General features: G+C 45.0%; 1 protein-coding gene across 8 annotated transcripts; it reads left to right on the top strand.

The window, feature by feature from the left end:
* Nucleotides 1-11726: 11726 nt before the first annotated feature.
* Nucleotides 11727-67843, top strand: KIFC3 (kinesin family member C3). 8 transcript variants are annotated; one of them, XM_074285866.1, is made up of 21 exons: nt 11727-11822; nt 27034-27232; nt 29684-29823; nt 33840-33981; nt 38650-38849; nt 46537-46602; nt 48249-48389; nt 48463-48702; nt 49946-50119; nt 51251-51398; nt 51748-51878; nt 52272-52383; nt 53841-54022; nt 54901-55005; nt 58654-58784; nt 60206-60329; nt 61257-61386; nt 61934-62163; nt 65889-66023; nt 66178-66289; nt 67686-67843. In XM_074285866.1, the coding sequence occupies exons 2-21, from the start codon at nt 27070-27072 to the stop codon at nt 67709-67711; spliced, it is 2832 nt and encodes a 943-aa protein (XP_074141967.1). In that variant the 5' UTR covers nt 11727-11822; nt 27034-27069; the 3' UTR covers nt 67712-67843. The 8 variants fall into 8 exon arrangements, with proteins under 8 accessions (XP_074141967.1, XP_074141969.1, XP_074141973.1 ...); XM_074285868.1 differs by lacking the exon at nt 11727-11822 and adding an exon at nt 16721-16852; XM_074285865.1 differs by lacking the exon at nt 11727-11822 and adding an exon at nt 21858-22011.
* Nucleotides 67844-71068: the final 3225 nt, after the last annotated feature.

The raw sequence follows: 71068 nt of genomic DNA, 5'->3' as shown, positions 1-71068 counted from the left end.
CTTCTTCTGCCTTATAATTACTTAGTTTCACAGGAGCCATTACCAATCAAGGATTTAATCCAGTTGGTAAAATTGCTATTGGTACCCATTGGCAAATATTTTAGCATTATTGTTATCATAATTATTGATTCATTCTTCTCAGTTTTATACAGGATGATATTCAGAGAGAAATTGTCTTTTATTAAGTATTTACTAAGTAGCTATTATGGGGGGGCTGCTAGGTGGCGCAGTGGATAGAGCACCAGCCTTGAATTCAGGAGGACCCGAGTTCAAATGTAACCTCAGACACTTAACACTTCCTAGCTGTGTGACCCTGGGCAATTCACTAACCCCAGGCTCAAGAAAAAAAAAAAAAAAAGTAACTATTATGGGTTGGGATGGTGTGGTGCCCTGGAAATAAAAAGATGAAAATTAAATTGTTCCTGCCCTCAAAGGATTTGAATTCTAAGAGGGGATGCAAGTCATTCATGAATATATATGTGTGTGTGTGTGTGTGTGTGTGTGTGTGTGTGTGTGTGTGTGTGTATCAAATCCATACAAAGTAAATACAAGGCAATTTTAGGATGGAGGGCACTGGGAACTATATGTTCAACAAATTATTGTGAACGGATCAAATAGTTGATTCTTGTAAATGGATGAAAAGCAATCAATTAACAAGCATGTATTAAGCTCTTACTATTTGGGAGGCACTGTACTATGTGCTGGGAATACAAAAAAAGGAAAAACACAAACCTTTCCCTCAAGGAGCTCGTAGACTGATAAACACAACTACGTGCCTGCAATAATACATAGTGTAAATGCGAAGCAATCTCAGAGGAAATCAGTGACATCCATGTCAATTCAACAAGCATTGAAGCAGCTAGGTGGCACCATAGAGCGCTGGCTTGGAGTCAGGAAGACCCATATTCCTGAGTTCAAATCCAAGCTCAGACACTTACTCTGAGGCTGTGTGTACCAGGACAAAACACACATTTCCTTATTTGTAAAATGGTGATAATAGCCCCTAGCTCCCAAAGCTGTTGTGATGATCAAATGAAATAATATTTGGAAAGCACATTGCAAACTTTAAGATATTTTTATAAATGTTATTATTATTGTTATATGAATGGAGTCAGCTCTAGGAGCATAGAACCATAGCTTTAGAACTAAAGGCCCTTAGAGACCATCTAAAACAATTCCCTCCTTTTGTGGATGGAAAAACCAGGGCCTGTCAGAGTTAAATGCCTATTGTTGGTAATACGAGATGATTTCTCTCTGAATATCATCAAATATAAAACTTGGAAGAATGAATCTGTTTGCCTTAGTTCATATTTATAAACAAACTGGGAATAGCCTCCCAAGGTTGCTGTGAGATTTGAATGAGATGATAATTGTAAAGTACTTAGCACTATGCTGGCACATATTAAGAACTATATAAATGTTAGCCATCATTATTATTGTTAATAATGATGATAATTATGGTAATGCTGGTGGTTATAATAATAATAATAATAATCGGCAGAAATAGGATTTAGACCTATGTCCTCTGATTCGGCATCTTTCCAATATTTTGCCATTCTTTCTAGTACTGAGAAGATGGCCTTGAACCTCGAAATCCTCTCTGCTTTTTGATGAGTCCCTACGATATGGCGATGCAAAGTAGGAGCCAGAAAACGAGAATCTGTGGACCAGGGGGAGGGGAGGGCTAAATGGCTCTGATATTCCTGTAAAGTAAGTTGTGCAATGCCTTTTCTGTCAGCTCTGGTCTTGATTAGCTAGCTTAGCTATAGATTTTTCATGACAGAATTTTGCTCACAGTTTAAAAGCAAGAACAGTTATGGCTCCCTTGGCTCTGAGATGGGTGGCTGTGGATCTGAATGAAAGGCAAGGCCCTCGTTGCTCAATGATTTCAGGAAATAAGAGCAGGAGGAGTCAAATACCACCATGACAGAAATAAGTTGAGAAAGAAAGACACGGGATGATTTCATTAGTTGCTACTAGACACCCCGTAGAAAACCTAAACACCAAATCACCCAATTAGGAGCTATAAAAAAGAAATACATGGAATAGAATATGGAAAAGTAGATAAAAGAAATACATTAATCAGTAATTAAAAGCAAATAGCCCAAAGTTGAGAGACTCAAAGCAGCATAAAGAATAAACAATTCAACATCAATTTAAAAAAAACTATTAAGCACAAAGCTGCTGTTACTGATGAGTTTTATGAGCTGGGACCCTTATTGGCTAATGACATAAAATATTAATAACTCACAATATGGGAACTACTGATCCTTCCTCCAGGCAGTGTTTAGTTTCGCAGCTCCAAGGCCATGTTAGGAAACAGGAGCTCCAATGCCCATTTATTACACCTTGGAGGGAGGGAAGACCTCCAAAAGCGAAAGGTTAATATTTCCCTGGCATGTTCCATGGGAAAGGCCGAGAGAAGCGTGAGCAAAGTGCAAGGTATGTACCTCTCACCCAGTCCAAAGATGAACATGGATTAATAAAGAACCTGTTGTCCATTAGAAACACAGTTGTCATCCGGCCCCACAGAGTAGTTTGCATCTAGACCGGCTCAGTAAAACAATTGCTGTGGGTTGGATTTGATAGAAGAAATCATCGATTTAATGTGTACTTGCAATTTTGGGGGGAGCCGTTTTCTTCCTGAAGAAGCAGGCCCTTTCGCAAAATAAAGTCAGGGAGAGAGTGTGAGTAGAAGAATTAAGAATGAAAAATTTATGTTGATCAGGCAGACAACTGTACTTTAAATTAAACATCCTCCAGCTCAGTGTTCTTAAACTTCTTTGTGTCCTGAAGTCCGGTGAAGCTTTTGAACCCTGTCTCAGAATAATATTTGTTGCCTTCATTCAGGATTGAAGGAAATTGAAGAAAATAAAGGTTAACAAAAAAAAAAAAAAATTACTTTTTCTGAGTTCAGTAAGACAGAGAGCATTTATTAAATGTCAACCATATGCTTAGCACTTTGCTAAGTACTCAGGATATAAAGACAAGACCAAAAAAAAAAAGCCCTAATAAGTCTAAGATCATGGACCTGAAATCTCTCCTTGTTTATGGACTACAAGAATCCCTTGCTTTTGAAGAAGCCAGAGATCAAGGTAGATTTTTCTTTTCTATATATCTCCAATTCCTAGCACATCGTGAGTAGTTAATAAATGCTCGCCGGCTGACTGAAAAAAGACCCAGTTAGCATCCTTCTCTGAGAGTGGGTCACATTAGTCACTAAAATAAAGTTAAGTGGCTTCCTCTTGTTAATGCTGTTTAACAGCCCGTGTGTCTACCGCCCAGAAGCTCATATCGTGGTAATCATAGCATTTTGGGCTTTTTATTTCCAGAGTTCAAAGCCAATGAGCGAGGTCTGTTTATCTCCCCAAACTCCTGTGGGGGGAGGTAACTGGGAATGGCTAATCTCATTTTACAAATAGATCAACAGAGGCAGTAGTTAGGGACAGAAGGCTTTGCAGGGAGTCATTGGCAGAGCATTTGAGACGAGATTCCCAGAGCAGCCTGGCCCAGGCTCCTGGGGCTCCTGGGAAAAAAGGAATCTCTAAAGGCCCCTCAAGTGCATGGTTTGCTTGGGATTCTCCTTACACATACATTCCAGTGAGCTGAAGCTTTGGGCAGAGAGGGGTGCTTGCCAGCGGCTATAAACAGGCGTGCAGCTGCACCCTCCCAGGACGGCCCTTTTCATGTCGGGATGTTTTCTGCAGTTGACATCTTAGAACTCTTTGGTTCAGAAATAGATTAAACATTTTGCTGAAGACTGAAGAGCCAATTAGTGAACGCCTATTGCAGATATTCTGCTTTACCTTGGCTTTCTATAGTAATACATATTTTGTTGTTCAGTTATTTCAGTTATATCTGACTCTTTGTGACCCCATTTGGGTTTTCTTGGCAAAGATACTAGGGTCTTTGTCACTTCCTTCTCCAGTTCATTTTACAGATGAGGAAACTGAGGCAAAGAGTTAAGGGGCTTGTGCAGGGTCACACAGCTAGAAAGTGTCTGAGTCACATTTGAACTCAGGAAGATGAGTCTTCCTGACCCCAGGCCTGTGACATCCACGACTACCTCACAGTAAATGAAATTTTAAAAAATTCTTCAATACATGTCTATACATGTCCTCAAAGCAACTCCCTATATTAGCTGTGTCTGAAAATATCTGGCTCTTTCTGCATTTTACATTCATTTCTTTCCCTCTTTCCCACCCTCCCTCTCCCTCCCTCTCTCTCTGTCTGTCTGTCTCTCTGTCTCTGTCTCTGTGTTTCTGTCTCTCCTCCCCCTTCTCCCTCTGTCCCTCTCCTTTTCTTCCTTTCTCTTTATCTGTCTGTTTTTCTGTCTCTCTCTCCCCCTTCCTCTCCCTTTCTCTTTTTCTGTCTCTTCCTCCCCCTCTTCCTTTTTCTTTGTCTCTTTATCTCTCTCTGTCTCTGTCTCTCTTACCACCTCTCCCTCTCTCTTTCTCCCTCTATCTTTCTCTCCCTTCTCCCCCTCTCCCTCTTCCTTTCTCTGTCTCTGTCTCTCCCCCTCTCCCTCTTCTTTTATCTCCATCTCTCTCTCTGTGTCTTTTTCTGTCTCTGTCTCTGTCTCTCTCTCTCTCTGTCTCTCTCTCTCAGTCTGATTCTTTCTCTCTGTCTCTATCTCTGTCTCTCTCTGTGCCTCTGTCTCTATCTCTCTGGGTCTCTATCTCTCTCTCAGTCTGATTCTTTCTCTCTGTCTCTATCTATGTCTCTCTCTGTGTCTCTGTCTCTATCTCTCTCTGTCTCTCTCCCCTTCCCCCTCTCTTCCGGCCTCCTGCCTGGGAGTCTGGAGATAAAGAGTTTGCTTCAATCTTCATTCTTTTCTTGCTATCAGTGCAATGATAACATTGACCAGAGTCCTAAAGTCTCAGTGTTTTTCTCTATGATGTTAATTGATCGCCTGGCTTATTCTGCTCATTTGACTCCACAGAAAGCTTTTTCCAGTTCCCTCTGACACTGCCCACTTCATCGTTTCTTCTTGCTCAGGACCATTTGGTCATATACCACAATTTGTTTAGCTATTCCCCAGAATGTGGGCTTCACAGATGAGAGGAGAGGGAAGGTCAGTTAGAAAAACATACAACCACATGACGACGAAAGCTATGAACTTATCTTTGTACTTAAAAAAGAAAAGCCAGCAGTATGGAAGAGACTGTAATTTCGTGTACGCCCTTTCATTTTGTTCTATTATGTACAGAGATGTACTTATTATTTTTTTTTGCATTTGTCAAGTTCAAAATAAAAATAAACTTGTTTTTTTTCATTTTTTAATCATAGCTTTTTATTGACAAAACATCTGCATGGATAATTTTTCAACATTGACCCTTGCAAAATTTCTGTTCCAAATTTCCCCCTCTTTCCCCCCAGATGGCAGGTAGTCCAAAACATGTTAAATATGTTAAAGTATATATAAACTTGTTTTTTAATTAAAAAAAAAAAGCACAGAGTGCAGAGGGAGCTTCAAAAGTTATATTGAAAAAAGTATATATTGAAAAAAAAAAAAGCCAGTGGCACATAATGGAGATTTATAGTTTCATAAATAATATTTTCTATTCTGTATGTGGAAATGCCCGTTGTTAGGTATGTAACTTCTCAATGAAAATAAATTTAAAAAAGAAAAATGGAAAACCCTGGTTGGCAGCAAACCTTATGCCTTCTGGCTCCAGTCAATACCATCCCTAGAAATGTAGGATCGACTAACATCTTGGAACAAGTTTTCGGGCTCTATTAATTACAAAAATATCGACTTCCAGGCTCCCTAAAAGTCAAGGAGTCTGTATCAGTAGAGATACAAGGACAGACTTTCCTACTTTCTTAGAGAGGAACCAAACCACTAGTATCATTAAACCCTAAAAAAGGTGAATAATCTTCAGCAAGTGAGGGCTGAGCATGAGATTATAAGCTATCTTTTAAAGTTTGAAAACAATATTTTCCCTATTGAGAGATGATTTTAGAGGTAAGCATGTGAGAAAATGAATCTCACCCCACCCCCAACTCCCCGTCCCCCTCTCTTCTCCACACTCCCCTTTGTTTTTGGAGCTCTTAATAATAGCTAGGATTTTTATAGCCTTAACAATTTGCCAAGCGCTTTATTTATGTTATTTTATTTGATACTGGGAGGGAAGTCTGTTGTTTTCCTCATTTTACAGATAAGGAAACAGAAAAACAAGGTTAAGTGCCTTGCTCAGGCTCATGTAGCTGTAAGTGTCTGAGGTCACATTATACACTCAGGTCCTTCTGACTTTGGGCCAGGCACTCAGAAAATGTTAAATTCTCCTTTCTAGCCCAGAACTGGGATTTGAGTCAGTCTATCGACTGTGGGGATTGCCCAAAGCTCAGTTTTTGATACTCCTTTCACTCTTAATACATACTCACTCTAAATGGCTAAAACAGAAATCATGTTAGGGTTAGATATCAGAGACCTAACCTAACTGTGTGTGGCTGTGGACAAGTCATTTAACTCTCTGTTCCTCGGTTTCCCTTTTTTGTTAATAAGGACAACAATCCTTATACTTCTTACCTCACAGGATTATTGATAGGAAAGGCCTTTGTTAATCTAAAAAGTCTTATTGTTGTGAGTTGTGGATAGTTGTTATTTCCCCACAGATCTCAGCCTGACTTCTCTCCAGGTTTTGGTCTAAGATCTCCCATAGCAATAGGATATTCACACTTAAATATTTCTCCATCACCTAAAATGCCCAGCGTGAGGATGAGGGAGGAACAGGTGACTCCTGACTTCTTCCTGACTGAATTTCTGCTCATCCACAACAACTTAAGCAGCAAGTTTGGGGCAGGTCTGCTCTATTTCTGGGAGGCTCTGAGTAGTGGCAGCTATTAAGTCCCTACTATGTACTTTGCTAAGTCCCGAGGATATAAAAAAAAAAAAAAAAAAAAAAAAAAGCAAAACTAGCATTTATGTAGTTTGCTCTATTTTAAGCACTGTGCTAAGACAGGTAAAAAAAATAATCCTTTTCTTATGGAAAGTGGTTGATGAATGTACAATAAAAACAAAGAAACAATCAAAAAATAAAACCCACCTCCAGCTACGTCCCAGGGACCAGATAGCATCTTTACAAGTTTAGACAATTGAGCAGACTTGGGTGTCAACGGAATATTGGTTGCTATTAAGCAAACCCTAAGTCAGCAGATAGTTTACGCCTACAGGGAGGCTTCCCGATTGGTCTCTAAGCTCCCAGGGGCTGCTTGGGGAACATCCCCATTGGTGCTGTCAGTCTGACGTCATCCTGAGTGATATAATCCAACCAGGTCCACATCTCCCGCACAGGGTTGTTGAAGCCTCATAAACTTGTCTTACAACACGATTTAAGGAATTGTTCTAAGAGGGCCAAGGTGTTGTCATGATGCTGTGTATTGTGGTTTTGTAATACAGAAAGAGGAATTTTGTGGGGCTCCTTATTTTATTTACCCATTGAACCCTAATGAATCATTTAATTTGAGTTTGAACCTATTTTCCCCACCCTCAGGCAGCCTTGAACTCTTTTCCTGTCCTTTTTGACTTAAAAGGAAGGAAGAAATGCAGTTATTGAGTCTGGATGGGACATTTGTTTCTTCCCTTCCTTAAAGTAGATTATATCTTAGTCTAGGCCATTTCTTGGGCTTATTGACCTTTTCCTCAGGCTCGTGTGAACCGGCTTGGGTGGTGAGGAGTGTGGGGGATGATAATAGCTGGCTTTTATAGAGAGCTTTATGGTTTGTCAGGCACTCTGCAAGTATCTCACAGCCCCCTGACCCATAATTCCTGAGGATAAGGGCAGGGAGCGGGGAGGGCAGCAAGGTCATTCTAAAAAGGCAAAGAGTACCAACCCCTGTGTCTCTTATTCCATCAATGCCAAAAAACACATGCTTTACACCTGAAGTGGTGCATTAGTACAATAATCACTCTGAACTAATTAATTTTTTAAAAATTTCCCCTTCTTCCCAGAAGGTTTCAGCCTGCCTATTGCCATTAATCTCAAAAAGCATTTCTCCTAAAGGAGGTGCCCAGGATTTTGAAAGAAATAAGATTGTGGCTCTAGGTGAGCTGTATATAATAAGGAAGAATTGACATACAGATATGAAGCCCTCTAGTCTGAATATTGCTGCAGAGCTGGTAATAAAATTTAATTATTGATTTGCAGCTGATAAAAGAGTACTGAGCTAGTGTGGATTTGACTGAAAAGCTGGGATTCTATTGAAAGCAATCATAAAATGAGTTCACCCATGCTGCTTTATTTTTTGTTTTCCCTCATGGAAATGGATGGTGGTCTAGTGCTTTTTTTTTTTTTTTTTTTTTTCTTTCCTTTTAAGCTTTTTATTTTCAAAACATATACATGGATAATTTTTCAACATTAACCCTTGCAAAACCTTGGGTTCTAAATTCTTCCCCTCTCCCTCCCACTCCCTCCTCTAGGTGGCAAGAAAACTAATATATGTTAAACATACTTAAATCCAATGTATGCATACATATTTACACAATTATCATATTTAGTGTTCTTTTTTTTTTTTTATGAGACAAACCAGAGTAAGATATGTCTCTAATAGGCAGGTGCCTGTCTCCTCCTTTTACAGATTTGTTTTCTTTTAGAAAATGGGGATTGTTCACCAAAGACCAGGCTAGTTTGTCTTGTTTAAATGATAAGTTATTGTAACAGCTGGGTCTGAATTAGATCATGCCTTTTCTCCATGATATTTCTCATCTTTGTTCTCTCCCAATACTCCTGAATGATTTGCTTGTTTTCACAGTTTGTTCCCAATTTAACCTTTGGAGGTTGGCCCTGTTTCTAGATTTTACTGCTGCCAGGTGTGACACACTGCTGATGAAATGAGAGATTTGAAAAGCACTTGGTACATACAGTAGATGCACTATAAATGCTTATTCCCTTCCCCCTTTACTTAATTTTTAATCATGATCTCACTCATTGCATGAGATTTTTGGATATAGAGAATAAAATAGTGAATGGAGATTGGAGATTACTATTTTCTCCTCCTGGAGCCTTTGTTTAAGTTTTCTTTTCAGCAGAGCAGCCACATTAAGTGGGGACTGATTTGCTGCAGTCTCCTCTGTCTGAACTCCCTAGGCCCCAGCTTTAATCAATTTTCTCACCATTCCCTCCCTCCCTCTCCCACATTCCCCAAAGCTCTATGGATGTGTCTGGATTTGATTCACAACTTTGGCAGTTGGAAACCCATGCAGAGAAAGCCAATGATTTGATATGCAATGGATGCCCAAATGAGTTGTTGATTTACCTGAATTACTTAACTTTCTACTCTCCTGCCCTTTTGAGTGAGGGTGCTAGGGTGAATGAGAAGGGAGGGTGACTGCACTACTCCCAAAGCCCAAATCATTAAGGTTTCCTGGATTTGATAATGGTTATTGCATGTGTATCTCTCACTTCTAACGGCCATAAATACTAGAGCCCCAAATACTTCATTCAGATACAAATAGCAATAATCCTCTCTCTCATTTACCTCCTACAGTGTGTGTGGGCAAAATTTATATGAATACATCAGGGAGAAGAGACAGGCAGGGTACCAGTTGCAGGAAGATGAGAATGGAGACACCATGATGCCGGTGTACATATGTGAACTTCCTAGGTTTCTGACCTAGGAGGTGGTGACGTTGACAGGGCAGGTGGAAGGTTGAGACTTGCAGCTATGACTAAGTCCCAACGTTGTAGGAGTTTGTGGTAACTGGCAGAGCTTAAGTTTGTGGCTGCTGTTTGCAAACAAGGACCACCCCCTGAGGAAGGTAACTGAAAATGAGGTGATCAGCTGTCTTAGAAACCAGGAAGGTAACTGTGGGTGATGTGATACCCTGTTTGTTATATTTATATGTGAGATAAGAATGGAGGAGGAGGAGGAAGTGGAGGGGATGCAAGGCCATCAAAGACTCAGGAGATGCAATAATGATTTTCTAAAAACAAGCACAGAATTTCTTTCTTTTAAGAAATTACATTTAAACATAATTTTTAATATTTGTTCTTAAATTTTGAGTTCCAAATTCTATTCCTCTGTCTCTCCTTCCTCTCCCCATTCCCTGAGACAGTCTGATATAGTTTATACATGTGTGATCATGTAAAACATTTCCATATTAGTCATTTTGAAGAGGAAAAAAAAAACTTGAACAAAATAAAGGAAGGAAGAAAAGGAAAGAAGGAAGACAGAAAGAAAAGGAAAAAAGAAGGAAAAAAGGAACAAATGAATGAACAAAGGAAGAAAGAAAGGGAGGGAGGAAAAAAGAAAGGAAGGGAGGAAGGAAGAAAAGAAGAAAGAAAAAAGAAAGAAGGAAGAAGGAAGAAAAAAATAAGTAGCATTCTTCAATTTATGTTTAGAAGTCATCATCAGGAGGCAGAACATTTTTCATCATGAGTCCTTCAGGACTGTCTTGGATCACAGTAGTGTTGAGAGTGGCTAAGTCATTCATAGCTAATCTTCATACAATATTGTTGTTACGGGGTTCTCCTGATTCTGTTCACTTCATGTAAATCTTTCTAGGTTTTCCTGAAAGCATCCTATAGATTTCCTGTAGCACAATAATATTTCTTTTCATTCACATACTACAACTTATTCAGCCATTTCCCAACTGATGGCCATCCCCTCAGTTTCCAATTCTTTGCCAGCAAAAAAGAGCTGCTATAAACATTTGTGCACAGCTAAATCCTTTTCTCTCCTTTTTTTTTTTTAATCTCAGCATAGTGTTTCTATTATCTAATGTTGCTGTTTTCTCCTCCTCTTTCCCTTCCTCCCCCTCTTCCTCCTGCTCCCTTTCTCCTCCTTCTCTTTTTATTCCCTTAAGAAGAATAAAAAACTCTCAACTACAGAGTAGAGAGTTCCTGCTTCTCTTTGCTTCCAGGTATCGTTGGTTTATTAAAGGAAACAAGAACCACATGCTATTATGATTAATAAAATAGTAAATAATAATAATTAGCATTATAGGGAGCCTTAAGGTTTGCAAAACATTTTACAAATATTTCATTTTATGGTCACAATCACCCTGGAAGGTAGGAAAGTAAGTACCATTGTTATCTATATTTTACTGATGATGCAGAAGTAAAATGATTGACCCAAGTCACATACAGCTAATAAGACAGGCAGGATTTGAAATGGGGTATTTTTGAGCCCAGCTCCAGTGCACTATCCATTGTACCACCTGGTATTTTTAATGATTCCTTACAGAAAGGAAAATACTTTCTGAAAATAGCTACATCCCAGACAAAGCTGATGAATCTTCTAATTAATAGAGAACTTAGAAAATGTTAGCGAGATGTCTGGCAGTCAGTCACTCAGTCAAGCAGAATCCAGATTTTTCCCAGCTTTTAGTTCAAGAAATCACCCTTGCCATGTCACTGGTCTCCTTTGAGGAGGGCCCACCATCAGCATCATCAGCAACAATAGCAGCATGCTTGCTGCTGCATTCTCTATGTGAGATTCTGTGCTAAGTGCTTGGAATGCCATGAAAGAAACAAAAAAGAACCCTACTTTCAAGGAGTTGACATTCTAATGGGGGAGCCAACATACAAACAACTGTACATACAAAAATATACACAACACATGGGAAGTAACTGATCTCAGAAAGAAGGTACTAGCAGAGGGGAAGGGGGATGGGAAAAGCCCCTAACAGAAGGAAGAATTACAGACGGGTCTTGATGGGAGCCAGGAGGCAGAAGTGAGGAGGAATGGCATTCCAGGTATGAGAGATAGTTGGATAACAGCATGGGAGTGGGAGGTGGAGTGTCATGCTTGAGGAACAGTCGGAGGCCAGTGCAGGGTGATAACTTCTGTGGACGAAAAGGAAAAGACCACCAGAAAAGGTGAGAACTTAACAAATGCTTGTTGACTGTTTGACTTTCTGAATGGAATAATTTGTCGATGATAGAAAGTAGCGTTACCATAAATCTTGAACAGAAGAGAGTGAGAGATCCTAATCCTTAATTAAGCTTTATGTATATACAGGTCTTGTATATACTTTTTATGTTGGGAATTGCTAGGACAGGTTCTGACGTTATAAACATGGCAGATGAAGGCACTATAAAAAGGCATGGTTTGGAAGATGAACCTCTATTTAATAAGGTTATAGTATGAATGATAACAGGCCAGCATTCACGAATGTATTATTTACCTGGTATTTACCTGTGTTTTATCACACAATGCTGTGTGTGAAAATTCTCTGGAAGGGACATCCCTTTGACTGAGGGGAATGGGCAGAATTCATGGATGACTCTTGGCAGAGTCCCTTGAGCTAGGACTTGAAGGAAGATAATTTTAATCCAAGTGTAAATTGTCACTAAAAATTGGCTAAAAATATTGGCAACTAAATTTGAGCAGCAGATGGAGTGGAATGAATGGGAAAGGAGAAAGAATGAGGAAATAGCATTAATTAAATAATGTGTCATTGGTATGAACGCTACATTGCAAGCCATTCAGGGGAAAGAAATTAAGAGCAGGGAAGGCTGGGATGGTCAGCACCTAGATTACTGCTCAGGTTTTCTGTAGGAGTACTATGATTCAGAATGGCGGAGAAAGGAAAGAGAGACTGGCTGAGTTACCTCTTGGCTGTATTCTCCACCCCTGATTAAACTCGCTAAATCTTTTTATTACCCACTGTTTAAAGTACATATCTACCTAAATGCACTGTTTGACATTCCTTTCATTTTTCTCTCTGGGAGCTGATTAAAAAAAAAAAAAAAAACAAGGTCGGTTGACCTTCATTAATTCTATCTGCCAATCAATGCCTGTTTCTGACTTCCCTGCCAAGGCATGTCTTTGGAGCTACCTGAGAGGAGGGTCACAAAACTGGGAAAAGGGCAGATTTCCTGTTGAAACTGAGAGTTCAGCGGACAAATGACTGGTGCATTTTACAACAAACAGAAGTGTTTACTCATGAAGTGAAATGAGGCAAGGAATTTGGTTTATTTGGAGTGAAAGTGATCAAGTTTGGGGACGTAAATTATTTGGAACATGGTCTTAATTCTCCACTTTACCTGAGTGTTTATAGACAAATACACACATAGATGTATATATACATATACATATATATGTATATATACATATATATGTGTATATATATATGTATTTATGCATATATAAGGACATATCAGTGAATAATTTTTTTTAACCTTTTTTCTCTGGAGAATAGTTATATACACCTACATGGGTGTAGTAAAGTACTTTGTAAACCTTATAGTGCTACATAAATGTCAGCTATTATTATTGTTGTTATTGCTAATAACAGTGATAGTAGTAGTGGTAGTGGGTAGGGATGATGATAGTAGAAGTACTAGTGCTGGTAGTAATAGTGAGAGGGGAGTAGTAATGGTAGTAGCCGCAGCATTAGTACTAATATTTGGTTGATCAATCGATAAACCATTATTAGGGGCCTACTATGTGCCAGGCACTGTGCTAAGCATGGGGGGATACAAGACATGGTTATAATCAAATAGAGGAAGATAATATAAAAAACCTGGACTAGGAGCATCATGAAGTTTAGAGAAATGGACACAGATTCTCTGGACACCCTCCTTAAAGGGAAGATTTGGGAGGAGGAAAAGAACATGGTGATATCTTTAGTGGTAAGACAGAATTCCTTCAACTTCTTGGTTCTCCCAGAGTTGTTCCCCCCTGTCTCTTGCCTAATGGAGACGAGGGCAGGTACAATCTTCCTTTTGTTTTTGTATTCTGAGCTCCTAGAACAGTGCCAGACACATGGCAAGGTTTAATGAATGCTTTGCAATTAAGAAAATTGCTCATAAATCTTTTAAACTATTTCTATCACAAAATTGTCTCTTGTGGCATCCTGTCAACAAGGTCTTCTGGGATGCTCCCAAATAGAATTCTTGGCTCGAGCAACATTTCCCCTGGAATTTGCCATGTTCTTCCAAGGAAGTGATAAGAAAGTTGCTTGATTCCATCAGTGTTCAACATGTTCATTGTGTGAGGTGGCTGGTGTAGTGATGGCCATTAGGGTGTGTTTTCCAGCGCAACTAAACTACCAAAAAAAACAAATAACAACAACAAAAAAAAACCAAAAAGGGAAAAAAGGAAATGAAAAACAAAACAGACAAAAATAAAAGCTATGTAATGTTTCTTTCAGAAAATCCTTATTCCCCCCCTTCCCCCCCCTTCTTTGTTTTTCTTTTCCTTTCTCCTTGGCTTCTTAAAGTCTCTTTGATTCTAATAATAGTAGAACCCTTATCAGGATAATTGTCAAACCTCCTAAATACAGCTAGGTCCTTAGTGTTGGATATTCAAAATAAGTCCCCAAAGTTCCAGATCCATTTTTTTTCCCAATCATACTGGCCAAGGGCTCCTTCAATAGAACTTTATTCTCCAAAAATGTTGGACCTAATGCAAAGAGGGACTTAAATGAATAAGAGAGATATCATGGAGCACTGGATGTAGATAGCCTCAGAGACTGGAGGATACATTGACTTTATGATCTAGGACATTTCTCAACTCCCGTTTTCTAGGTCAGTGGTTCTCAAAGTGTGGTTCAAAGAATTCTGGGAATTTCTGAAATCCTTTTGGAGGATCTACAAATTCAAAATTAGTTTTTATTTCTAATATGGTAAATATAAATATAATCTACATCAACAAAACCTTTTTCAGATCCTCAGTCATTTTAAATAATGTAAAGATACTGATAACAAAAGTTAGAGAACTACTGGTCTAGGTAACTATCAATTGCCAAAAAAAAAAAAAAAAATCCAGGGACTGAATTAGCTAAAGAATTCCCCCTCAGGGGATCCTTTTAGAACAAAAACATGATAAGATATCACCTAATAAAAACCCTCAAGATCAGGAATTCTTAAAGGTGTGTGTGTGTGTGATGGGCAATCTAGAGCAGTCTATGGACTCTTTGGAATAAGGTTTCTAAATACATACAATAAAACACACAGGATTACAAAGGAAAACATTTTCTAAATTTTATTTTTTTAGAAAACATGCGATATCTTAGGTATCAGCTATTGTAGCTTAAAGATCCATTACTCAATGGCTCTCCTCTGACCATCCATACGGGCCCTTGTATATTTCTACCTTTAGCCACTAGTTCCTTCTCATTGTGTTTGAGAAGCCAGAGTCACTGTGGGCCATGACACGTCCGGGATTTTGCTTCCACACAGTGTCTCTCAAAGACCTATTCAAACGCTTCGCTGCGGGGTGGAGGTGAGCAGGAGTTGTGCTACCATGAGCCCAAAAGACTCGCCAGAGAGGGGATGGATTTAAGACCTGCTGCTGTTCAATGACTGTGACCCGTTTGGGGTTTTCTTGGCAAAGACACTGGAGTGATTTGCCATTTCCTTCTGCAGCTCATTTTATAGATGAGGAAACCGAGGCAAGCAGGGTGAAGTGTGACTTCCTCAGGTTCACACTAGTCCGGTCTTCCCAGCTAGTCAATGTCTGAGGCCGGATTTGAATTCACAGAGCGGAATCTTGTGATTTCATGCCCGGTATTCCATCCACTGGGTCACCAAGTGTCCCATTAAAACATACAATTGTTTACCTTTTTGGGCTTGGTTAATGGTTTGGGCAGATTATGCGCATTTATGATGAATTTTATTTTCCCCAGCGGGGAGGGAGGGGCACAGTGGGAAGGAAAACAGGAAGTGCTTGTGATTATCAGTCAATAGATAAATAATTCGTCTAAAAACTGGAGACTATTTGCCTCTTGTGTCTGATGAGCGACCTAGCCAAATCCCCAGGTGGAAGAATAATTTTTGGTCTTTGAAAGTCTCGGAGGGAGCGCAGTCCGTCAGGAGGGGACCGACACCACCCTGTTGGCCGTTATTGAGGCCGTTTTCCCTAAGTACAGACACCTCTCTCTCCCAGCATCTTTATATTTATCATTTTCTGTTCCATCTGAGGAGCCCCCGGCCCTCACACAAAATTTGCAGTCTGAGCAGGGCTTTGCTGTGATCAGATTGACTCCAGGGCCCGGTCCTCCCTCAGCCTCCTCCGAGCCGCAGCAGACAAAACCGGCCTCCCGGAGGGGCCTTCTCTGCCTGGGATAGTGCCTCTACCTGGGAAGCCCAGCGGGCCCCAGAGCCCGTCCCTCCCCTCCCCCCCGCAGAACCCTCGTTCGGGCTGCATGTAAAGTCTCTTTCTTTGACTCGCCCCGCGCGCCGGAGGGGAAATATTGCTGTTCCCTCCGAATAAAAGGCCGGCTCTGTTAGGGAGACAAAGAACAATGGCTCCCCAGCTCCTGCCCCTCAGGTCAGCTGTCGTTCCGTCCCCTGGGTTTTAAGGCCCCCCCAATCCCTTCCTTCTGGGCGGCAGGCTTCCTCCGGGGGCTTGATGAGGGGGTAACTGTTCCCGGTGCGGCGGGAGCCCGCAGCTGTCGGGTCCCCTCTCCCCTCCGTAGTTTGTCTTTTCCTCCTCACCTGCCCTGCGGCCTCGGCCCGGGTTTGGGGAAGGGGGCGTTCCGCACATCGTCCCTGCGCTGAGGGTGCAGGGGTCCGGCGGGCGTGCATGCGTGTGAGCGCGTGTGAGCCCGCTCCCCCGGCCCCCTACCTGGGGGGCGGGGCTGGCTGGCTCCGGGAACCCCCCTCCCCTCCGGCTCTCCTCTCCAGCTCCTCGGCTCAGCCTCTGGCTGCGTGCCCACCTCCAGCACCGAAGAATGTCTCCAAGTGTTGAGAGCCGGTTACCATGGGAACCCGCAGCCGTTCGAGTTAATCATTTCCTGTGGAAAGTGTAGGGGGGGGGAGGTCAGAGACGACCGTGTGACATTCCAGCTTCTACCGGGCGGCCGCGGGGATGCCGGAGCAGGCAGTGCCCTGGAGCTCCTCCCCCGGGGGCTGGGGAGCCGCGGCGGCGGAGGGAGCCCGGGCTGGCCAGCCGGGACCAGGTGAGTCACCGGCCCCGGGGCCGCCCCTCCGGGGGGAGAAGGGAGTGGTAAAAGCCCCCCCGCTCCATCTGGACCACCACCTCCGGCTTTTCCATCCTCAGCCCAGCCCGGCGGAGTCAGCGCGTGGGGACGCTCCTGCCTTTCCCAGCTGAGCATCCCCAGGACCCCCCCTCCGGCTGCCGGGACCCCTCGGGGAGAGCCCGACGTGCTGCGGGCCGCGGTGGGGGCGGAGGCAGGAGGCGCTCTGGGAGGACTATCCCCCTCCTCGGCGTTTTCTTCCCCGCTAGTTTGGAGGGGCAGCCAGGGACAGAGGGGCGGGGCGGGTGTATGCTTTCTAGCTTCTCCAGGGGGATTTCGGCTCTTTAAATTCTCTCACTGGGTAGAGCCGGCCGCCAGCCCTTGGGGTGGGGCGTGGTGGGGGTCGACTACCGAGACCCCCTCTGGGTGATCTGAACCGGCGGCCCTCCCTGGGGGTGGGGCTGCGCGCCTCTGGATGAAGCCCGAGGAGAAATACCGGGGGGGGGGGGGAGGGGGGCAATCCTGGGCCTCGCAGAGGAGGGGTCCGGGCAGACCACGCAGCTCGGGGTCCTCCGCAGCTCCGGGGCAGAGCCCGGCCCGTTAAAGGGGTCAGTGCCTGGGGGGCTGTTTCCAAAGGAGGGGTCCGTGCGTTTAGAATTGGGAGGGGAGGGTCTCCGTTCTCTTCGGGCATTTGTCTTTTGTAAGGGGAGGCCCGCCCCGCCCTCCCACATTTCCGCAAGATCTCGGTCCCTCCCCCGATTTAGGCCCTAATTTCTTGTGGTAAACTAGTAGATTAATTGATCTCCCTCTTCTGTCCTCCAAGTATCCCACGGTTTCCACTGCCCACTTATATGTATATGTGCCCTTGCCCTCAGCGATTTCTCTTCTCAAACAACTTCGGTGGCTTTCTCTGTACAAATTCCTTTCCCCGGCATTCAGAGCCTTCCTGACGGGGCTCCGACCTGCCCCTCCAACACCTGGAGTGACTATTGACTGACCGATCGATCTTCTTACCCCATTCCGATACTGTGCTCCAGGCCAACTGAATTCTCTAGATCTCTTTTAGATCCTCCCCTGTAGCATCTTTGTGCCTTTGCTTTTACTGTCCCCGTATCTGGATTCTCCCTCCTCTCATGTCATCTTTTGAACTCCATTTCTTCCTTCAGAGACCTGTCCTGTGTCACTTCTTCCAGGAAGACTTCCCTACTTGACCCCAGCCAAATAAAAAGGATCTTTCTCAATTTTCTCATACTTGGTCCCTCCTTCAAACTTCACTGGATCAGGGAATTTAGAGATAGAAGGAACTTTGGAGGCCAGCGGCTGAGTGCACCGTGTACTTGAGTATTCTTGGCTGCAGCCAAATAGTCTTTAAGGCCCAAGGATTTCTATCTAGGGAGAACCTACTCCCACCTAGGCCATCCCATACCCAGCTAGGAAGTTCTGTGGTTCTATAAAGCCCAAATCTGCCTCTTTCCACACACTATGCCCCCATTTTTGCCCTCTGGACCCAAGTGGACCCAGCTGAATCCCTCTTTTCATAACAGGCCTTCAAATACTTGGAAAACAGCTATTTGCAGGCCATTGAGTCTTCCCCTTCTCTACTCTAAACACCCCCAGTTCCTTATATGGTATATGTTCAAGGCCTCTCTGAATGCCTTCCCGATGACCAATGTCCTTACCAAAACCTGGCACCCGGGACGGAACCTAATACCCCAAATATGGTCTAGCCAGGACAAAGTTCTTAGAATGTCATTCTTTTTATCATTCATGCATATTTCCTCTTGGTTAAATTATAATTGCAGAAGCAGGTCCATATTTTGGTATTTCTGGTATCTAGTATGGTAAATAACGCAACCATGATCATAATAACAAGTGGCATCTGTATAGTCTGTTAAGGATTTGCAAAGTGCTCTACCTCTGTTTATCTCATGTAATCCTCACAACAACACTGCGAGGTAGGGTGCTATTATTTTAATACATTTTACAGATGAGGAAACCGAGGCACAAAGGTGACTTGCTCAGGATCCCACAGCTATATTTAATTTAAAGAATTGTTCACCATGAGTACTTTTCCAACAGTCCTCTGGACCTTTTCTTTGACCAGGACCGAGTCAGCATATAGAAGTCCGTATTTTAGTGAAACTTCCATATTGAAGTCCATATTTAGATCAAGGCTTCCAAAGACTGGAATAATGAACCAAAGTACATTCTCCAACCTCCCCAGACCTTTCCCTTAGGGCTCAGCTTATCAGCCCCCCACACTGGGGAGTACAAACTTTTGCTAGCCTTTTGTTGTGTCCTTGACAGGGGCCAGGCCGAGGCCCATTGGAAACCAGGCCAAAGGAGAGAAGTTCGGCCATACTTCCCTGATCTCCACAGGCCACACCCACACACTGAACCAGGAGTGACTGCTGCCTTGGGCTGCTTCTGATCAAAATCTCTATTCCCTTCTCCTCCTGCCTGACTTTTGGGATCCACCTGTGTTTAGGGGAATGCTCACACCCATGTAGGTTAGTTCCTGGCCCATTACTTGTCTTAGGCTGAAGGTTGGTCCAGGTCACCATTAAGCTAAAAAGGTCTAGAGAGGTTGCTGGATAGAGAAGAGTCTTGTTCTCTTGACTCAAACTCGGAAGTTATTTTGGATTCCTTGAGGTTCTTGACCTCTCATATTCAACCAGTTGCTAATTTTACTGTTTCTTCCTGTCCGATATTGCTCTGAGTCACTCTTTCCTCTTATGCTTTCCTTCCCTGGGCTTTCCCTGACCGGGGCCTCTGAGTGCAACCTTCCCCTTCTTTTTTCGTCATATCAATCATCTGCCCCAGAACACTGGAATCAAGGTTCCCTTTGGAATCTGCGGCTGCAATGTTGGAGGCCCAACTGTAATCTCTAAAGGTCCCTCTTCTCCACTCACCTTGGTCTTCTGCCAGCAATAGTTAGAGCAACTCATGTGTCTCCATTTCTTTAAGCATTGCAGTGTCCCTGGGAGAGCTAGGCAGTTCAATCTTAGCCCCATTTTATAGATGAGGAAACTGAGTCCAGAATTGAGTGATTTGTCCAGATTCACATGGCCAGGATGCATCTTTTTTTTTTTTTTTTTTTTTGCTGAGACAATTGGGGTTAAGTGACTTGCCCAGGGTCACACAGCTAGGAAGTGTGAAGTGTCTGAGGCCGGATTTGAACTCAGATCCTCCTGACTTCAGGGCCGGTGCTCTATCCACTAGGCCATCTAGCTGCCCCCAGGATGTATCTTGAATCAGAATTAGAATTCAAGATTTTTTGCAGTGCCTCATTTTAGGTGAATGGACTTATCCGTTAGCATATAGCTAGAAAAAGTAGAATTGGAACTCAGACTCTGCTTCTTCAGTTTTGTGTGTGAATGTTAATTAATATCCTTCTCTCTTCCTATTTCAGTAGTATTCTAAGCTTTTTAAAGCACATTCTCATTTTCATTTAAGCCTCACTGCAATCCAGGGAATTGTTATTATTCTGTTATATATCATAAATTTATTTGTATATATTTATGTAATAAGTATATATATATATATAAAATATATATATGAACATAAATATATGAAAATAATATAAATATATAAATAAGGGATTGTAAAATGAACACGTTAGCCCTGGGCAGCGACTAGGTCTAGAGTTAGGAAAACCTGAGTTCAAATCCAGGCTCAGACATTTACTGGCTCAGTAACTCTAGACAAGTCACTTTTCCTCCTCTCAGTTTCCCCAACTATAAAATGGTGATATCAAACAAACCCATCTGGAAAGATTGTTGTGAGGATTACATGAGAATATTTGTAAAACACTTAGCACAGCGCCTAGCACACAGTAGGTGCTTAATAAATGCCAATCCCCTCTCCTTTCCTCCATTCCTTTCTAATCAGCTTATGTGTGGAGTGGAGAATCCACTATTGAAGCAGTGGAACTCTTTATTCTTCAGATTTGTGGGATCACTGCTCTAGAACAATCTCAGAGGTTTCAAATAAATAATCCAGGTCACATTGGCTGTGAAAACTCAAGCACAGCCAAACCAGATCAAAATATATTTGAGAAATATATTTAAAAAAAAATGCAACAAAACATTATGTTGCTATGTGGTTTCCTGAGTCAGCAGTGCCTGCTGGGATCCAGATGTATAGGTTAATGGTCCCTTCTCCCTCTCTAGTTCTTTTTGGCTTTGATACCATTTTACAGATCTCTTTACCTGAGCTATCCCACACATCTCCTCCTCTCCATTCCCTTGGCTTCTTGGCTATTCCTCTCACTTGGTTTGATTCCATTACAACTTTGTGTTAAGCCAACATTAATTTTTTTTCCAATTGTATTTTTCCAAATACATGTAAAAGCAGTTTTCAACATCCATTTCTGTAAGATTTATGTTCCAACTTTTATCTTCCTCCCTCTCTTCTCTCCCCTTCTCCAAATCAGCAAGCAATACTATTTGGATTAAATGCACAATTCTTCTAAGCACATTTCTATATTTGTCATGTTGTACAAGAAAAATCAGACCAAAAGGGGGAAAAAACCACAAGAAAGAAAAATCAAATAAACAATAAAAGCAAAAAAAGTGAAAATACTATGCTTTGATCCACATTCAGTCTCCATAATTCTCTCTAGATGTGGATCTAAGACAACATTTATTAAACTCCAACTTTTTGTATATTAGACTGAGGAGATGCAGAGGCAAAAGTAATATAACTCCTTTCCTCAACGAGTTTACTTTCTACTGAGGTGATAATAAATATAGTATTAATACAAGTTAATTTGAAGAGAGAATCAGAGGAGATTTCCTAAAGGAAGTGGCAGCTGAGCCGAGCCTAAAAATGAAATGAAGAATTCTGAGGTAAGGCATTATTACCATGTAACCCACCTTGCCACACCCGTTGATGTGGAAACACTTGCCACACTCATTGCCGTGGAAACTCAAAATTCAGGAAGCAATTCCCTGGTACTTAGGGAAACATTCTGCAATTGGATCTTAAAGGTCTTGGACTAGACCTAGAGAATCCTATCCAGAGGGCCTGTGTTCTTGAGGTGGAACATGAATGGACTTCTAGGAGAGAAGCTGATGAAGTTACTGAGCCCTACTTTTTCCTGGCTTTACTTGTGGGGCTGACATAATGGCTTCTATCAGGTATGGGAAAGAACTGACATAGAGGCAGAGGATGACATAACAAATTTGGTGAACAGTATATTATCTAATTTGGATGAACTAGAGAACCTGAGAAGACTATCAATGAAGGCTGGAAAGGCAAGATAGAGCCAGAATATGGAGGGCCTTAAATTCTAATTCATATGTCTAAATGCTGCTAGATCTGGGCACTGGATGAACTAGAGTATCTGAGAAGAATATTGATGTAAAATAAGGGTGGAAAGGCAAGACAGAGCCAGAATAAGGAGGGCCTTAAATTCTACTCTATATGTCTAAGTGCTGCTGGACCAGGGGAGTTGAGATACTGTACTTTCTCCCCCTCTCCTCAAGGGGCTTCTTTCAGCTCTGGTCCCAGGCAGATGAAAACTGGGCTCGGTCCCTAGAGTTGCTTAGTCCGTATTGGAGTGGGTAGGCTATTTTTCTCACATTCTTTGGTTTTTTATAGATCTATCCCAGAGTCCAGTGACAATGACTTAAAGCTTAAATTTGGCTTGTGTTGAGCATCTCCCCCTAAAAAGGAGGGGTAGAAAGGTACTTTGTGTACAATATGAATCAGATATGGGAGAGCTATTTATTTATTCCACACTAAAGAAATGCTAAACAGAGGCTCTTAGGTGTGTCTAAACAGAGACTTAAAATGGGTTATAGTGATTTATAACTACTCATACTTTCTTGGGAAAATGATACAGGACATGTTGCCGTTTGTAGGGCTGGTGAGTAGGCACTTTACATTTCACCTTGGCTTTGCACTGTTCCATGCAATTGGCTTTAGATCTGTCTCGTCTGGCAAGTCAGGTCAGGGGTTTAACACCTCCCCTTTTTAGAATTCATTCTTTCTGATGAAGAAACTCCCCTAGTGACAATTTGTGCCAGCCAGGATACCTCGTACCTCTAGAACTCTTGAATTTACCAGCTTGCCTCCAAAGCTTGGCACTTACATTTTGGAATTACTGTTGCCTCATGTATAAGGTGGTAGGGTTCCCAAGTCTCAGGCTTAGCCCACTTAGCCTACTCCAGCTAGCATATAGTATGATATGCTTCATTTTTTACCTTTGTCAGGAGAATTTTGAATATTACTGACATGATCTACAGAAGAAAAAGGAAAACAAGAAGTGAGGAATGGTCACTTTTAAAGATTCAGTAATCCAGCAGGCTCGGTAATTAGAACACAGGACCGTGAGTTAGGAAAACCTGAGTTCAAATCCAGCTTCAGACACTAGCTGTGTGACCCTGGAAAGTTTGGAGAAGGAAATGGCAAAGTACTTGAATATCTTTGCCAAGGAACACTATGATTCATGGGATCATGAAGAATCGACAAATCCAGCAGTCAATGAGGAGTCTGACTTGTCATCCCAAAGTCTTCAGCCTCAGCTAGCATCCGTGACTGTCCAAAAGTGGGCAAGGCAACTCTGGGAGTCCCATGCTGTGGAAACCCTATTATATTATTCTGATAGGTTAATAAGGTAGTCATAATAAGATTAGTTAGCATCTATGTGCCGGGTACTGTGCTAACCCCTTTACAAATATTATCTCATTTGGTCCTCACAACCAACACAGAAATGGATATTTTATCTTAGAGGAAATAAGGTTTTCCATTGAGCTTTAACCTTATAAAGCCATTTTTGGCCTCAATTCTTAGCTAGTCTTAATCACTGAATGAGCGTGGCCTCAGTCAAATTGAGACCTGTTAAAGCTGAGGCCCCAGGCCATCTCCGGTCATCCTGATCTCTATCTGGCTACTGGACCCACATGGCTGTGGAGGGGAAAGGGAGGCAGGTGACTTTGCATGGCCCTCCCTCACTGCAGTCCAACTCACTCACATGTCATGGAATCACCTGCTGGTCCTCCGAGGCCCTTCTGGCCCTCACTGAAAACAACTTCATGAGATTATTTTAACCGCTGTGAGGAATATTGAATTTCTCCCAGAGGACAAGGATAGAATATCCTGAACGGCATCACCTTGTGAAACAGGGGAAAGAGAAGAAATGGAAGAGAAAAAAATTGAATTTGTAGAAAGCTGGATATGAGCTCTAATTAAGCCTGGCTGTCTTGGGAACATTTAAAGATGGAGTTGGAAAGAGAACAAAGATGTGATCAATAGATGTTGAGATCGTGGAATATACTATCTCCATCAGGGATAGGAGAGACAGGATCCACTTGGGTCCCAATATCTTGGCCTCCCATTGTGCTACCAAGCAGAAATTACTGAGGGAAAAGAAGGATGGGAAAAGCAACTAAATCCATTCTCAAGCTATGGGAAAGGGGGGGAAGATAACCAATATTTGGGGGGAAAGACTTTTATTGACTCATGACCGAAAAAGGCTGCCAAGAGGCCATTAATCATCACCATCCCATATGCCTACTTTGTTGTCTCTATAAAATCTTTATGAGGATAATTTACATATGTATCAAGGGTATCCGTAATGAAAATACATGAAGAAAAGGTGCAAGCCTCTGCAAACAGGTATACAAAGAAGCACGAATGGGTCCCAGGCTAACAAGTCATCCTATCGACAGGGAAGTGTCCCCGTTGTGTTGTTTGCATCCAACCCCACAACACTTTTGAGCCCCTTACGTGGGATTCAGAGTAATTCAAAAGGGTTTAGTGTGATGATCCAGGTGGGAAAAGAATCCATCTGATATTATTCAATCTGTATATATACACCCCATTGAAGTGGACCATTTAAACACACATTTTATAAAGATCCACTAAGGCAGGGATTTGGTGTTTGTGGAATGTTTGTTTCCCTGGTGGTTCTGGGTTTATCCAGTAATTATTATGTATTTATGGGATTGGATTAGATTGGTTAGGAATACGGCTCCCCGGTGAGGTAGGCACTGAATTGAATAGAATGAAAAGGCTTGGTATAAAACTGCCGGGTTCTTGTATTGATTCCTCAGCTTCTCCCTGCAACAAAAACACTCTTAGAATCTTTGCTGAATTTCCCCAGTCTCTGAAGAATCAAGCTTCCCAGAGGGGAATGGGGAGATGAAAGAGGCTTCTGAATATCCCTCTGACTACTTGAATGCAGGAAGCAAGTGAAAGATGGGCCACAAAGCACTTCATTTGGAAAGGAAAGGAGCCCCATCACATGGCAGGAGCCAGGGAAGACATGTGGGCAGACCTCGGGCTGTGTGGGTACCTGGAGGAAGGAGTAGCATGAATCCCTTTGTGGATGATTCATGGGGGGAGATGTGGGCAAGAGGCACCTAGAGTGAAGAAAGGCAGATGGGCTGGAACTACACCAATGGAGGAATTTGCACCAATTCATGTTGATGACTTCAGAAATTTAAGGAAAAGGTCAAATGGAGGAAGGGTGAGAAAAGAGTAGAGGAGGACCTGAATAGGACAAAGGGATCATGCTTTGAGTTCCAACAACTTGGGAATGGGGTAAGGCTCCTCCCTTTGGTACATGGGCTTCTCACTGCCTCATCTGGCCTGGGTGGCCATATTATAGGGTCCCAGGGCTTACCCCATATTCTTGTGAATCCTTCCCATCAGGGTCAGTTTTATTGTGCTCCGTTAAACTGTGAGTTCATGAACGAGCTTTTCTTTTTGTGTATTCCAACACTTAATAGAGTGCCTGGCATATAATAAGTGCTTAACAAATGCTTATTGAGTGCTTGGCACATAGTAGGTACTTAACAAATGCTTATTGAGTATTTGACACATAATAGGAGCTTGACAAATGTTTATTGAATGCTTGGTACATAGTAGGCACTTAAATGCTTATTGAGTATTTGGCACATAGTAGGCACTTAACAAATGCTTTTGATTGATAGATTGACTGATAACCCATCCCTCTTTAGTAAGTACTTCACCATAGATGCTTGGAATCAGTTGTGAGGAATGAGAGGTAATGTGGCTGATCTCGCCCCTCTCCAGAGTCAACAAAGCCGTCATCCTTCCATATAAGCTGTACCCTCCAAGAATCATCCTCTGTTGAAGATTGCTAGACTTTGAGCCAGAAGTCTTGAGTTCAAATCCTGACTTTTCTACTTACTATCTATATGGCTTTGGGAAAGACACTTTTATCTTGCTGGGTCTGAAGATTTTAAATATTATACAAGGCTTGGGCTAAGTGACTCCAAGGTCTGTTCTGACTTTTACTGCTTTCCTCATATTTAACTCTTTGTGACCCCATTTGGGATTTTCTTGGCAAAGATAATGGAGTGATTCGCCACGTCCTTCTCCAGCTCATTTTATAGATGGGGAAACTGAGGCAAACAAGGTGAAGTGATTTGCCCAGGGTCGCATAGCTAATAAATGCTTGAGACCGGATTTCAATTCAGGAAGATGAGTTTTCCTGACTCTAGGTCCAGTCCTCTATCCACTATGTCATCTACTACCTAAATAGCTTTTTAATAAATGCTTACTGCATGACTGGCTGAGTGAACCTTAAATACAGAAATGTCAAATTATTATATTTTTGTTTGCACATATTTAAGTATATCTATACATTGTCAGGTATCAGGGTGGAGAAACTGAGGCACAGGAAAGTCAGGGACAGGGGATGCCTTCTGTTTCCCCAAGTGATCACCCTGGCGTGAGACCACTGTGGCCAGGGTAATGAAGTTGCTGTGGCTGACTGGTTTACTTGCCCCCTGTTCCCTCAGGGCTGGAAGGACTTCCTCGGAAGGTCCATCTTGTCTGGCCCTTTGGGATATAGTTGAAGAAATGGCGGCCAAAATAGGGGCAGTGACTGTGGAAAGGCCCCCTCCTAAGGCAGGAGAGCCTGGACTAAATGCCAGCCAACCCCCTCTTGTTTAGTTGTGTCGGGTCACTCGGGGAGGGACCCAGCTGGAAGCTCTGTCTCAGCTGTCCTTGTCCTCAGATCAAGTGACACGTCCCCAGACCCTCACCCAGAAGGCTCATCTGTGGGGCCATTTTTAAAGAAGCCAGCCTCCTGGACATACCTGCCTCGGCACCCCGGGCTGCCTCCCCTGGGAAGCCAGGCTGCCCACCTTTGCCGCTACATCCTTCCTCTTCCTCCTCCTCCTCAGGTCCCCAGGAGCTTGTGGACCATTGAACCCCGTGCGATGATTACATCTCTAAAGACCTGGAATCCGGGCAGCGCTCCCTCTGCCAGGGCCCCGTGGAAAGGAAGCTGTGCCCAGGACAGTGGGGATCCTGTGATGGCCAGCCCCGCCTCTCCGTGCTCCCGCCCTTTCCCACACGCCAGCCAGGGGAGGTGGAGAACTGGTGAGTCCGCATTTTTAAAATGTTTTTTTTTTCTCCGGATATCACAGATGAGACTAAAGTTTCCCACTGAATCCTAAACCCAGTCATAAGCAGGCAGGTAATTACAGGGTGGCCAACGAGCTGCCCAAAAGCTCTGGCTGAGTCTCCCCGGGAATCTGGGTGTCTGCCTTTCTTTCTCTGACTGCAAAGCAAAGTCTTGAAAGGAAAGTTAAACTTTAACAATCGTAGTCAAAAAAAGAAAGAAAAAAGGGAAAAGAAAAACAAAAAGAACAAAAAAAGAGGTGTGATATCTGATCTGTCCAGGTGATCGTAGGCTGGTTTCCCTTTGTCCTTCATCTGGAAGCTCTTGGTTTAGCTCTTTTTATTTTCTCCCTCATCTCGTAAACAAGGTAAGTGAAGTGTCTGGTTAATGTTTTCTTCGCAGGCTTCTGACATTTGATCCTGCTTGGGGCGCTGCTTGTGAGTTGTGTTCAGAGTGGATTGGGCAAGTCCGGTGCATCCCATGGCTGTTTGGGGGTCTCTATGGGGGTTCGCTAGGGCTCAGCTCTCTCCAGGGTACTTAGTTCCAGATACTGGAACTCCTTCCCGAGAAGCAGCTTGAAGAAGGGGCGGCCGGGAGGGGAAGGAAGCCAATCCCAGCGTGGCTCACCTCGTCGGCTGCTCAAGTCTCCGACTCCTCTGGCAGCTCATTTGTTCTGGTTTTCTGGGTCACACCAGCCTCCCTGCTCCCCTTTCACCAATGTTAGGGGACTTGACTAAGGGCCATCAAGATGTGAGTTAAATAGTCTGGTGGAGTTTTAAAGGCAGTATTGTCTGGAATCGGGAGCTACATGTGACCGACTGCTCTCTTACCAGTCTTAGGTGACTCTGCTTACGTTCCGCTTATTTTTGGCCACAAGACAAAAAAGAAAAAAGACTTTTTTTTTTTTAATTGGTTTTCTTTTCCCCCTCTCTCTCTTTCTTCTCTGTCTCTGTTTCTGTCTCTGTGTCTCTCTGCCTCTGTCTCTGTCTCTCTGTCTTTGTCTGTTAGGAATCAATCCTTTTACTTCACACATCTTAAGCAAAAGTGGGTATCAGGAGGATGGTCTTTGACAATGCTAGTTGACTGGCTAAAAAGAAAAGTTCCTTGCATGGAGGTTTCCTTGAATGCTTCATGCTTCAAAGGCTAGCTCTTCTATATTTATTTCCATTTCCCTTCAGATTCTAGAGATGAGATTAAGGTTTCCCACCTTCTCAACAAGGAGGTCCCCATTTATGGTGAATGTTATTGTCTACTCTGAGAAGATCAGTTGGATTAAGACAGGATGGGAAAAGATCATCAGTTTTATTTGCTGTAGGGACAGTGTGAATTTCTAATATTGTCTAGAAAATGACTCGGTCTCCTTTGGACCTAGAAAAAAAAAAAATTGTAGTGATGATGATGGTAATGATGATGAAAGCTTGTATTTTCTATTGTGCTTTAAAGTCTACAAAGCACTTGACATATAGTATCCCATTTGATCACTTCAGGGCCGGGCCAGACCTCCTGCAGACCAAGTACCTGATATCACCCTGTTTGATCACCCCAGGGCCAGGCCAGACCACCTATGGGACAAACTAGAACAGACAATGTTTCTAGGGCTAAAAGGGAGTGGGGGAGAAATTGTCAGTGCCCCACCCAGCTCTCTTATTGCAAGACAGCCCTTTCTCAGCAAACCTCAGGCCGAGGGAACAAAGAGGTGAGACTCGAAAAAGCATGTGAAGTCTTTTTTTAGACTATAGAGAGGGCTTTTTTTTTTTTTTGACAGCTGAGACTGAGGGCTCACAGCAAGCATTTGTTTTAATGAGTGTCCAGAGAGGTCTTAGGAATCAGGCGTGAAATTTCCATCCAAGAGATGTTGGGCTCGGTGTTATCTGTACTTAGAGGGTGAGGGTAGCTGAGATAATTGAAACTAAACCCCACAGTTAATCACCTTACCCATGAGTTTGAACCTCTGTCTTTGAACAGACTGCTAACAAGTGGCAGAAGGGGTCTGTTTTTTTCCTATTTTCTTTCACCCCCTCAAGGGGTCTAACAAGCAACTAAACTGGGCTGAAGATAAGAAAGCAAGAAGGGGAGAGGGGAGCTAGGGAAATGGCTAGAAAACCCAGAAAGGGAATAACCAAGTCCTGGAACCGAGAAAAATACAGATGCTGAAAAAATTTTCCACAAAGACAATCAGTCTTATCCTCCCTCAAGTCTTTTTCTGGGCCACTTATCCCCCTAAATGACCGAAGCTTGCCTGTCTGGCTGATGGCAGGACTGGGAACCAGGGCATGGGCCCCGAAAGAAGTGCCAGCAAGATTACATCCAGTATCAGCTTCTGCACTTGGAAGGAGTCGTCCACAAGAAGGCACTTAAAAATAATTTGACTGATTAATTAATTGATTGATTGATGAAATCTCTTTAATCTGAGTTATATTTTCCCCAAGGTCTTGGTAAAGATACAGTTGGTGGCAGTGAAGAGAATTCAGGTCATACCTCTACGCAATCGGCCACAGCTCAGCGCCGAGCTCTCAAAGCAAACTTGTCTGGATCTGGAAGCCCTAGGAGACTCTACCTGACCGTCCAGGTAAGGACTCCCCTCCAAGGGACATGAAATCCTCAGGCCCTTAGAAGGAAGGGGGGAGAGGATGGCTCTCATCTTGGCAAGCTGGGCTCTGTGAACTTTTCAGGGGGGAGGACTATCACAGGAGAGATGGAAATCTATCTTCCTGCCAGGATCCTTAGCACATAGCCTCCCTAGGAGCCTGCACCAGTGAAGCAATTTCCCTTATTAAGATATCTTATAAAGATCTAACGAGGTGACAGAGTGACAGAAGGTTCTCCACCTCTCCCTGACAAAGGTGTTGAACACAATAAGATGGGACTGACTGTCTTGTCAGCTCTGCTGAGTTCCACAGGAACCCCTCAGGGAGGACAGGTCGCATTGGGCAATCTGACCAATTGGGATCCATTCACACCCTCCCACAGGTTTAATTCCTGAAACTTGCGCAAAGTGCTGCAAATAGAGCTAGAAAAGGTTTTCATGTGTTGGATGCCAGTGGGAATTCTCAGCAGGACACAGCTCCTCTTGAGGGAAGGTGGAGGATCTCAGCCCTTTAGCCTACCTTCCCATGCAGCCCCAGGGATTTGCTATGGAAGTTATTATGTGGAGAAGTCAGGGTTCAGGGGATAGAGTAGAGAAGACCTGGATTTGAATTCAGTTCAGTTACTTCCTGGCAGATCAATTCACCCTCAGCTTTGGTTTCCCTATGTGTAAAATCTGATCGAAATAAGTGCTATATAAATGCCAACTATTATCTGTTATATGGGGATAATAAAAGGACCTACTTAACAGGCTTGTTTACAAGGATTCAATGAGGTAATAATGACAGAGAGCTTTGCAAACTTAAGGTGCTATATAAATGCTCATCATTATTGATAATGGGAGTCCCAGCCCTGGGATTGATTTCTTTCTCTATAAAATGAAGGTTTTGGGGGATGCCTAAAGCTCCTTCTGATCCAATCCTTTTATATCCCTAGCTGGTTTAAATGCACCAGGATGCTGTTCTGTGCATAAACCTACGCAAAGACATGTTACCTTATAGTTGTACCATTGAACATTGAGACTCGGAGTCGGAAGGTGCTTCTGAGATGCTATGATTAATCCTCTTCTGCCTCCGCTTTTTCATCTATTAAATGGCAAAAATAGCATCTTTCCTATCTCCCTATCCTCCAAACTCACAGGGCAATTGTGAGGATCTCAAGTGAAATAATATATTTACCATAATTCTACCTGTATGTATATATGTGTAAATATATATTTACATATATTGTAGTGTGTGTGGATGGAGTGCAGTGGGTAGAGTGCTGGGCCTGGAGTTAGGAAAACTCATCTTCCTCAGGGCAAATTTAGTTTCAGATGCTTCTGAGCTGTGGGACCCTTGTCCCTTACATACATAGACAGGTATACATACGTATATATATAAGTGTGAGCCGCTATTATTACTGTGATCCTTAACCACTTTCAGTCTCAGTTTTTTCATCTTAAATTGGGGATATGGATAGCATTCTCTCAGAGTGTTGAGCGTTGATATTTGTAAAGCACTTGGCAAACTTAAAGTGCTTCCTGAATATTAACCATTACCATCATCATCATTAATAATAATAAATTACCCGAGGGGAAGGCATGGGGCTATGAGTCCAGGACTGAAGCATAGTTCCTCATTTCCACTGTAAGTTCTGAGCAGTTTGTTGAAGATGGAAAGCTTCTGTTGGCTCCAAGATACCCTATCTGAAGCTTAAGTTGTTTTTCCACTTCACTGTCTCTTCTTTGAACTCCGCTGTGCCTAAAGGTGGGTTAGGGTTAGTGACTGCAGCGGCAGCAACAAACCTGTCCTGCTTTATGTAACATCTGAAGAAAGACTGGTTTGGGCAAGCAAAAGTTGAGAGAGACAGGCCAGAGAAATGATTTTGGTGTTTCTCCCTTCGTCTGGAGCTGCTGCAGTGAAGGAGGAGGGTGGTAGTGGGCCAGAAACTGCCTCATAGCCTCCTTCCTCTGGTCATGCAGTTCTGGGATGGTTGTTTTCTTGAATTTTGATTACAGAGAAGGCTGTGTTGTGGTTGGAAGTGAACACTTGGAAGTCAGCAAAATCTGTTTCCAATTTCCATTTCTGAGTTGCTGGGGAACTCTTGAGTTTTTAACCTCTGGGCTTCTCTCCCGATACAAAGTGGGTCTGGAAAAATCCACTTCCTTTTTAGCTCTTGGGAAAACTTCTTTGTGTTTCCACATTCTTTGAGATAGTGGATGAGAAGCCCAGCTGGAGACCCAAAGCTCATTATCTTCCTCATCACAAGAGAGGTTTGCCTCGTTGACAAGGATGTGGGGGGGCCCTTTTGATCCTAGCTGTTTTGGGGAGCCTGAGACAAGAATAGCTACTGTCCTGGAAGTCCTTCCTCATTGGCCATTAGGAACAATTCTCCCTTTCTTGGTACTGCCCAGGCCTGGTACTGCAAAGGTAGAACTTGCCAAGTAGAAAGTCCTGGAGGTCCAATGCTGGCCCTGAAGGCAGGAGGACCCGAGTTACTAACTAATACTTACTAGCTGGATGATCCTGGGCAAATCTATCTGCCTCACTTTCCTCATCTGTAAAATAGGAATAATATGAACAGAGGAACAAATGAGAAAATATATGAAGTGCTTTACAAACTTTGAAGTGCTACGTAATTATTCATTATTTGTAGATTACCATCATTTTTCCAAGTATAGAATATTTTTGTACCCATGCTTGTTTTTTTAAAACTGCTCTTCCTTTCCTTCACCATACCTTTATTCTCCACATTTTCCTGTTAGGAAAAGGGACTCCCACTGCTCACTGGGGATCACCATTTTTTTTCTCTTTCTTCTATCCCCCCTGCCCTTGCCACCCTTCACCATGGCGGCCTTTCTTAAGTAGCTTTGACAAGTCTGGGTCCCCAAGCTGTCGTGTTTGCCTGGTTTCTCAGCAGGCTTGGGTAGTGAGTGGTGACTGGAGTCCCAGCAAAGTCGTAACTCGGCTATCAGAAAGACCTAAGGGAGCCACAGAGAGAGCTGAAAGAACACGGGGCAGTGCAGTGACCCTGGGGGAGCTTCTCCCTAAGACGAGGTAGTGGGGGACTTGGAAGCAGGAAGGCCGAGTTTTAAGTCCAATGTGTGATACTTCCCAGTTGTGTGCTCCAGAGAAAGTGACTTACCCTCTTAGACTTCATGCTCTTTATCCAGATAATGAGCCTTACTCATAGTGTTGTCATGAGCCCAAGCAGACACTACAGGTAGACATGGCTTAGTGGATAGCCACTGGGCTTGGAGTCGGGGGGACTTGGGCTCAAATGCTATTTTTTAGGGCAGCGAGATGGAGCAGTGGGTAGAGTGCTGGGCCTGGAGTTAGGAGAACTTATCTTCCTTAAGGCAAATGTGGTTTCAGATGCTGTGTGACCCTGGACAAGCCATTTAACCCTATTTGCCTCATTTCCTCATCTGTAAAATGAGCTAGAGAAAGAAATGGCAAACGGACTCCAGTGTCTTTGCCAAGAAGACCCCTCGCAGGTTCACGAAGAGTCAGATGTGACTGAAAAATTGCTTGACAATGAATAAGATCTCCATTCCATTTCAGACTCTTAATAGCTTTGTAACCCTCGGCAGTCACTATTCCAGTTTCCTTATTTGCAGAATGAAGGGGTTCCACCTGATGATCTCTGAGGTCCCTTCCCAGCTTTTGCTAAGACTCAAATGAGGATTACAGACTTGGCCCTCTCTAGACCTGCCGTCCTAGGGGGCTCTTGTCCGTGCCTTTCCGTGGCAAGATGAGGGAGCTGGTCGGGGCAGATTGTGTCAGGATCCCTGTCGGCTTTGACAAGCTCGCTGGGATGTGTTGGGTAACCTGAGAATTTTCAGACACCTGACCATGTTGCTAGTGCCTGGAGCTAGGGGCTCTTGATGATTCCTCCTTCTCCTCCTCCTCCTCCTCCTCCTCCTCTCCTCCCTTTGGCCTCCCATGAGGCCAGGGCATCTCTGTCCCCAGTGTTGCGATGCCCTTTACAGGAGTTGTGGTTGTGTCTTGACCACAGGCACTCCAGGACAAGGTGTATGCATGCAAGAGTCAGGTGAAGAAGGAGGAGAAGCAGCAGAAGAGGCCGGCATTGGCCCCCAAGCGGGCCCAAGACTCGGCTCAGGCACAGGAAGCCCACATCATGAATGTTGAGAAAACAGGTAAAGAGTGGAAGGGGACAGCCAGTAGCTAGCAAGTAGGGGCGGCTCCCTTTCAGAGCCAGTCTGCGGCTCTGGGACCGGTAGGGAGGTCGTGCTGGGCTCAGACCCATGGGTCTTGGGTATGGCTCCTCTGCATTACTGTGACCAGATGGGCCCGGCCCCTTTCCCTGAAACTCCTGACGTAGCTACTTATAGAAGGATAACCAATACTCGAATGCTCCTGGTCCCTCACTTTTCAGAAACTCTGCCTGTGCTAGCTATAACCTTTCCCTCCCTGCCCCCACCCACTCACCTTCCCACCTGTAACTAGGTGATCGCTGGCTTCGATGACTGAGCTCTGGGCTTGAGTTTCAGTGGTTTTTGTCTTGCCTTGGTTCTTGTAGGGAGGAGGAAAGGCTGGCAGCCCCAGAGAGATCATTTCTTGCTGGGTAGTACCTGGGATTCCCCTCCTCACTTTGTGAGAAATTTCTTGTGAGAAATTTGTGAGTCACTTGTGAGAATTTCCGGTCAGGCAAAAGGGACAAAACTTGTTTGAGTCTGGAATATGAGGCTTTGTGATCAAAAATTATACTTTTTTATCGGCTGCATGAGCTTAGGCCAGTCACTCACCTTCTGGAAAGGGGACTCATTTTCTCCCTCCGTAAAAAATGAAACTTGTTCTTGGATGATCTCTGTGGTCCTTTCCAGTCCTAAATCCAGTCCTAAAGTCCACTCTCCCCTGATTTGCTTGTTGCCTTGAATTTAGAGAAGAGTCTGTCCCCCTCCTCTTTTTGGAGAGGCCTAGCAGTAATGACAGGTTTACTGTGATGACTGACCTTCTTAGTTGCACTTCCTTCTCCTGACTTCTGCTCTCAGGGCAGAGAGAAAGGCTGTAGGGAGCCCAGGGCACCCATGAAGGAGCAAGAAACTAGGCAGAAAGTGTCCATACAGAGAAGTCAGGGATCTGTGGATCACTTCCCCTCTCCTTTCTGCCAGGGTTAACTAACTGTGTGTCTAAACTTGTCTGGATCCGGGGCTGGAACCACTCCCGAGGTGGCTAGTGTTCCCCTTACTGGGTTAGCTTCCTCTGGGCTGTGTCTCTGGGATGGCTGAGTGGGGTGTCCTGGGGAGAAATGGAGATGGGAACTGAAAGAGTTGGGGCTTTAGGAAAGGAGTGAGATCCAGGTGATAAAAGGAAAAGAAAAAAGCCAGATTGTGAAGGGAATGAAGGAAGTACAGGCTGGACTGGACGCTGCAGTCCGCTCCAGACCAGAGGCTGGGACTTGGGAGGCCTTTGGCTCACCACGTGCCCCTCACCTTCCTCCCTTCTGCTTTTATCCTGAACACATCTGATCTCATGATCTTTGTTACTTTACTTGCCACTCCTTATGTTCTCCAGCGCCGTCCTGATTGCTGCTCTTTTGCTGCTGCTGCTGCTGCTGTCCATGGGGGACTCTGAAGATTTTCTTTGGTCTTTCCTCACCCCAAGCGGCTGCCCAGGTGTGGGGCTCGGAGGCCAAAGCAAACCCTTAGGACAAAACGCAGAGCCAAAGATGCCTGTGGAATGATCTGTCCCAGATGCACAGCCCAGGTTTCCTGATCTGTAGAAAGTTTCAACACCTCATACAATATTCATGTAGTAGGAGCCTTGGGCAAGTCCTGGGGAGGAGGTCCCGCAGGTTGTCTGGAGCTTAGAAATGGTGCCTTTGGAGGGAGGTTTGCAAGGAGGCTCTGGATCATTTCTTCCAACCTCCCCGCTCTGTCTGGAACAGATTGCAGGACTCGAGGGCCTCTCTCTGTGTGAGAGACAAGTTTGCTCAGCACGAGCCAAGTGATTGCATTGACCAACTCATCCTGCCGACCTTTAGCCAGTGTTTATTGGAGGGAAATGCATTGCAGTAGTGGGCAGACCCTGTTCTGGAGGAGAAAAGACAAGTGTTCAGATTCACCCTCACATGGGGGTGGGATCCTAACATTTACCCAGGGTCTGGTGCGAGTGAAATCACTAGAGAGAATTAAACCTGGGCAGTGTTTTCACAAAGGGCTTGGCCCCACCTCCTCCTCCTGCTTGCTTTATCTTGTCCAGGCCCCTCTATAGTCCTCCCTGATTTGGCCCTGCCTGGATGCTCTCTGCCCCCTTCTCAGTCGTTCCTATGTGTTGTCTACCCCCATTGGAACACAAGCTCCTTGAGGGCAGGCACTGCCTAGCTTGGGTTTTCTTTGAGAGTTTAGCACAGTGCCTGACACATAGTAGGTGCCTAATTGAGGCTCTATCCAGCTATCTTTCATATCTATATCAGTCTGTCATCTATCCCTCCATCAACTTTTGTCTTTCATCTCTTAATCTATTCTTGTCTTCCTCTATTTCTTTCTCTATCAAGTCTATCATCTATCTCAAATCTCTTTACATAATTTATGCCTTTCTCTTTATATTTTTAATATCTTTCTCAGTCTCTGTCTCTTTCTCATTTTATATGGACTCAGTCCTTTTGAGTTTACATTGTATTTTTCCTGAAAACTTCCTTCCTGGCCTTTATTTTTATTCCAAAAACAATTTGTCGTCCTTATCACCCCTTTCTCTGAACTGAGGCTGTTCGACAATGATATGGAAGCTAACACTGGGTTTGGAGTTTCCAAATAGGAATGTGGTTTTAGTCTAAGAGAAGGCTTTGTTCCCACAAGCTTGGAACCACCCTTTGCCAGCCTGTGAACCCAAGGAGCAGTTAAGGAGAAGGAGAAAGGAGGGAGGGGGGAGGAGGAAGAGGAGGGAAGGACAGAGGGAGAGAGAGAGAAAGACAGAGAAGGGAGGAGGAGGAGGAGGAAGAGGAGAAGAAGGTGAAAGAAAAGAAGGAAGAGGAAAAGGAGGAAAAAAAGGGGGAAGAGAAGAAAAAGTAGAGGGAGAAAGGGGAAGAGAAGGAGGAGAAAGAGGAGGACGGAGGAGGAGGAGGGAAAAGGAAGGAGGAGAAGGAAGAGAAGAAGAAGGAGGAAAAAGGGAGAAGGGGGAGGGAAAGAAAGAGAAAGGGAGGATGGAGGGAGAGAGAAAAAACAGAAGGAGGAGAAAGAGAGAAAGAGAAAAGGATGAGAGAAAGAGGAGGAGGATGAGACAATGAAGAAGAAGAGGAGGAGCGAAAGAGGAGGAGGAGGAGAAAGAAGAGGAGGAGGAAGAACAGGAGTGGAACAGAAGAAGAGAGAGAAGAAAAGATGAAGACTCTAAAGAAGGGAGATGAAGAAAAGGAAGAAGATGAATACAAAGGAAGGAAGGAGGAGAAGAAAAAGGGGGAGAAGGGGGATAAGAGGGAGGAGAAGGGAGAGGAAGAAAAAGGGGAATAAGGAAGAGAGAAAGAGACACACAGAAGGAGGAGGAGGAGGGGAGGAGGAGAGAAAAAGGAGAAGGATGAGGAGACAGAGGAGGAAGAGGAGGAGGAGAGGAAGAAAGGAGGGGAGCGGGAGAGAAAGGAGGGGAGGAGAAGGGAGAGGAGGGGGCTCCCCTCACTCTGAGCTGCTTTTCTTTGACACTTGACCATGGCCTTGCTGGGTTTGGGCGGCCTGTCTCACGGCACACCTCTGGGAGCCCCAGCCAGCCCCAAGCAAGCTGGACTTCTTGGCTGGTGGGATTCCCCCTCCCCCTTTCCTCTTTCCCTCCCCCTCTCCCCTTCTCTTCCCCTCCCTCCTACGCCCCCTTTTTCGAGGACTGGCTCTGGCCTAGTTTCTGTGCCTGGCTCCCGGGTCAGAGGCCCTCTCGCCGTTTCTAACCTGCGCGTGCCTGGGCAGCCGGGTGCGTGGGGAGTGACCCTCACAGGGAGGGGGCGGCTGTTCCCAGCCTGGCGCCCCGTGTCCAGCCTCCGGGCCCTACCCATCATTCTGTCCTGTGCTCTCTCCGGCTGAGGCTGCAGACCACGTGCTCACTCCTGCCTCCTCCTCTCCCTTCCCTTGGGGTTCCCTAAATGCTTCCCCCCCACTGTTGCCAGGGATGCTGGGATTTCTCTGGGGTGTCTTGGGGAGAGTTTTTCCCAAGAAAAATCTTTTTGGAGGCTCGAATACCTGGGCTCCCCCACAGTGCTGAAGGGGCATCGGTTACCCTTAAGAAAATGTCCAGCTCCTAAGTTGCTCGGAGCACAAAAAAGACATTTCTTGTGACTTGCGTCAGTAAGAGAGGCCTGGACCTGGAGGCTCGGGGGGGCCTGCGTTAGCTGTGGCACTGATTTATTGGGAGACTTTTGGGCAGTTCACTTCCTTTGTCTGAGTCTCAGTCTCAGTTTCTTCACGTGTAAAGTGGTCGGGCTGCTAGATGTGAAATGGCTAGGTGAAATAGGAAACATTTTAATGCATCTGCGATGACTCCATGCTTCCTCCTTCCTCCTCGAACCCCTTATCACAGTGAAGCAGGGAGCACGAAAGCCTTAAGCAAGCCACAACAGTAGTTTTCCTTTAGGCAGACCCCCCCCCCCACTCCCTCCCCTAGAGTTCTTCTGGAGCCCGTGTCTGTCCTGTGGCTTTTTCTGAATCGCTTGGTTCCCTGTCGGAGCTCTCCGCTGATGTCCTCATTTCTGCTTCCATCTCTTCATGATCTGAGCTGCTCCTTGTGGTGCTGCTGAGCCCTGGCCGCCAGGGCCCTTTACCTCCCCTAGGAGCCCTGACTCAGGGAGCCCCGTGGGACGGGTCCCCCTCTGACGCTCCTTTCGGTTACAGGTGGGAGGCTCTTCGGCAGCGGGAAGTGCTCAGGCCTATCTGGGGCCCGCCAGTTACCCATGATCCAGAAGATGGTGGAGTCCATGTCCCAGCTCCAGGAAGAAAAGGGCCAACTGCAGGAGCAGTTAATGGCGTTGCAGAAAAAGCTGGCCCTCCGGGAGAGTGACCAGCAAGCTGTATCCACTCAGCTGCAAGCTCAGGTACCGACTCTTGCCATCAAACGATGCTTGAGGAGAGATTAAATACGGGGCCAGAGTTTAGGTCCCTACTGGAGGCAACCAACATGCTTCACTCCAGTGCAAATGTTGGGTTCCAACTGGCTAGTTATGGCCTGACTCTGGACAAGCCATTTCTCACCCCTGGTCCTCATTTGTCTTCTCTGTAAAGTAAGGGATTTGGACAAAATGATTTCTAAGCTTTTTCCCAGCTACAAGTTTCATGAAATCTCTGGAGTATCAGAAATACTGTCTGCTATTCCAAGACCAGTTTTTAAATACTTTCTTGTTTTAGGGTCTCACAAAAAGTTTGGTTCATTTGGGCTTGCTTGGAGGTCAAGTGGTTGCAGCAATGATGGAGGTTCTTGGGACTGCTCTCCTAATTCCCCCCTTCATGTCCTGAGCAGCATGCTTCCCCCAAGGGGTCAATGCTTGGCTTTCTGGAAGGTCTTGTAGCTGGGACTGTCAAACTTTTAAGACTCTTGAAGTGTAGTGAGAACGCCAGCTGGAGAGAAGTGACCCAGTCCCTCTGGAGTGACGGATTGCTGCTTTGGTGGATAAAGTTCAGCTTTTGACTGAAAGAAGCATATTTATTTAACTTTTAAAAAAAGCTTGGAGATTTCTTCCCTCCTTCCTACCCTCCTTCCCGCCCTTCCTTCCTTCCCTTCTCTCTTTTCCTCCTCCCTTCCTTCTTTCCTTTTTTCCTTTTTCCCTTCCCTCCCTCTTTCCTTCCCTTTTTTCTTCCCTCCCTCTTTCTTTCCTTCCCTTCTTTTTTCTTCTCTCCTTTCTTCCTTTCCTTGTTCCTTCTTTCTTTCCTTCCTTGTCTCATTCCCTCCTTCCTTTTTTTTCCTTCCTCCCTTCCTTCAAAACAAAAAAAGAAAGCTGATAAAGAGAAAAATACTTTTATACTTCCTACAAATCAGGAGTAAAGGACTTTTTTGGACCATAATTTTCTCTTCCAGTGTTTTCTCAGGAACGTTCTAGGATCATAGGATTAATCCTGGAGAGAAGGAATATGTTAGTTCCTACTCAGTTAGCAGACAGTGGGGTACCAAGCCAGGTTTCTAACGAAGACGCCTTAACTTCGGAGCCCATAACTATTCCTTCCAAATCCTGTCTTTCTATTTCAAGTTAATCTCCAAAGGAAGAATCACTAACATCTATGTACCTGTCATCCCTTCTATTGCCTTGAACCCTTTCTTTTATCCTATCATAAAACCTGTCCTTTCCTAGCTTTTACTGGTACATTCTATCTATTTATAATGCCCTGCATCTGTCTTCAGCGAATTAATTCATTCTGGTCTCGTCTGACCATTTCTCCGGTTTACTAAAATGGAACAGTGGAGCTTCTGTTTGGAGGTGCCAGTCACCTCCCTGGCCTGGTGTCTTCCGCACACTGAATTAGCTAATGAGCACATTCTGTTTCACCATCTAGGTCATTCCCTGAAGAAAATACCCAGCAGCTCTGGGCTCAAGGTCAGATCCTGTTGTTTCCAGCTCTCTTTGTAGGGCTTCTGACCTTCCACCCACTTGATAATCGTGGGTATTTTTCTACTTTACAGAAGGGCATGGTATGGGGTAAAACCTTATCTCACACTCAAACTCTGCCAGCCAGAATTAGACAAAGACAGTTCTTTATCACAGAACGAGATTAGGTCAGTCCCACTGGCCCCACTCTCTGTGAGGCCATCCTGGTGGTGGCCTTGGATTTGGGGGCCAGTAAATTGATTTTAACATTGGGGAGCTTTGTAATTTCTTGGGTAACTTCCTTTTTCCTTCTTAACACAAGGCGGTCACTTGTCTAATGGCCTAAACTCTTTAATCATTGTTTCTGATTTAATAAATAGCTTTCTTTCAATGTCCCAAACCAGTTCTAAGGATGCAGGTCAGATATTGATTTGAGGTTTAACTAGGCTTTGGCCACACCTTCTTCAGCTTGTATTTCATCTTGCATACTATGTCTCCTTAGTTCCTAAAGAGATTGCAGCTTCTTATACTTAAAGAAAAAACAATCCCAACTATAATCAAAAGTGAAGATGAGATTTTTTTCTAATGACATTTGATTTTCTAATGACTTCAATTTCCTTTCCTTAGAGTCTGTCAAAATCAATCAATCAATCAATCAACATTTATTAAGCCCGTACTATGTGCTGGGCATTATTCTAAATGCTTGGGATACAAAGAGAGGTAAAAAAAAGTTCTTAAGGAGATTACAATGAATGGGACACAGTAGGAGCTTAATAAATGCTTCTTGACTGATTGATTCTAAAAATCACAGTTAATTCAGTATGTGCTGATGCACTGTCCAAGCAAGCTTAGATGGTTTCATCTCCATCTCCATTGCTTCCCTTTAAGAACTTGTACATAATTTCATCTGTTTTTCTTTCTTTTCTTTTTCCCTCTCTTTTTTCTATTTTTCATTAAAGCTTTTTATTTACAAAACATATGGATAAGTAATTTTTCAACATTGACCCTTGCTAAACCTTGTGTTTCAAATTTTGCCTCCTCGCCATTACCCCTCTTCCCCTAGATGGCAGGTAATTCAATACATGTTAAATATATTAAATCTTATATATATATATACACGTACATTTATACAGTTATCTTGATCTAATTTTTCTTGTGCATCCAGAAGAGAAAAAAACTGAAAAAGAAAACAGAACAAAATAACAACAAAAAGAGTGAAAATACTATGTTGTGATCCATATTAAATTCCCATAGTCCTTTTTCTGAAATGCAGATACTTTCTAGCTTTCCAAATAGGGATCTGTGGAGGGGAGCTCTGAGTTTTGCTATCTTTGAACTTGGTCTCAAATTTGCTGAGTTTAAAACTTTGAGTAGAATTGTGAGTCTTGATCCAGCTTCATAAAGAGGAGGGCTTCTTTGGGGTCTGTTTACTTGTTTATTGGCTTTTAGTAACATTTTAATAACTTTTTCACTATAGCTGGTTTTCTTTTCATTCAGTGTGTTTTGTTTTATCGATTTTAAATCCTTGTATGCAGAAGGGTCTCAGCATTCTGTCTAAGTGGGGGGCCACAAATAGAGATAAACTACTCTCTGTGGTCATCAGTTCATTAGCATATAGGCCCAGGGAAGAAGATAATTAACCTGTTTAAAAGTGATAAGTAAAATGGCCACACCTTAGGGCTGGGAAAACACATACCTGAGCAGGGCAGATGACTTTTTCTTAACCTTTTTTTTTAAACAACCTAATGTGATTGCTGAGGATGATGACTTGGGAATCTGATCAGGGACAGGCTCAGACTTCCCAGACTTCCCATTTTCCCAGGAGATGGGCAGGGCAGTGAGGTGAGGAGGTCTCCTCTCCAGGCTAATTGATGACTCAGTTTCTCTGACTATTTTGGAGCCTGGGAAAGAGGAGCACAAGGTGTTAAGAGATGTCCAGAATGCATTTCATCCACAAGATCATCTTAAAGATGAAAAACATTTTCCGGATTGGAAGGCAGAAACAGGTAACAATGCTCCCCACAAATTCCCCCCTTTACTGCAATCCCAGACTGCAGGTTGAGCCCGCTTTAGAGTAGTTGGTGGGTGCTATCCAGAGAGAGAGATCCTTGAGTTCTTCGTGGGACAAGGTCAGTCTGGGGTCATATCCGGCTGTCCCCACTTGGGGTCACCCTTATGATCTGGCTCTGTTTAGAAAGCTTGGACCGTGGTGGACAGAGAGCGCTGGTCTGGGAATTCAGTCGATCTGGTTCAACCACATACCAGCTCTGTGACCTTGCATAAGTTAATTGTGAACCTGAGATTCCTGGCTGATAAGTCAAAGGTTCTGATGGATGACTGTTTCACTGAAGGTCATTTCCAGATGTTTTATCCTGTCTGTCTCGTGGCATTGAATGGTCTTATGTGTCACATCTCAGGTACCTCCTCATTCTTGATCTTGTTGACCCTATAGGAGCAACTGCCCCCTCTGCCTGGCTACCAACCTTGGAGCCTTTCATTTAGAAAGGTCCCTCTCAGAGCAAAGAGGCATCGTTCATCCTCTCTTCCCCTATGTCATCCTTCTCAGAGACCCGTCTATGCAGCTAATATATTCCTCTCCAATGCACAGCTGTGCCCGTCTCTTGTCCCAGGGTCACAGGGATGTGACATGACACTATCAGTAGTGAGATTGTATCTGAACTTTTAGATAAGGCTCAGAGGAAATGAATTTTTTTTTTTTTTTCCTTTAAAGCTGTGAAACTCTTGTCTGCATTGAGAATTGGGGGAAAATCAGCTTCAGGGCTTGTTTTTGGGAGAACTTTGAGTTGGAGCACAATTTTTAAAGAGGCACAGTAGTGTGGATCTGGATTCAGAGCTAGCCCTTGTGTCACTTTTAGCAAATGTCTTCATCTCTCTTGCCCTCAACTGCTTTATTTCTAAAAGGAAAGGCTCCTCTTGATCAAAGATTTAGGGCAGGAAGGAACCTAAAAAAAAACACCATTGAGTCTAACTCTGTCATTTTACAGAAGAGGAAACTGAGGTCCTACAAATTTAAACATTTTTCCTGATATCACCCAATAATCTGAGACAGGATTTGGACCTGGGTCTTCCCTTCCCAACTCAATAAATTCCCTTTTATTACCAGAATCCAATAGATTAGACAATCTTCCATTTTGGTGTTTACTCCCAAGACTAATCTCCTTCAGGGCACCATCTTGAACTGCTAAGGATTCTTCCAATTTTATATTCTATGAGTAGACTGGTTGTTTTGATGGTCTACACCTTCACCTCAGTCTGATTTTTGTGCTTCCCCTGCTCCATCCTTCCTGTTGATCAGCCATCTCTATTTGGAGCAGGTTGAATATACCTTCCTACCTTACAATTTGGACAACATCATTTCCTGACTTCTAGCTTACCCTTGCTTCCAGATCAGATTCAAATTACTTACTCTCTCTCCTTTTGGTATCATATACCTTCAAACTCCATTATTTCTCTCCCTCCTATGTCCTTCTTTTTGCTTTTTTATTTTAATTTAAATTTTTTCAATTGTTTGATTTTTCTCAATCCTGGCTTCCTGCTTTCTTGATTTCCACCTTGTTTATTTCCTGCCTCTGTGCTTCCTCTTTTTCCCTCATCTCCAAATCACAGGAGCAAATTCTTTTCTTCTGAGTATCTTCTCCACTGAGGAAGGGGGCATGTACTTCTAAGCTCATGAAATGAGACATTCATTTTTTTTTTTTTTAAAGCCTGTCCCAGGCAGATGTGCTTACCTTAAACATCTTGTGCATTTTGCATCTGCATTATGTCATCTGCCAGACTCAGATTGGAGCCCTTGGGGTAGACAGCAAACCTCAAACACCACGTTGGTGCATAACTGCTAAATAATTGGGCTTCCATTGCTGTATATGTGGCCCGAGTGGATGAACAGGTATCCCTTCTTCTCCTATATGAGAGGCATTTTTGGAGATGACTTAATGTTTATGTTTTTGGCAACAGGGCTTTCATTTTTTGGGAGGGGAGGGAGTAAGGTCCCCCACATTGGATTTTTTGCTGTCTTGCCCATGAGGAAATTTCACAAGTATTCCTATTGAGATACCTGAGGAGAAGAGGAATTGAGCTTGGCCAGACTTTCTTGGGAAATCTTGGTTTCAGATTTTATTCCATGTCCCAGCCCAGTGTCTCGCCCATTTTGGAGAGAAAAATCAAGCTAGCAAGCATTTATCAATTGCTACTATGTGCCAGGCAATGGTAAGGATACAAAGGAAAGCAAAAAACCAATCTCTTTCATCACAGAGCTCATAGTCAACAGCAAATGACCTTACAAACAGGATATATAGACAGGGAAATTGAGGGGCTGACTCAGAGGGAAGGCATCAAGGTTGTAGAGGACCAGAGAAGGCTTCTTACAGATGGTGGGAGGACTTTACCTGAGACTGGAAGGAAGACAAGGAAGCCAGAAAGAAGAGTTGGGGAAGGAGAGAGTTCCAGGCATGAGGTACAACCAATGGAAATGTCCGGAGTTCAGGACATGAAGGATCTTGGAGGAATAGCAAATAGGCTGGTGTCATTGGATTGGAGTAAGAAGACTGGAAAGGTAGGAAGAGGCCAGGTCATGAGGACCTTAACTGCTAAACAGAAGATTTTATGTGGATTAATGAATAAGCACTTATGAAGAACCTATTATGTGCAGCACTTATTAAGCACCTATTATGTACTGTACTTATTAAATACCTATATGTGTCAGATATTATGCCAGATGCTGGGGAAACAAAGACAAAGGTCAAAAAATTCCTAAGTTTTAGGAGCTTACGGTCGATATGCATACATACATTTGTGTCTATATGTGTGTACATATACATAAATATAAGATGATTTTGGGGGAAAAGGTATTAGTGTCTCGGGACATCAAGAAAGACCTTATGCAGAAGGTGGCAATTGAGTTCAGTTTCAAAAAAAATTAGGGACTTCAGAGAAGCGGGCAAGAAAGGAATATTTTAGACATGTTGTAGATGTGAATTATCAGATACAAGGGACAGAAAGATGCTTTGGTTTGACTGTGGTGGGTGTGCAAGGATGAAGAGGTATCTGGGACCAGGTTGCAAAAGGCTTCAAATGTCCATCAGAGAAGATCCTCAAAGTAACAGGGAGCCAGTGGACCTTATTGAGGAGGAAAATTACATGGTCAGACTCGAAATTTAGGAAGATGTGGGATGGATGGATGGATGGATGATGGATGGGAGTAGAGACTTAAGTCTCCTTAAATCACTTGGTCCATGGTCATAGCTTGTGGTCAGTGGCAGATCCCAGATTCTGACTCAATAAGATCTGCATTTTAAAAAAACGATATCATATCTTCCAGGGAGGATTTTTGATGTTAGAGAAGGGGGTATGAGACCCCAAATTGGAGTCCCATTCATGTAGCTGTGCCAGTTAAGAGATGTGACAGGAGTTCTCTAAAAGTACTCAGGCTTATTTCAATTTTCCTTTTAGGGAGGATAAATCTATATAAGAATAGGGAGACCCGAGAGCCTCTGATTGGGGAACCACAGGAACCTACCCACCAGTATATAGATTTGGATATATTCAAATCATATCTTATCTCCCGCCCCTCCCATATAACTACATATTATAAATATTCCTAATGGAAAACAGTTAATCGTGTAAATCGGACATTAATCTTGAGACCCCAATACCAGGATCTGAAAGGCCTGCATTTTACAGTTAGCAAAATGCCTATAGCCGGTTATCTCTTGACAGGTGTGGGCCACCTGGAAAATAGTCAAGATGAGGGTTGGGTGGAAGGCATGGAGAGACTATTGTGGGCTATTTCTTCTTCAGACTCTCTCTCCTGACCCTTCAGAACAGTGTCATGGTGCTTCTGCCTTATCCTTGGCTCTGTTCCCATATCCCAGAGTGGACTCATAGACCTGGGGCCCATTGCACTTGGAGAAAAAACTTAATGAATGAAACATTCAGAAGGAGGAACAGAAGAGGGAGGTCATGGCTTGGGGAGGACCTATAGAGGTCATTCTGCTTCTAGGAAGAAACGAGTCAGGAGGCAAGCCCCAAGTAGAGAGCATAGGGTCATTTTTTAGGGAAAGATGCTGAGGCCATCCCCCTTCTCTCCAAGAAAGTACTGTGGCCTAAAGAGGTCATCCACCCAAGGTCACACAGGGAGCATGAGGATGGAGGACTGACTTTCATAACTTTGTTTTTCTGTTGACAGGTGGAAAATCTGAAGGAGAAACTCATTGGCCAAGTCCAGGAAGTGAATAGACTCCGCTCAGAGCTGGTGAGTTGCCTTTGACATAATACACAGGGAAGGTGATGTGCTAAACCTGAAGTGTTTCCCATAATGCTCACTGTGTGTCCATCTCCACTTCCATCTCTGGTCCTTAAGCATGTCTTATGTTGGCTAGTTCTCTCATTACATCTATATTTATCCATCCACCCATCCATCTGTCTTTATCTGTCTCTCTCTTTGTCTATCCATGCTTCCATCTATATCTCTATTTATCTTTGTCTCTGTCTCTAGTCATAGGTTCATGTACATGTATCTAGAGATATAGAAAGTCACAAAAGTTTTATTATTCAATATAGTAATTAGCATTTATATAGCATTTAAGGTTTGCAAAGCTTTTTTTTTGTTTTTGTTTTTGTTACCATACTTGATCCTCATGACAATCATGTAACGGAGTGTATGTATGTACTATTATTAGCTCCATTTGACAGGTGAGGAAACTGAGATTGAAAGAGTGACATAGCTAATGCATGTTCAAGGTCAGCCATGTGGTACTTGTGACTGGAGAGGTTGAGGTTGGGGGATTGTAGTAGCTGGTGAGTTCTCAGGTGTCCATGCTAAGTCTGACGCTGATCTGGTGCGTTTCTGGGGGGACACCTGGCCACCAAACTTGCCCAGATTTCAAAATGCAGGTCAAAGCTTCCATGATGATCACATTCTAGCCTAGGCAGGATGAGGAAATCAGTCTCCAAAACAACGATGATGTTTCTGAGGTATACTTTGAACTGCTGTCTTCCAGACTCTGCTCTGTTCTCTGCAACCTAAATGCTCCAAAGCTTGTATATGTGTGTCTATACACATGTATATATTTGTTCTAGTTATTATGATTTATTATGTGATAAAGCTAGTATTTGTAAATGTTAACAAAGACTTTGAAAACAGGGTTAAGTGACTTGTTCAGAGTCACACAGTTGGGCAGTATCTGGTTATATTTGAACTCAGATTATCCTTCCTTCAGGCTCAGCACTCTGCTCACCGTACTACCTTTTTATTCATCCATCCATCCATGTATTTATCTATCTACGTGCCTGTCTGTTCTAGTCATCTACCTGTTTATCCGTCCATCTGATTTCTGTCTAGCCATCTATCTACCTGCCTGCCTATCTTATCTATCCATTCATGTGTCTATCCATCCATTCATCTCTGTATGTGTCTGTTTATCCATCCATCCATCCATCCATCTCTCTATCCATCTGTCTAATAGCTATCATCTCTCTGCCTATCCATTCATTCATTTATCGGTCCCTCCATCCATCTCATATTCGGATGTATATACGTGCCCACACATGCGTGCAGCCCCCAGAATCCCCCCTGCATCTCACCACGAGGACGCCAGCTTTGCAGGCCTTAAATAGAGCCACGTCCCCGCTACCACAAAAGGGCTGTGACCCCGTGTCCAAATCCGAATCTCCCGTCCGTGCTGTGGGGAAGGAAGCCCCGCTGGGAACGGGCCCGGGTGCTCCCGGCACGCCCCCTCAATGGACAGCCCAGCTGCTACTGGGGAGCGCTGCCCCTCCCCCAGCTAGGTGTGAAAGGCCCTCGGGGAAAGAAGCCGCTGGGGGACCCCGGGCCGGTGGGGGAAGGGCCGTCGGGACCCCGCCCCCCGCGGCCCTCCCATGCCGGCTTTCTCCCTCCAGGGGGGCACGGACTTGGAGAAGCACCGGGACCTGCTGATGGTGGAGAATGAGCGGCTGCGGCAGGACATGAAGCGATGCGAGGCGGAGCTGCAGGAGCTGCGGGAGCGGCCGCCCCCGTGCTCCGAGTGTGAGCACAGCAAGGTGCGGGGCCGGGCCGGCCGCGGGCGGGCCGGACGCGGCGGCGGCCTGGCCTGACCCCCCTCTGCCCCCGCAGGAGAGCGCCCAGCTGCGGGAGAAGCTGGCCCAGCTGCAGCTGGAGACGGAGGAGAACAAGAGCCGGCTGGCCGAGCTGGACCTCGAGGTGCACCAGAAGACCGACCGGCTGGCCGAGGTCGAGCTGCGCCTCAAGGACTCGCTGGCCGAGCGGGCCGAGGAGGAGGAGAGGCTGAGCCGGCGCCTGCGGGACAGCCAGGAGACCATCGCCACCCTCAAGGCGCAGCCCCAGCCCATCAAGGTGAGCCCGGCCCCTGCCCCGCGGACGCGTCAGGCCGGAGGGGGAGCCTCGGGAAACTCCCAGGGGCGGGGCACCCCCTACCGGGCAGGTAGCCGGCCCGGGGGCGGGGCGCATTCTCCGGCGGCGACCCCCCTCAGCCGTCCCTTTGGGTAACTTCAGGAAAACTGACTTTGGGAGCGGGAGGCGGTGGTGACTCCTAGAAATGGGCCGGGCCCACCCTTCCACTGCAGGACCTCTCCGTCTCCCCCTCACCCCGGCTCCGGCTTGGACACAACCACGTTGTGGATGTGGATGGAGGGTCCTGCAGGACAGACGCTAGTGTGGTTTTTCTTGTGCCGCCTTGGCCCCAACTTAGTGCGGGGCGGTGATAGCTGCTTAACCAATGGGAGTGAGGAACGGAGACCCTGTGACCTCAGAACTTCAGACACTCCCCTCCCCCCTCCCATTTTTCAGATGAGGAGACTGAGCCTTTGGGAGATGGATTTCCCCTGGAGTCCCACAACCATAGGACTCGAACCCTGATCTCCCCTGACTGAGTCCGGGGTCTTAGAGATCAGCTGGTCCAAACTGTGGTTTGCCACCCCCATATGGGGGGTCATGAAATGATGGTTTATTATCAGTAAATGTTTGATTTGTATAGCCATTTTATATACCCTTATACCTAAGGTCATGTAGAATTTCTCAGGCAAAAAGGAGGTGTAAGTGAAAAAAAAAAAAGAAGCACTGATCTAGTCCAGTCCTGTCCTTTGGCAGAAAAGGAAACTGGGGCTTAAAGTCATCAGGTGTTAAGTTGCAGAGCCAGGATTGAAGCTCTGACTCCTAACAGGGGCTCTCTGCCCCTTGGCCACTGCCACTGTCCTGGGTCAGCTTGTCCTTTGTGTCCTGTTGGGGCTAAAGGGGCTGTAGGGAGACCTTAGGAAGGATGCTGGTCCAGCAAAGACAGAGTGCTCTGCTAGTCTTGTCTGCATCCTTCACCTCTCCTTGCTCCCCTCCCCTTCTCTCCCCTTCTGTCTCTTCCCCTCCCCTCTCCTCTCTTTTTTTCTGTCTCTGTCTCTGTTTTTCTCCTTTCCATCTTTTCCCTTTCCTTTCTCTCCTGCCCTCTCTCGTGTCTTTTTCTGCGTCTTACCTAACTCTGTCTCCTCTCCTCCTCATCCCTCTTTTCTATTTTCTCTTCTCTCTCTTTTTTTTTGTCTTTGTCTCTCTCCTGATAAGAGAGTAACTTTTCTTTATGTGTCTCTTTTAGTACATCATCAAGACGGTGGAAGTAGATTCACCCAAGACTAAGCAGGCCCTGTCTGAAACCGAAGCCCGGAACCAGTATTTACAAGAGCAGGTGGGGATGCAGAGGCAAGTGCTGAAGGAAATGGAACAGCAGCTTCAGAATTCTCAGCACACGACAACCCAGCTCAAGGCCCAGGTATGGTCCTGGGGAAGCTCCCACATCTTGCATAAGCAAAAGGAGAAAGACAGAGAGCTACAGAGAAAGACAGAGACAGAGACAGAGGAGACAGAAAGAGAAAGCAGAGAGATGGAGAGACACAGAGACAGAAATAGAGCAAGAGACAGACAGACAGAGGGAGATAGAGACAGAGTTTGTTCAACAAGCACTTATTCAGCCCTGCTGTGTGCAGAACCCTTCACTGGATGTTGGGAGGGATGTGAACTGTTTGCCCTCATGGAGCTTCCACTCTAGTAAGGGATTAAGGAGCCATGATTCATCCGTGTCTGTTCTCCTGAGGCAGATTGAAACCTTTAATGCTGCCTTAGAGGATGGGCTTGGTGAGTTTCCATGGCCAGACTTTTATCACCCAACCCTCAGCCTGGTGATGGTTGAGCCCCTTAGCTGTTCCAGGAACAAGATCCTCCATCTCTTGGCCCTGGGCATTTTCTCTGTCTCCCATTCCTAGAACAACCTCCCTCTTCCTCTCCAGCTCCCTTCATCTGTGGCTTCCTTAAATTCTATTTAAAACCCTTTTGATTCTGATATTCGCTCTGTTAGTTTTCTCGTTTGTCCTGTGTGTAGCTTTCTCCTGTTACACTGTGAACTCCTTGAGGGCAGGGACTGGGACTGTCTTTTGCCTTTTTTTGTATCATCAGTGCTTATTACAGTGCCTGGCACATAGTATGTTATGTGACCCTGGGCGAGTCAACCCAATTGCCTCAGCAAAATTAATAAATAATAAAAAATTAATGGGTTTACAAATTGCTTATGACTTTCAGAGTTCTGGGCAGTCCTGAGACTGAAGAGAATCATTGAGTCAGGGTCTTGCACACAGTAGGCATTCAATAAATGTTTGAATGAATGGAAGTTTAATTGACTCATGGATTGGCGTCTGATCTCTGAGACCTAGAGAGGGGCAGGGGTCCCCCAGAGAGTTAGTGACAAAGTAGAGACAGAAAACAGACCCTCTGTGTCTCCTCTGGGACTTCCTGCCTGTTCAGGGTTTTTGCCATCACCTGCAGTGGGAATGTAGGGAGGTGGGGGTTGATGCACCTTGTCCAGAGGAAAGATGCAGCTTTTCCAGGTTTTCTTCTTCCTGGCTCCCAGATCATGATGTACGAGTCAGAGCTGGAGCGGGCTCATGGGCAGATGCTGGAGGAGATGCAGAACATGGAAGAGGACAAGAACCGGGCCATTGAGGAAGCTTTTGCAAGGGCCCAAGTAGAAATGAAGGCTGTGCATGAAAACCTGGCAGGTGAGAGAGGGAGCGGGGAGCCCTTCTCCTACTGCCTTACTCTCCCTCCAGATTTTCTGGACCTCATTTTCTGATGACATCTGCCCTGCCATTGGCTAAAAGAGAGTGCTTAGGTGGCGCAGTGGATAGAGCACCAGCCCTGAATTCAGGAGGACCAGAGTTCAAATCTGGTCTCAAGACACTTAACACTTCCTAGCTGTGTGACCCTGGGCAAGTCACTTAACCCCAGCCTCAGGGGGAAAAAAAAAAAGAGTGCTTAACCATTCACTATTCCTCAAATGGTGAATAATAAATAATATCCCTCATAGTAGGAATCACTCACTTTCCATTTCCCACCTCCCATTTCCAGGTGTCAGAACCAACCTCCTGACTCTGCAGCCAGCCCTTCGGACCCTCACCAATGATTACAATGGCCTGAAAAGGCAGGTTCGAGATTTCCCTCTCCTGCTGCAGGAAGCCCTGAGGAGTGCCAAAGCAGAGGTGGGCATTAGGAAGGGGACAGGTGGGGTTCTTACCCACCCCAACCACAGACATGATTCCTGTCCCCACCTCCAGTTTTTGTTAGTGAGTTTCGAGGCCTCCAGAATCCTGGATCCGGATTTCTTCCAGCTCCTTCATTTAATAAAGGAGAAAATTTGTGTTGAAGGGGACAAATGACTTGTTCGGGAATACATAACAAGTTAATGATAGAGCCTAGACAAATCCTGGCTCAGTGCTGTTTCCCAAGCTTCAGGCACCCATTGGATGTGGACATTCTTGTCTGGATATGGGGAAAAGGGGAGACTTTTAGGGCTCTGGGTTCTCATACCACACTGGGGGGAGAAGAGCAGGACTACTTAGTTCTTGTTCACCTCTCCATCTTTCTTCCCTCAGATTGGCCAAGCCATCGAAGAAGTGAACAACACAAACCGTGAACTGCTGAGGAAATACCGCCGGGAACTGCAGCTCCGCAAAAAGTGCCACAATGAGCTGGTGAGGCTGAAAGGTGAGGAATAAAGGAGGAGGGAGGATAGGTTTGGGCTGGGGTTTTAGGGGAGCAGAGTAGAAGGGAGTTAGAGCCATCAGCGCTACACTGGTGCTACAATTCTGGATCAGAGGACAGGTTGAGAAAAGAGGAAAACGTTTTCAGAAAGTTTCTGAAATTAAATAAATGGCATCTTCCAGCAATGGAACAAGACCCCTGGTCTCTCAGGCTCAACTGAGATAATATTTGTAAAGTGCTTAACACAATTCCTGGCACATAAAAGTACTTAATATACTTATTCTTACCCTGAGGAATGAGCTAGGATGGCTGTGATTGCTAGTGGATGTCCTTTGTCAAATGTTATTGAGAATCTTCCTTTTACTTTGCATAAATCTCATAATTATATAAACTCTTTGTTTTTGCTTTTCTTTGTCATCTTAGCACTCTGCACCGTATCTGATATATCATTAGTATTTATTAAGTGTATAATATTTTTTAAAAAATATTTTATCTATTTCATTTAAATGTTTTCCAATTACATGTAAATTTTTAACTTCACTAAACATTTCCCAATTTTGAATAAATTTTTTAACATATACTTTTTAAAATTTTGAGTTCTATATCCTCATCTTTCCTTCTACTCTTTCCTTGACTCCTTGACAATGCAAGCAATGTATCACTTGTACATGTAAATTCATGCAAAACTATTGCCATGTTGCAAAAACTCCTCTCTCTGTCCCCCAATTGAAGAAAGAGAAAAAAAAAAAAACATGTTTGAATCCGTACTCAGTTCATCAGTTTACCCTCTGGGGATAGATAGAATTTTTCGTCATGGGTCCTTTTGAATTGTCTTGGATCATTGTATTGATCAGAGTAGTATTTAATAAGTTTAGAGATCTGTCTCAGAAATCTTGTTGGAGGTGGTGTCTGTATTTGCTGTCAACCATCATGGCCCCTAAAGTTTTAGTGACAGTAATAGCTTTTTCTTGCTGTTACTGATAGAATTTCTTCAGGACAGACAGGCTTGAAATCAGAGACTCGAGTTCAAATCTAGGCTCAGATACTTAACTGGCTGTGTGATCCTGATGAAGTCACTTAACAACTGTCTGTCTCAGATTTCTCAATTGTAAATTAGGATGCTAATAGCATCTAACTCCTGAGATGTGGTTATGAGGGTCAGAAGCAATGATATTTGTAAAGTGTTTAATACAATACCCAGTGCATAGTAGGCTCTTCATAAATGCTAATTTGTTTTACACAAATCCTATATTATTGATAATTTTATTATCATGTACTATATGTACCCTCCACAGATAAAAAAGTAATAGAAAAAGCTTTGTAGCCAATGTGCATGATCGAGTTAAGTGTTTCTTGGGCTGAAGTGTTTGTTGAAGTTTGCGAGAATTTGTCATGATTGTGATTTCCATTTTGCCCTGATCTTTTTTCTTAACCTCTCTTCCATGCACTCTGTAATGAAGGAAACATCCGTGTGATTGGCCGGGTCCGGCCCATCACCAAAGAGGACGGGGACGGGCCTGAGGCTGCCAACGCGGTGACTTTTGACTCTGACGATGATGCTGTCATCCACTTGCTACACAAAGGAAAGCCAGTGTCTTTTGAGCTGGACAAGGTGTTCCCTCCACACGCAACCCAACAAGATGTGAGTGATGTTCCCGTCCCCCTAGAGAAAGTCGTCAGCAAGCATTTATTAAGTACCTACTATGTGCAGGAACCAGGGACCCTGTGCTAAGCATTTTACAAATATCCCACTTGATCTTCACAACAACTCCACAAATGCAGGTGCTGTTTATTATTCCCATTTTATAGATGAGGAAATTGAGGAAAACAGAGGTTAAGTTGATTTGCCCATAGTCACATAATGATTAAGTGTCTAAAGCCAGATTTGAATTGTCAACAGAAATAATAATATCATTTATCTCTCAGGATGGTTCCAAGGACCAATGAGATAATATTTGTAAAGTGTTTAGTACAGTACATGGCACACAGTAGGTACTTTAAAAATGCTTATTCCTTTCCCTTTCTCAGTACAAAATCTTAAGAAGGTATTAGGGAAAATGAAACCCTTTTAATTTCATAATTAGGAAAATCCATTTCATTCAACATTAAGAAATGTATCTATTCAACTATATAATGATCTTCTTGTTACTAAATAAATGCACCATTATTCATCTATTTTGTTTACATAATGACATGATTAACTGAGAGAGTTCTATTTAGGAAGGCTCTGTTCATTTATTCATTCAGGAATAACAATACGTTGTTGTATTTTGTTAATAAAGAATTTATTATTATTGGTGGGTTGATCAGTTGGCTGACTGAATGAGTAAGTGAATAGAACTTTCGCAAAAGTCTCTCCTAAATTTGTGAAATAAAACCATTCAGCCCTGAGATGTCTTGAATGTGAGCCAGAATCTCAATCTCTTCTCTTTGCTGATGGGGACATTATTTGCAGGAGAGAAGACAGACTGCCTCTCTGAAAGTGTCCCTTTCATTCTCTTCTCCCATCCTCCTTGGCAGGTGTTCCAAGAAGTCCAGGCTTTGATCACTTCGTGCATCGATGGCTACAATGTCTGCATTTTTGCCTACGGACAGACTGGGGCTGGCAAAACTTACACAATGGAGGTAGGCTCTTGGGAAACTTCCTTGTATGTTGACTCTGGCGTCTGGTCTACTACGGCTGCCCTGTTGGGCATTTTTTCAATGATGTCCAAAGGGAGATTGAGAGAGTCTGAATTCAGGCCTCCACTATTAAGGGACCTCCAGGCCAGTGATCAACATTGTAAAAGACAAATTCTTTCTAATTAGTCATTTGGAATTTGTCCTAAGAGGGATAGGACTGGGGTTTTATTGATCAACCAAGTCTTCATAAGGAAAATGATCTTGGTGTCTGAGTGGACATCATTCTACTGTGATAGTTCCCAGAGCTCAGGTGATTTTAAGCTGCATTAATATAGTGTCCAGAGTGAGAAAGGGAATCCATCATCCTCTTCCTCCTTCTTGATGAGACCACATCTGGAACTCTCTGTCCAGTTCTGAGCATTCTTTTTAGGAAGGAAGGGCATGGACAGACACTGTATTGTACCCAAGATAGGGCACCAAGACATCGGGGGACTAGAGGCTGTGTCCTCCATTTGTCAAAGGATCTAGCACATGTAGCTTGGAGAATAATTAAGTGCTTTGGATCGTAGACTGTAGCATCTTTGATTTTTTTTGGAGCTGGAAGAGAATTTATTAATGATCTGATCTCTCCTTTACCTTTGTCAAATGAGGAGCCTGAGTTTCCAGCTAAGGTCATACTACATGACTCCAAATTCAATTCTCCTTTTGTTTTGCTCCATACTGTGGGGCTGGGCTTGCCCTCAGAGTCTCAGTTCTAAATCTTCCCCATTCCTTCTCCCCTTTATTTAGGATCAGAAGAAAATAAGGAATTAAATGGGGAAGCCCACATTATTATGGGGTGGTCTAGAAAGTCTAGAAGAGCCGACTTCAGACACTGGCACAGTTAATATGTGGATGAGGGATTAAAAAATAATAATAAAATGCATAAATTTAAAATAAAATTTAAAAAAAAATCCAGTCTGCTCAGCCCCTCAGGTCAGAGCCAGAGTCAGTGGAGAGAAGTTGTCACAAGGCAGACTTTTGTTTCAGTATACAGTTGTTGTTCAGTGATGTCCAGCTTTATGACTTCATTTGGAGTTTTCTTAGCAGAGTCCTGGAGTGGTTGGCCATTTCCTTCTCTAGCCCATTTTATAGTTGAAGAAACTGGGGTAAAAAGGATGAAATAACTTGGCTAGGGTTATACACAGGTAGGAAGTGTCTGAGGCTGGATTTGAATTCAGGTCCCCTGTCTCAGTGACTCCTGGCCCAGTGCTCTGTTCACTGGAATTAGAATTGCCAAACCACAGAGTGATCCGCCTCAGGATGTGGTGAGTTGGTCACTAGACATCCCCTAGGAAGAAACTATTAACATTTGTCCTGGATGCTGTAGAGACATTTCCTATTCTCTCACCACCTGGAATTGCCTGGGAACAGCCTTCCAGTGCTGAGATTCTGGCAAGTGGAGGGGAGGGCATCTGCCCTGAGTGAACAGGTCTGGTCCTGAGTTCAAGTCCTGCCCCAGTCACTAGCCATGTGGGCCTGGGTTTCTCTTGGTGCCCTCAGTTTCTCAATTATAAAATGGGGATAATAACAGCAGCCAGAGTGGTTGGGAGGCTTGAATGAAGTAACACATAGGAAGTGCTTAGTGAACTTTTAAAATAACCTAGGAATGCTCACAAAAGAGACACATGTTCTGGAAAACCCAGAAGATTTTGCACCTTGCAGACTTGAGTAAAAGTCTTATTTGACAGTTCAGTTCACCAAACATTTATGATGTGTCTACTGTAAGCAAAGAACTTGTGTAGCTGCCAGGCCCTGCCATGATCTGAGAGGCTGAAAGCAGGAATAATACTCCCAAGGTCCAGGATCCTTTGAAAAATGAGTTGGTATATGACAGTTGGATGGCCGAGGGGCAGATTGTGTCCTTTGTGACTTAAGGAGGCGATGAGGATATTATCAGGGGACCTTGAGGAAATGTTTGGTCCACTGGCCAGTCCACAAAGCTTAGTGCCAGCCCTCACCCTCGGAGAATGTCCAGTCTAGGGAGTGATACAGCCACGCAAGGCTGTATTTCTGAAAGCTATTGTCATGGGAACAGCCATCCTCCCCAATGGGGGATTATTTGGAATCTCCCTCATACTCAGCCTCCATCTGGCTGCTCATTCCAAGGTAGGTTGGCAATCCCAATGGAGAAGATGTTCCCAAAGAGTTAGGGGATCCAAAACCCATGAGGAAAGCTATTAATAGGATCATTCAGTCCAAAAGGAGAAGAATGAGGGGGGATAATGGTCCCTGAACGTCTAAAGGGCTTCCCGCCTGTCCTGCCTCGCAATGAACACTGAATCAAGCAAGAGTAAGCAGGAGAGATTTAGGTTAACGATAAGCACTTCCTGACAATGGGGAGAGAGAGGAGAAATCTCACCCCTTGGGCTTTATTTAACTTTTTGGCATGTTCATAGTAATAGTGTGCTGCTTTTCAGCTCTTGTGGGTGAGAGAAGAGTGGGTGGGAAGGGGGGAGGAGCAGCAGCTGCCCAGGAGGAGGACTTTGAGATCTGGGGCAAGAGGAACAGAAACAGGCCTTTCCGGATGAAGCAGTTCCACAGAAACCCGACCTGGACCCAGAGAATTTGGAAGCACCGAGTCTGGTGCATGGGAAGCGCTCCGTGAATTGCCTTTTCACCTTTTTGTCCACACTCGTGGCCTCAGTCTCCCCTGTCCCCACAAACTAGCTGATCTTGCTCTATGGTTCATGAGGCTGGTGGAGGTGGGGAATAAATAGCAGGTGTGGGGTGGAGGCCAGGCTGAGTCAAGTGGAAGAGAGCATGGAGGGGAGCACATCTCTGCTCCCCATTCCAGCCAGGCTCCGAGGCCCTCCAAAGCAGCGGCTCTGGGCAAGGCAGAGAAGGGTCCCCTGTCTTCAGGGAGCGTGAAAGCCATCTGGAAGCAAACTCGCTCAAAGACAGGCCGGTTATGTCTTCTGCTCCTCACCTCTGCCTCTGTCTGTATAACCTTGGACGAGTGGGAGACCTGTTTATTGCCCTGTGAGATGAGGTCTTCATATAAAGATGCTGAGAACCACTGGACCAGATCATCCCCAAGGTCCCATTTTGCTCTGAATATGCAACCTGCATTGCTGATTGAGCCAGTTCAGTTCATCAAACATTGATTATGACCTCCTGATTGCTGGATACTATATTAGGCCCATAAATGGCTCTGGCCCCCCCAAATACCCCATCCTCAAATACACTGTACTACTCAACTGGACATTTCTTATTTTGGATCTCATTAATCTTGAAGAGTCCTCAAAGAGGCCAAAATCTTTGAAAATGAGGATGGCAGTTTATAGGAGAGGAAGAATTGTAGATTTTAGATTTAGACCTAGGAAGGCTCTTGGAGACACCTAGGCCGGCCCTCTCATTCTTTAGAAAGGAAACTGAGACATGGAAAGGATCACCTGAGTCCCACGGATAGGGAGTGACAGAGTGGGAAAATTTGAGCCTGGCTCTCCTTAGAACAGAGCATCAGGGATGAGCTTGGGATGAGTCCAAAATGAAAGCCTTGAACGTCACTCTGAGGATTTAGATCTGATTAGATTTTTACATCAGGGTCTGGGCCTGAGCTTAATTAAGGTGAAGAAATCTCACCCGGGGAGTTTCTTTTTCTCCCTCCAGGGAACTGTTGAAAATCCGGGGATCAATCAGCGGGCCCTTCAGCTGCTGTTCTCAGAGGTGCAGGAGAAGTCTTCGGACTGGGAGTACACCATCACAGTCAGCGTGGCGGAGATTTACAATGAAGCCCTCAGGTAGTGGCCCACGGGATGGGGAGGGAAGGTCTCACACCTTTGGGATGGAGGGCTCTCTTGCAAAGGGAAGTGGGATCAGTAAGGAGAAAACTCAGGAAGGAAGAGCTAACAGCTCCTAACAGCTGGGGCTCTTCAGGAACAAAATGGGGGGACAGGTGGAGGCTCCCATCCTGGAGGTATTCGGGTAGGAGGCAGGGTTTGTCAGGGATGCTGGCCAGGGGATGGCTGTTGGGGTACCAGTTACTGGCCACCGAGGGGACCCTCCCAGCTCTGAGATTCCATGATGGGTATGCTCCTTCAGGTCTGTCCTTTGGCCTTTGCAGGTATATTTTCCAGTCCTGAGCCGACATGGGAATTCTAAAGGAAATGTGTTAGACACATTTGTTCTCTTGGTGTTAAAGCTGCGTGATCCTGGGCAAGTCACTTAGCCGCTCTTTCCCCTAGTTTTCTTATCTGTAAAATGGGATACCTTTTAGAAATTTTCAATTAATTTTAAAATGGGGTCACAGTACTAACCTCATAGGATTCTCATCAGGATCAAGTGAGTTATTATTTGTAACATAATTTGCAAACCGTAAAATGCCAGAGCCCCTAATGCTCCTGTTTGCTGGTTCACAATACTCTTTTAACTTTTTCAAATGACTTTTTTTTTTTTTTTGAGTGAGACAATCAGGTTATGTGACTTGCCCACAGTCACATAGTTAGTAAATGTCTAAAGCCAAACTTAAATTCAGTCCCTCTGACTCCAGAGCTGGTGCTTTATCCACTAAACCATTTCACTGCCCCTTTCTCAAATTTCTTAGTCCTTTGCCTGGCTCTCCTTTGGCCCCATCACTCCCATGACACCTTTTATCATTGTCTCCTAGCTGCATTTTTTAGGGTGGGGGCCCCCAACTCCTCTGCCCTTGAGGGTAGGGGCAGGGCCACTGTTGCTCTGCTGCATTCCCAGTGCTCAGTATGCCGGGTGCCTCATTTGGACCAGAGACTTTATAAAATGCTTTTTGAAGTGGATTGTAGGTAAACAGACTGACCCTACCTGGCTTTAATTGGGCTAATGGGGAAGCCCATAGCTGAATGTGGGGGGCTCAGTTTTTTTGACAATACCCTTGGGGACCTTTCAGTACTGGGATGTCAGTCTTAGTTTGTTTGCCAGTGGGGAGAAGAGGAGGTCCCTTAGGACCCTCCAAACTCTGGTGGGGATCTGGAGGCTCACTTAAGCCTTGCTCAGACTCTCCTTCCAGCATCTCGGAGGCAAGAATGCTCAATGCCCAGAAGGGGAAGGGAAGGCCGGAGACTCCTGCTTTGGACAATAAGTTATAGATGGTTTTGTCTTAAAAAAAGGGATCGAGTTTGTGCTTTTTTCAGCTGGGCGGCTCACAGCCGAGTTCTGCCCTGACAACCTTTGCTCCTCCTTCCTCCAGGGACTTGCTGGGAAAGGAGCCCCAGGAGAAGCTCGAGATTAAGCTGTGTCCTGATGGCAGTGGCCAGTTGTACGTCCCAGGCCTGACCGAGTTTAAAGTACAGAGTGTGGAAGACATTAACAGGGTGCGTAGGATATAGGGTGGGGGATTTTCCGATTGGGGGAAGACTTTTGTCCTGGGATGGGAATTTCAGTCCTAGGGACACCCCTTTGAATTCATTTGTTTCTCCCTGGACTGGGACTGTCAGTCAGCCATGTGCATTTATTAAGCACCTACTATATGCCAGGCACCACATTAGTCCTGGGGGATACAAAGAAAAGCAACAGACAGTCCCAGCTGTTAAGGAGCTAATGGGGAAAGACAAAGCTGTATATGAGAGAGCTATACACAGAGTAAACTGGAAATAATAAAGGGTGTGAAGACATGTGAGTGGATGCTCCCCAGTCCATCCAAGACTGGAAAGGTTTTTCAGCATCATGAGCATTTAGAATTGGGATAGTTTTCCTTCACTTCCCCATATATCCTGGAGGATGTCTCTCCCTGGCCTCAGTTTCCCTGACTATAAAACAACTGGTTCTAGCTGTCCTATAGTATCCTTCCCGACTCTGATACCTCTGTGCCCAGGTAGCTTAATTAGTCTAAAAAGAGAGTTAGAGAAGCTCAGCTTCTTTCATCCAAAGGGGGGAGAGAGAACAGAGGAAGCTCAGGGAGCATTGGAAGCCCAACAAATTGATTAAAAACTGGCTCACAGTCCGCTGGCTAAGCATGAAATTGGTGAGGTAACTTTGGGGGATGGCACCTGTGGCCTAGGAGAGAGTCCTCAGGAAAGGGCTCCTTCCCCTTCCTTCTCATTTCTTAACAACACACACGACCCCTTTGGGGGGAAGGCGGAATCCCAGGGAAGAGGAGGAATGGGAGTGAAGGGGAAAGAAGGAAATCTTGGTTACCCACATAGAGCATCCTGCGTGGGGTATCAGAGAGTTGCTCAGTGACCCCTGTCCAGAGGCACACAGAATCGATGCATACCAGCTTTTGCTCTGTCCCCTTTCAGGTATTTGAATTTGGCCACACCAACCGGACCACCGAATATACCAACCTCAACGAGCACAGCTCTCGCTCCCACGCCCTTTTAATCATCACCGTCCGGGGCACCGACTACAGCACAGGACTCCGGACCACGGGTGAGTGTCTCGGCTTGGATGGAGGGTGGGGGTGGTGAGGATTGGAGATGGGGAGGGAGGAGAGCGGAGGAATTGAGGGCTTGAACCCCCCAGAGTTTCGAAAAGAAGTGGGGGAGACCCAGGGGCAGCCGTTGCTGAGTCACAGGAAAGCAGATGGCTTGGCCCAGTTTCCCGGTCATTGTCAATTCATTGCCCCCAAAGAACATAAAGCCATGCTGAGGTTGGGTAGTCATTCCTTCTTTCTGGTACTCTTACTTATTTGTGTCAGGAGTAGCTGTGCTGGTCAGTATCTGGGCTGTTCTGGGCCAGTAATCCCTGGGGATGTCCTTCCAGAAACCCAGCTCCAAAAATGACCCTCAGATTGCATCTCCCAGGACTTTTTTCCTTTGGGAGGAACACGTAGTTCAGAAAAACAGATTGTGGTCTCTGGTTAGTCCTGTGGCCAGCCAGCTCAAGGTCCTGGTCCATCTCAAGTGCCTTGAGGTGATAAGGCCGGCTAGACCAGGAGCGACCTTGCCATCGATCCTCCTCTGACCTCTTCCTGCAGGGAAGCTAAACTTGGTGGACCTGGCTGGCTCAGAACGTGTGGGCAAGTCTGGAGCGGAGGGCAGCCGGCTCCGCGAGGCCCAGTACATCAACAAGTCTCTGTCGGCGCTGGGAGACGTGATCTCGGCGCTCCGATCCCGCCAGGGCCATGTGCCGTTCCGTAACTCCAAACTCACCTACCTCCTCCAGGACTCCCTTAGTGGGGACAGCAAAACCCTCATGCTGGTGCAGGTGAGCCCCAGGGGGAGAGGGAGGACTGGGGCCCCTCTCTACTGGCCCGGGGTAAGTGGAGGTGTGGTTGGAAAAACCCAGCAGTTGTGCCCCGCCTGCTTGGGTTGCAATTAGAAGGCTACTCCCTTCTGTGACAGAGAAGCTTCCTGAGGCTTTGGGCACAGGAAGCAAGATTAGCCAGTGTACACAGACTGACTGAATCTCTTCCCGGTGCCTTGGGGGGATATGCTTTCTATACTGTGTATTCTTAGACGCAGAGGACAGACATAAGTCATCAGATTTAGAAGTAGAGACTTTTTAGATCAGGGTTTCTTATTCTGGGGTCCACAGAACCTCAAAAGCTCCATGAATGGATTTTGTGATCTGTGATCTTGGCTAGGAAAACAATTTCACACCATTTCTTCATATAATTTGTTTCCTTCCTCGATCCCTATGTATGTGTTATTTTGTTGTTTTTTTTTTTGAAAAGGGATCCATAGACTTTATCACTGCCCAGACCCAGAAGTAGTTAAGAACCCCTGCTCTGGTTTGATCCCTTGTTTTCCAGCCCTTCCTCCTGCAGAGGGGAAGACACCATTATGGGATGAACAGCTCTTTAAATCCTCTTTACTGTGGATTACCAGGGTCCCTGGGGGGCAGATTCATGGTGGTTCTTTTTCCTCTTGGTGCTTGGTTGTCCTGCATGATGTCATCCCTACAGATGAGGGATGGGCAATCAAGCATGTGTCCCTGTATAGACCATTTGACATCTCCCATGCAATAGTTCATCTACACAGGGATTCTCAACTCTTTTTTTATGTCATGGATTCCTCTAACAACAGTCCGGGGAAGCCTATAGACGTGCTCAGAATCAAGTTTTTATTTTTCCAAATTACATTAACATTTTAAATATTAATTTAAAAAAATTTTCAGCATCAAATTCCCTGCCTCTAGCCTCTCTCCTACTCTCTGAGAAGGCAAGCAATTTATCAACTATACCTGTGAAATCATGTAAACATATTTCCATGAGTTATAAGAGATAAAGATGAAAGAAAAAAGTATGCTTCAGGCTGCACTCGGAGGTCATTAGTTCTTTCTCTGGATAGCCTTGCCCATCCTGGGTGCTTTGGAATTGTCTTGAATCATTACCTTGATTAAGGTAGTTATATCTTTTTTTTTTTTTTTTTTTTTTTTTTTTGGCAAAAGGTAGGTTTATTTGGGGAAAGAGGGTACAGACAAAATGAAGGGATACATAGACAACAGAAATGGTAAATATAACAGTGGAGAGCATATGAAGGACAAGTTCCTCAGTGGAACTCACAAAAGGGAGCACCCGTGAGGTTGGGGCAGCCTAAGCCCCTACAAGTGCTAGCTAGCTGTAGTGAGAAGGGATGGGGAAGCGTGGTGGTTAGGGGGGGAATTACATGGCATGGGGGGAGGGGGAAGGGCATGGGGAAAATTTGGCTTCAGAGTCTTGACATAACTTAGATTTCTGACTGAGGGTGGGACCAAGGAGTTAAACCAATCTCCATTATCCGAGCCTTCTTCCTGCTTACCTGAGGGATTTTTATCAATTCCTCTGCTAACCACACCTAATATTAATTTATTAAAGAAATCTTTTGAAAAGGGGAACACTGAAGCTTTAGGGACCAAATCCTGGGACACTTGTTAAATAGTGTCCAGAAACAGTCTGTGGGCTTGGAGTGTTTCAGAGGCGACCTGAAGCCCAAGTTAGTGCTGTCACAGGGTACAGAGTTAGTTACAAAGACACAAGAGCAGAGACGAATGGAGTCAGTTACATCTGTCACAGTAACTTATGCTACAATGTTTCTGTTAGTGTATACAGTGTTCTTCTGGTTCTGCTCCTTCACTTTACATCAGTTCACATGAGTCTTCCAGGGTTTTTCTGAAACTGTCCTGCTCATTTCTTACAGCACAACAGAATCCTGCTTTTAAATGCATGCGATCAAACACTACAGATTACAAAGTCACATTGAAATATGTTAGGGCCCTGGATATCTTAGAATCAGCAGAGTCAGGATAAGCAAGTCTTTATTCTTGGTCTTTGGGGTCGCAGTCGGGGGATTAGATCTAGCCCGCTACCTTCATCTCTCTACTGCCAAAAGAATGATCCTTCTCCTCCTACTCCACCCACTGATCTCCCTTCCCCTTCTTTGTCCACACCCACCTATGGAGCCAGGATAGTTGAGCAGGGTCATCCTCCAAACATGTGGTAATAGAGAATTGTCCAATTGGTAATTAGCCTTAAGTGCTCGGTTATCCAAGTGCATCTGCTCAGTTCTAGCCCTCTACAGAAATATGTATCCAAATATTTTTAACAAACTGACTTTAGGGACCTGCAGGTTAAGAAGTCTTGAGATGAGCCTCTTTCTTTTTATTACATTTCAGTTGGTCTCTTGCTCATAACTGTTCCCTGCCCCTCCTTCCTAAAATCCTAAAATCCCACAACCATATCTATTATCTACTGGGAATGAGGAAGAGGTGGTCCATGGTCAGGACAGGTTGGATAATATGATCTCTGAGATCCTTCCCTGCTGTGATTCTCTGTTGGTAAAGGGCAATGTAAGAAAGAGTCCTAGAAAAGGGAGCGACATATCAGGATGAAGATGGCGTCACGATTTTAAAATCAGTTTAATTAACTTAATTTTCACACTGAAATTTGCTGCACATATTCTTTGACAAAACCTAATTTCATATTTGATATTTTAATCATCTATGGTCATTTTGTTAAGCACCTATTATGTGCTAGGCACCATGCTAAGTTATGGGGATACAAAGAAAAGCAAAAGACATTTCCCATTCTCATGGATCTTGAAGTTTAATGAGGGATTCCATGTGTAAACAATCATGTACAAATGTGATATATACAGAATAAATTGGAGACTCTGAAAGGGAAAGTAACTTACCAAGCTGAGACTAGAATACAGGGTTTCTGAGACTTTCAGGCCCTGGACTTGTATCCCACCATGAAATGGGCTTCTCCCCATAGTATCAAAGTGCTGGGCCCAAACAACTGAGTTTGTTTCCTGGGATGATGCTTATGTAGGAAAACCAGGACAGATTTTTTTTTCAGGTTCCAGTTTTTTGTAAATTGTAAGACCCTATAATTTCATTTCTGGATCATTGGTTCCCTTGTAGCTGGTGAATCAACCACTAATGCTTATTTTCAGATTCACTACTTTGGTTATAGCAGAAAAGGTGCTAAAGCTGGAGGTCAGAAAGGCCTGAGTTCAAATCCCATTTCAGATACTTATTAACCATGTGATCCTGTCCCAGTTCTTCCATCTATAAATGAAGGGGCTGAACTTGATTTCTCCTTAGGCCTGAGTCTAAGATCCCTATGGAGCAGAGCAGACAAACCATTAACTTAATTTAAAGATTTTGCTTGGCTATCCTCAGATCCTCACTTAATTCCTCTTATAACTTTTTCCCCCGGATGAGTTAATTTCTTCTTGAACTTTCTAGAGTATATCTGTTACTATTGCTATTTTGATGGGGGTACCTCTTCAAAGTATGAGACTCCTCACAGCCTCTTACCCTTTCTGGGAGATATCCCAGACAACCACTCACTGTGTGGAGGCTGAAGAAGTTTCATGGCCTGGCTGACTGCCGACGCCCGTTCCAAACCAGGAGGTTTTGTGGATAAATTTGGGATCTCCAGCCTTAGGACCTGGGCCAATCTGGCTGCAAGGACAGAGGGAATGAAAGCCTTGTATCACCTGCAGGTTTCCCCAGTGGAAAAGAACACCAGCGAGACCCTGTGTTCCCTGAAGTTTGCTGAGAGAGTGAGATCCGTGGAGTTGGGCCCAGGGTCCCGGAGGGCTGAGCTGATGTCATGGTCTAGTCAGGAACACTTGGAGGTAACAGACACTGCCCCGGGACCACCTCTTGGGGCTGGGTTCCTTTTTTGTGGTCCATTTCCTCACTTCTGCTGGCTTCCTTGTGCCCTGGGACAGCCCTCAGCTTCCTTGCCCTCACTTTACCTGATTCCAGTTTTCCTTTTTCTCTCTCTAGTTTGAGGGGGGTCTAGTTCAGACTCCTCCTTCCGCCCGATCCTACTCTTCTTCTAGTTCTGGGACTCCCATTAGTCGGTCCAGCTCAATCCGGAGAAAGCTGCAGACCTCAGGTGAGTACACAGAAGACAAGGAGCAGCCAGAAGCTTTCTCTTCTGAAATCAGGGCTTTGTGTAGGGGGTGATGAGGAAAGATGAATGGGCAGGGAGGTCTACTATCACCTACTTATTGACCAGTCTTCCCAGATCATGGAGAAACAATAGCCTCTCAATCACTTGGCTGACCTGATGCTGGGGAACCCTTTGGGAGCTCATAGAGATGTTCATTGGGTCTGGCACAGACTTGGGACTGAACCCTAATTCTCATTGGGAAAAAGAAGTTGCATCCACTTCACCTACTAGTTGAATGATTTGCCTTTGAACCCCTAGTATGGAATACGCTTGCCCATCAGTAACTTTAATCCTGGGAGAATCCAAATGGTCCATCCTTTTCCAGTTCTTCTCTCTTAGGACAAATTATTTTTATTATTAGAATCATGCTTTTAAAATTTTTTCAAGGCAATTTCTCCTTTCAGGAGAGAGGGTTATCTCCCCATTTTGCAAAGACAGGGCTGAGACTCAGAAAGACCAAATTCACTCAGGGAATGAGTTAAAGGGCCAGAGAAAGCCGGTTTCTTTTGCCTCTGGGACAAGCCCCACATCTGGCTTCTTGACTTAGTCTCAATAGCCTTTTTGCAGCTGAAAGGGACCTCAGAGGCCCTCATTATACCAAGGAGGGAACTTCAGGATGTGAGCTGACTCGGCACTCTGTCAGAAGCAGAATTTAGATTTGGGTCTTCCTGATTTTCAATATCCTTGTACCCATGGCAAGAAAAAGGCATTAGTAGTAGGGCCTGCCTTTCCAGTCCAGGGCACTGGACCCAGACTGGTGTCCTTCCGTATCTAGAAAAGCATATTTTTTGCTTTGTTTTTATCCTGGGAAGTAAAAATCAGAGTGTCAAAGATGAAAAGAACTTTCCTGCCTTGGAAAAGTTTCATTTTTCACATTGATGTTCAGAGAAAGGTGATCCCACAGAGTCAGAGGCAGCTTGAGGACTAAGGGTTTTTCTGGTTCAGGACTCTCTCCTCTAGACCAGAAGGGCAGATCTCTGATGCCTTTTGTCCCTGAGGAGGAGGAGAGGAATTTGAAATTGTTTTGTTGGCTTTGATTTCAGCCTGAAGTTGGGGGTGTGTCTGACATGTCCCTCGGTGAGTGTTTGGGGAGGGATGGGGTGCACTTCTGGCCTTGGTGGTGAAAGTCGGCTTTGGTTTCTGCCTGGATGCCCGGAAGGCCCTTGGTCTCCCTGCTAGGATGCAGCCTCAGGGCTTCTATCTTACCTTTCTTTTGACGGGGTCCTGCCCTTTCCTTCCCAGGCTCCACAGGGCCTGCTTCGGGTGGCCACCAAGCTGGTGTGAGGCAGGGAACTGCTTGACCTTTGCTCTGATGCTTTTTTCCTTCTTCCTGCTGTAGGGAAGATGAAGCCGGTGCCCGTGTGACACACCAGGGGCCAGATCTGGGTGCCCAGTGCCCGGGAGATGGAGGAAGAACACAGCATACTGCTCACCACCTCCCTTTCCACCCAGAATCAAGGACCCTAATTGTGCAAAGACTGTTATTAGGCCCAGGAAGGAGAGAGCTTCTTTCTGCCTTAGACACTCTGCTTCTCCCCAGCCCTATCCCCGACAGATGTGAAGTTAGTTTTGAAGGAATTGGATCTTTCCCCAGACCAGGCTTCAGGGAGCACAGATTGTGTGTGTGGGACCCAGTGGGCCTGGCTGGACCCTAGGCACATCCCAGCCCTGAGTGTGGGCTGCAAACGTTTTATGTTGCGAAGAGGCAACTTGCTTTGGGCTTAAAGTTGGTTCACCTGGGGTTGTGTTAGAGCAGCTGGTGGGAGCAGGGACTCACCTTTCTAATGGCTGACACAAGTGGTACACTCTGTGCTGGTCTGTTCAGACCTAATTGTGGACAGAGGGAGGCATCCCCTCGGGACCTTTGGGATGACCTGGGCTCTGTCTCCCTATTCTCTCTCATGCCCCCGGGTCCCTCTCAGCCCTCAGTCCTGCTGACAGATCCCCACGGTCTGGAACTGAACTCAACTTTGCGGCACTGGCCAGGATTTGCTCTTTGCGGGTTTTTGGTTCAAATGTTCCCTAAAAGCCAATGTGCAAAAAAGTAAGCTCAGATCTCCCTGTGAGGAGAAAAGCAGCTAAGAACATGACGGCAGCGAGGAATTATCTTCATTCATGTGTGGGCTGCCCTACCATGGAGACACTAACTGCGCCTGAAGACTGGAGAGAATGGACACTTCTGAGGAGGAACGGGCTTTTCTCCATGGCGTAGCCCTATCCCCTTTCCACAGTGACTCCTTATTCTAAGCCCACCGCCCTTCCCTGCTCCACAGAGCTACCCATCCCCTTCTTCCCTCCCTCCAGACCCATCCATCCCTGTGACTTGGTTTTCTGGATAGCTCGTAGGACCAAGAAGCTTCTCTGACTTCTGCCCTCCTTGAGAGAGGGAGGCTGGGAACGCCCAGCCTAGGAGCTCCACAACCAACCCAAGAACTTTGTGGGACTAGGGAAAACTCCCTTCCCTCTCCTGGCATAACGCCCATTCTTTCTGCTTCCCAAGGGAATAATGCACTTTATGGAAAAAAGACAATAGACTCCCCCATCTAATCACCTGGAAGAAGGGACGACAGCTCCGGGGACAGGCCGGCTCAGAACGATGGGGGAAAATTGACTTTCAAAATGAAGGTGGCTGTGTGCCCACAGCTGCAGGGAGGTCTGCCCCTACGCCCTCACCTGTGTGGAGATTCCAGGGAGGGGTTCATCTTACCCCGGGAGGGGGTTTCGTTCCTGAAACCCTAGCTTCCTTCTCACTCCCCCACTTTTCCCAGTTCTCTCGGGTTCATATTTAGTAAATCCAAGGGAGGGGAAGGGGGGCTGGAAACCCAAAACACAGAGGGGGGCAACAAGCTAAGCTTCCTCCCTGTGAAGCAAAAGTGTGAAAAGTGAATCTGTACATATCTGTGTATAGGTGTACATAGACACCGCTGGGGACTTAATGGAATCGGCAGAGAGATATTTTAAGTTTTTCCCCTCTCAATGGCCCCCTGGGCTGTTGCTGGACACGTATTTATATCTCAGAGGCTCGGTGCCCTCCGGCTCATTTTTTGGTGAAGTTTGGGACCCGGCCCTCCTGGAGGCAGAGGGGACCTCGTGGGGGGTGGCTGGGGCCCCACGTGCCGCCGTGTAGCCACGGACACTTTCCGTCCATCGTCCCAGATGCACTGATTTCTCTTTTCCCACTACAGTCCTTTTTAATGTTTGTCTCATAATTCCTCACCAAGATCTTTTGGAATATGAGCTGTTTTTACTGATTTTAATAAAGAGAGCTCTTTTGCACAAATCACATGGGAACTTTAGTATAGTCGTCTTCTCCCTTGTAGAAGGGGATTTGAGTTGGGGGGGAGGCTGATGTTAGACCTCCGATCAGCCCAATGACCAGCCATGATGCCGGGGCCCCCAGCCCCCAGTTGAGTGAGATCCGATGGGCAGAGCCTACGTGAGAATCTAATTTACTTGATTGTGGGCACTTGTCTCATTTCCCCTAGGTGGGGTTGGGGGAGGGAGAGGCAGAGACCATGTTAATTGAAAAAAACATTTTAAAGACTGAATCGCCAGATTTAGTGGAAGAGACTCCTACAAAACAACAGGGAAGATTCTGTGGAAGATCTCATTGCATGTCTTCACCCTTAGGCTCAGAGGAGGGAAATTAGCTGCATCTAAGTCACTTTTCTTCAAAGGATATCTCTTAATTTATCTCCATAATTAAAGAACCACATTTGTTTCATCTCGAATCCACCCTGCAGCCAGGGGAATAATGGAGTCGTACTTTGTTGGGGCAGGTACTCTGATCCTCTGGCCACCTGTCCCCTCGCTGGCTTCCCCACCCCTCAGTGGCTCCCGCCTGGTGGTGGGCAGAGGGGCGAGGGATTAGTCCCGTGCAAATTGGGAACAGGTGTGGGAACTGGATCCTTCTCCTGGGAAGCCCGAAGTCAGACAGCTGCAGGCTGAGCAGCAGGTAGGAGAGATGGGGGGATGGTGCTGCCAGAGGGGTCCCCTGCAATGCCTGTTCTCACAGCAAAGGCCTGCTGGTCACCTCCCTCCCACGGTACCTGTCCGGGCCCAGGATGGCCACATGAGGTAGGTAATCCTCCCTGGTGATTTTTTCCAACTGGATAACTGGAGCCAAGAATTACAGCTGCCATATCCCCTAGGTGAGGGCCAAAGCCATCCTACTGTAGAACTGGAAAGAACCAGAGAAATCTAGTGTCTCATTCAGTGAAGGAATTCTCTCAAGTGTCTAGCCTTGACATGAATATTTTCAGTTACAGGGAGCACATCTCCCAAGAGCGTCCTCTCTATTCATTGCTACATGGCCTTCCAAGTGTTAGAAATCTCAACGTTGAGCTGAGCTCTGCCAGTCTAATGTCTACTGCTCCCTTTTCCATTTGGGCTTAGTCCCTCTTCCATAGCCCAGCCCTTTAAACACCTGCCACATTCTCCCAACCAGTCTTTAATGTATGACCTCGGAATCCTCAAGATCCTTACAGGACATTTCTTCTTGGATCTACCCCCTCTTACGATGCCGCGGCCAAGAGCTGAACACTTCTGGGTATGGCCTAACCAGAATGGAGCATTCTCTGCCATTTTATAAACGACCCAGCCAGATATTAGTCTTTTGCCGCCTCAAGCCCCGGCTCCATAAGGCACTTGGCTAGGGATGGGTCCATTTTTTCTGTATCTTATTGAACCCATCTTGGGCTGATTGTCTCAGTTGGCTGAAGC

This window comes from Sminthopsis crassicaudata, chromosome 2, assembly GCF_048593235.1.
Source record: "Sminthopsis crassicaudata isolate SCR6 chromosome 2, ASM4859323v1, whole genome shotgun sequence".
Classification (NCBI taxonomy): Eukaryota; Metazoa; Chordata; class Mammalia; order Dasyuromorphia; family Dasyuridae; genus Sminthopsis; species Sminthopsis crassicaudata.
The sequence above is the reverse complement of the archived record's forward strand: the minus strand, read 5'-3'. Positions and strand labels throughout refer to the sequence as shown.

Coding starts and splice junctions, on each gene's coding strand:
- KIFC3 (XM_074285866.1), top strand. CDS start 27,070: ATGATTACATCTCTAAAGACCTGGAATCCGGGCAGCGCTCCCTCTGCC. Junction 29,824..33,839: donor GACTCTACCTGACCGTCCAG/GTAAGGACTCCC, acceptor TCTTGACCACAG/GCACTCCAGGACAAGGTGTA. Junction 48,703..49,945: donor CGCAGCCCCAGCCCATCAAG/GTGAGCCCGGCC, acceptor TGTCTCTTTTAG/TACATCATCAAGACGGTGGA.